Raw genomic sequence first — 70,140 nt, 5'->3', positions numbered from 1 at the left:
CGGAGCTGACCGACGGCCCTGTCCCACGTCGCCCTGGGCCGCGGGGGGGGTGACGGGGTTGGTTGTGCGTGATTGGCAGCGACCCCCCCACACACCTCCCGGCGGCCATGATGGCCGCTCTTCCTCAGGGGGGTGCCCAGGGACAGCCCGGGCAGGGCGGGGAGAAGTGGCCCCGTTCCCGCTGCAGGGGCCGTGCCCGCGTCCCCGGTCCCCGGCGGGTGAGGATCCCCGCGGCGGCGGGGGGGGGGGGGTTACCTCAGCATGCCGCTGTGCCTCCGCCTCCTGCCTCCGCCGCCGCCGACTGCCGCGGCGTGCGCCGGGCACGCGTCACCTCGCCGGGCCGCGGTGCCGCGGCGTCATGCGGTGTCCCCCACGGCGTCACGCGGGGTCCCCCCTGCCGTGCTGTGCCGGCGTCCCCTGCCCGGCTGCCGCGCCGCCGTGTCGCGCTGTGCGGGCGTCGCCTCCCCCGGCGCTGGGCCCCCGGGCCGGGCTGTGCCGGTGCCATCGCCGCGGGTGGCTCGGGCCGCCCCAGCATCGCACCCGCGGCCCGTGCGGCGCCCCCGGCTCGCTGCCCGCCGCGCGAAGCCCCGGGTGTGGGGTGGCGGGCTGCGGAGCCACGGCTGTGCCCGCAGCGGCCTGGGCTGAGAACCCACCGACCTGTGATTTGCACGGCGAACAGGGTCTCATTTGCTGTCTACAACTACCTGACAGGAGGCTGTAGCGTAGAGGGCGTTGGGCACTTCTCCTGAGTAGCGACACGAGAGAAAATGGCCTCAAGTTGCACCAGGGGAGGTTTAGATTGGATATTTGGAAATATTTCTTCCTGGAAAGGGCTGTCGGGCATTGGAACAGGCTGCCCAGGGCAGTGGTGGAATCACCATCCCTGGAGAGGCTTAAAAGAGGCACAGATGAGGCTTTTAGGGACATGGGTTAGTGGGTTAGTGCCAGAGCTGCGTTATGGTTGGACTCGATGATCTTAAGGGTCCTTTCCAACCAAGACAATTCTGCGATTCTATGATTCATTAAGAGAAATTGTAGCTTTTTCAGCACAAACAGGAGCCCAGGCACCTTGTGGGAGAGGCTGGGCCGAGTCAAGGCCAGTGAGGACACAAGAGCTCTGCTGCCCGACCAGCCCCGCGGTTGGGACCCTTCCCTGGCTCTGAGCTTTAGAGGTTGGCAGCAATTGTGTCCACATTATCAAGTTGCAACAAGTTTTTAACTTTTGAAGGACAGCGCTTACCTTCTTCACTAGAAGAGAAACCTTTTGCTTTTTGTCTTGCAAACTTCTGGTCTATAAAAATACTAATAATTTATTTTCTTTGCCCTTTTCTCCAAGGATGCTGTGCTCGGTTTCTTTTCCTTTGGCTGAATCATGAATGGATCCCATTTAAAAAATGATGGTAGCACGCTTTGTGTGTGAAGAGGCATCCACTTCTCATATATACAGCCGGTGCGACTGGTCTCACTGCAAACTCAATGAGAAAAAACCATGATGGTACCCGTAATTAACATTTTCTGCACTTGTCCTCAGAATTTACAGCAATACTTTCTGCTATTTATTTTTCTATTGGAAATGGCCTTTGGCCCTGTTATGAGATTAAATAAATTGTAATTGTGGTGGATACTCTGAATTGCAAATGCAGAGGTGTTTTTTCTGTCTTCTGGATCATTTTTAAAACCCGTGTGGGTACTATTTTAACAGGCTGTTTAATTTCTGAGGGGATTTTTTACTTTTATAATTGGGGTTTTGTACCTAATTCTGTAATTGGTCTCCTGTGAACTTTCGGCCTGTATGTGATTACATTACGTAGATTAATTTAGCTTTTGTGAAAGTAAACATTTTTCAAATGTTTTAAAATATACAAAATAAGACACAAACAGCTTCTTCAAAATTTGCATGCAGTCGTGTCATTCCTACTCATTTTTCTTGACTGTACATATTTTTCAGTGATAAAGCTATGTAGTCTAAAAATAACTTCAAGGCCTCTCTTCCCTGCAAAATACAGACTACAGAAGGTTTGCTGCTGCTATTGCAGTTTGAAGAATTTGGATGATAAATAACTTCTTTCCAGTCCCCAAAATATTAGTTGCTGGTTTTGAACCATTTGCTCCAGCGTTGGTGTAAATTCCATTTTTTTCCTCTGCTCTTGAATGCAGAACGAGTGTCTCCTGTGCCCCAACATCCTTGTCTCCTTCCCAGTTTATTTGTGAACCAGGCACTGGGAACCTGAGGCTGAAGGCATCAGCAGGCGTATTAAAACATGCAAAATATGCCTCTCATTGATGAACTCTGAGTTTTCCCTACATGGGACTTCTGAAATAGCACGTCTATCAGTTTCTTCCTGGGATCACAGAGGTGGGATTTGCAGGAGTGAAAAATCTGACAAAAGATGAAATTAAAACCTTAATCCTATAAACCAGGGACTAGAAACCTTTCATGTGATGACGCTTTGTTTTCCTTGAAGGCAAACAGAGCCAGGGGCTGGGTGCTGCGGCCACCCCAAGTCTCTCCAGCTCTGCATCATTTGCTGCCTTGTGCTGCTGACAGCAGCACTAAATGGCCACAAGTGCCATCTAAGAAAAGTCCCTGCTGCCCTTCAGCGCTTCGGATACCACAATGGCTTTGGAGGTCACACAGCACTTTGGTTATGAGGACAAAAGTCCACCTGCCTTAATGTTTTATTACCATTGCTAGCAAAGCTCTTAGAACTGGGTAATCTCACAGATTTGATTGAGGAGAAGCTCTTAATGCACCAAAGTCTTAGGTAAACAAGGCCACAAAGCTTGTGCATGAGGTTCCTCAGCCATACCTTGTCTATTAGCAGTTTGCGTTGGCATTACCTGAAGAAGAAGGGACAAGGAGAACAAGCTTTGAAGAGGGAGACGTTGATCTGGTTGTTGGCCTAAACGGGGTGAAGGGAGAGATTGTGTGGTTGAAAACCACTGGCCTGTGAGTCAGGCTGTCTGTCAAAGGGCGCGCAGGAAAATGATCACAGCCTAAGTGAAGTTTGGATGTGGAACTGCATTGGAGTATCTCCACTCTTGCATGGACACCCTTATTCAGAATTAAAGCGCCTAATTCCAGTTGGCTTGCTTCACTCTGAAAGCAAAATATAATAAATTGAATTATCTACATCCAATCTAAAGAACTTTATTTAATTTTCTTGTGGTTTACAATGCTGGCAAGCATGAGTTGGCTTTGGTATCAGAATGAACCAGCTCATAGCCTGAGCTGCTGTGTTCCCTCACGTTTTGGAAATTGTCCAACTAAGGAGAACCTGAAAGCACATGAATGGCAAACCCCCATTTTTATTTACCTGATTCTGTGGAGATGCATTTAATCAGAAATAACTTGAGAATATATATTCCAGGAAGTTTTAAGCAGCAAATTAACACTGTCAAATTTTATAGTGATGTCAATCAAGACAAGTAGCCCTTGTCCCTCTCTTGGCACATTCCTGCATACAATTGCCACTCAGTTACAACCAGCCACTTAATCAAGGACACATTTTCATGCGGAAAGCCTGTGGTTGAGGGTTGGTTTTTTATTCTTTCTGTCGCCTGGTGACTGCAGCCGTTTCTGTTAATGAATGGCACTTGATAGCAACAACAGAAGGCCCTGCCCTTTGTCTTGGTAGCTGAAAGAAGAGCAGAAGCTGGGAAAAAAAAGTGGATTCCAAAAAGGGGTTGGAAGGCTAAAAGGGAAGTAGAGGCTGGGAAAAATTTAAGGCATAAGAGGGGTGGGAGGCCAAGAAGTGGAGGCATCTCCAGCATTAGTACCCTCTGGATTTCACTCCCCTCCCCTGGCTCTCACTGAACACTTCAGAGACTGGAGGCTTTGCTGTCTGGTAGCAGAAAAAACAACCACCGCTGTGGGAGCAGTTCTGGTTGCTCACTTGTTGCCCGCTTCTCTGCCCCTATCATTGTTTCGCAGGGATTATTTTTATATAAACCCTCTGCTACTTAAAGCCACTCAGATGCAGAAAGAACCCTCTTGGTTTGAATTTTTACTGAGTCTACAAGAACCCCCTATTGTTTCCTTCACAGAGAAGGTCACTGTATCACAGGTATCCCCCGGAGCCCAAAGGGTTGGTTGTATTTTGGAATGAAGCTCACCTGTAGCACTGTAAACACTGCCAGAGTTACACACGATGTAGCTGCAAGAGAACATCCACTAGGAAAAAGCACACCATTTGTCAGGAAAAGGAAATAACTTTGGGAAATAGATAGTATTTTCAAGTTTCCCCTAGAAACAATATGGATTTAGGAATGAAGAACTCTTTAAAGGATCCTGACCAGTCCCTTTGTGTTCCTGATCTTTCTACTCGTATTTCTAATGTGCCTTTCTAAGGAGCCCAGTTAAAAGGATGAGGATGGAGTCCTGTTCGTCTAGCAAGAGGTGGATATTCCTTAGATTCAGGACTATTTCCAAGGTGCTTTTCAAAAGTGGGATTGAGCGGAGCGTTATAAAGTGTGTGTCGACCCATTGCACATCCCCAGCCCTTTCATCCCTGTCCCCTGCCCTTGGCACGTGCAACAAACCTCAGAGATGCAGCCCTGAGATTTTTGCCACTTTGAACACAGAACGTTTGCTTTTTAATTTTATAGCCCAGCTGCAGAAAACCCCCTCCTTGTTCACCCTCTAACGGAGGGGCAGGTGACAGCAAGGGCCACCAGCTCAGCTGGGCTGGACGGTTGTGCAGCGGCTGCAGTGGGATGAGACACGGGCACATTCCTTGTCTGCTCATGCTCCACATGGAATTACGTAGCCTGACACGAAAACCTTTGGAAAAGTTTCCTATCGTGTGTACGGACTGTTTTAATGTATACTAAATACATTTGGGTGATGTAAATAAGCTGAGATACCTGTCTTCCCTGGCAGACTTCTCTCGCGTGCAATTAAAGCCATGGGTGTCCCAGCCAGCTCCACCGTGTCTGCCTACGCGAGGAATTTGTTAGGATGTTTTACACAGGAATCCAGACACCGTGCTTTAAATGAGGATAAAATTTAGACATTACTCATTTCATTTTGACTGTCAGCTCCCTTGGGTGTGATGAAAGCAGCAGTGGGTCCCAGCTATTCAGCTCACCCCGCTGTTGTATCTGGGGCTGCTGCGATTCCTGTGTAGTGTTGCCAGGACCTTGGAGAGGATGGAAATCCTGACAGGAGAATGTGGCCACTACGCCGCAGGGATTAGAGTTCAAAGTGCTTTAAACCAGAGTGCCCGGTTGTTGTCTCCAGCTGACAATGACCAGCAAAGTCCACAGAGACACATGCAGTTTGATCCAAACCTATCTTGGGACTACTGCTTGAGGTCTGCTAGTTTTCCAGCTCCTGCTTTTTGATCCTTTAACGCTTGAAAGCCAGGCCTTCTGTTTTTCTCATGTGTATTAGAGGGACCAGCGATAGCCAAATTTTTATCCCTTTCTATTGCTTATCACTGATGGAGCCCTGCTGAGGACTCCTTGGGAGTGGACGTCATTTGGAGAAGATGAAGGGAGCGAGCAAACTACGGGAGTGCAATGGCATCAGATGGTCATGAATGCACGTTGGGGCTGAGCAATGCTCATGGGAGCTGTGTAGGCTCTGGAGAAAACCTGCACCAGCTCTAACACCACAGCAAAAATCTCAGGGCAATATGAGAAGGGCAGTTACTGCTGGCGCTGCTTTGAGAGGGTGCGAAAGGGCAGGTGAACACAACCTGCCACTCTCAGGCAGTTTGGTGGGAGGGGAAGGAGAAAAATTGATTTATCTTTATGCATACACGCCTGCAAAAAAATACATTTGGAAAAAAAATTACTTTCAATTCTCTGTGCTGTGTAACTGAGGTGCAGAGTTTTCAAAAAATCTGTGATTCAAAAATATGAACTAGAACATTTTACCTGGATCATTTCCTATAAGAGTATTTGCAAGTACCCAACAGCGAGGCCACAGGGACAGCACCTAAAAACGAGTACAGCAGTAATAAAGGCAGGGCTTCATCATCCTTCTTGGGTACGTACCAGTGCAGCTCCTCCCTTCACACATGGACATTTGCCATCCTGGAGCACCTATTCCCACCAGTGTACAAATAATAACAGTATGCTGCGAAGAAATAATTCATTTCTGACAGGGTGCTCATTGACCACTAGGTGGTACTAAGCATCGACTCTGAAATTGCCGATCAAACTGACAGCTGTCAATAATATTTTTAGGTTCGGGGGGGCATCAGACCCTGTGCGCTTCCCATTGGCTCTGGCCGGCGAGGGGCGGGGCCCCGCCTGACCCCGCGCCGCTGCTGGGCGTGGCTCGGAGCTCTGCCCCCCGTCCCGCCGGCCGCCTAAACAACGGCCTCCGGTGGAGTTTTGCGATTGGTCGTCTTCTGGCCATCTAGCCTGCGATTGGTCAGAGCGTCCGCGCCCCGAGCTGACCGACGGCCCTGTCGCACGTCGCCCTGGGCCGCGGGGGGGGTGACGGGGTTGGTTGTGCGTGATTGGCAGCGACCCCCCCCACACACCTCCCGGCGGCTCCCTAAGCTCAGTCTGTTCACTTCAGGACAATCCTATTCACTTTCTGTAGGTTGCAGAGAAGTTGCGGGAGTCTAAATCAAGATTAGGTCACTTCCCTGAAGTCGTGAGGCTTTAGCATCAGTGCCAGCAGGCTAAGGAAGATGAAGCTCCTGTGCTGCAGCCACTGCACTGGCTCCACCTGGGGGTGTCCAGAGAACAGGAGGGAAAATTAAACCTCAGTAAAACTCTGGGTCTGAACCCCAGCAGCTACAGCATTTCAAGAGATGTGGTTTCAGTAAGAAGCAGCGTGTCCATAGTGCATGAAGTCAATTCCATATTGAACATTTTCTTCCTTCTGGATAGTTTGCCTCCTAAGGAAGGCAAGGAAAAACTTAAGAGCTGCAGAGCAGACAGAGCATGAGGCTTATGACAAACCCTTTAGTTCTGTATTTCTCAACACTGAACATCAGACGGTAACGTAGAAGAGTGAGGTGATAAGTGAGAGCCTGAAAAACTACTCCACTGCAATCTTTGGCTACAGCTATTTACATATGATTACCAGCTTAACATTTTGCCTACATTAAACTGTAGTGCGGGGCTTGTAAAGAAGTTGAAGCATCAGACATCTTTTAGATGTGCACAGTTGCAGGAATATAATCCAGCAGTTATTGTTGAAACAACCAAACAATCCAATAGCAGTTTGCAATCAGCTCACAACTTACTTCCAAAAGCAGCTTAAAATTCACTGCAGCTTCAAGCAGCTGAGCTTCCTTTTCACCAGAACCCCAGTACAGGGGAACCTGTTACACTTAAACCACAGTACAAGCTGAGTCTTCATAGTGTCATGTACTTTCCAGAGCTTCTCCAAATGCCTGTGTTCCATACATCTGCACTGTAATTACTATTTAGGATGTCCTTGGCTATGCATATGCTATAGCAGCACCTGAAGCTTCTGATGCACCTTTCATACCCAAATACTCAGGCAAAGTTGCAACTTCCAGCTGTCCATTAACACAGGAAGTCCTCAAGTTCTGATATTGGTACAACAAGCCGTGAAATGAATTTACCTAAATCAACTGTCTAAGATGAGCTGGATTAGAAGCTGCACTTTATCATTGCAAGAGGTCTGTTATCCCACAGCAAGAGGAACAAGAGAACTAGTCAACACGGCCACTGACTCCAGTAGCAATGAAACTGCCGTGTAGTAAATGTTAGAGCGACCTGGTGATTCCTGTTGCTAGTTAAATGGGATGGCAGATAGCTCATGTTATTGATAAGGATGTTCTGAGTCTATTTTGAGGAAACCAGGTGTACCGAAACACAGGAACAGGAACAGATAAATCGTGGACTGAAGGACAAGAAGATGACCAAATGGGGGAGATAACAGAAATGTCAACTAAAGCCAGAAGGACAGTGATTTTTTTCTACAAGGACCCCCGAGTTCAGATAAAGGACAAACTGAGGAAGATGAGAGCCTTCATCCTGACGACCACCAGATGGGGAGAGAAGACCCTAACACCAAGACAGAGCATGTGTATCTATTAGTATGAATATGTATTAGTAGGTGGGATAATTCCCAAAAACAGAGAATTGTAATAACAAAGGGAAGGTATATAATGACCACTAAAAACTTTGTCAGGTGTGCGAACGCAGATTCCCCAGGTACCCAGCGCTGCTTTGCCTATCTCTACTACAATAAACTTCTCTTGAGCATAGACTCTGTCTGTGTCGAGTAAGTTTATCTATCACATGCTGCAAGTACTAGATAGTATTATGGGTTTTTCCCACCAACAGGAGGACAGACAAGTGCTACCACCCCCCAGGAGTGACAGAACAGAAAGCAGACGCTCACCTGGATTTTAGGGCACTGCTTCATCTTGTCCTCCTGCGGTATTGTGTTTGTGACAACAACTGCCTCAAAACAGGCATTGTTGATCCAAGAAATTGCTGGCCCAGAAAAGATCCCATGAGTTAAGATGGCATAAACTTTGGTGGCTCCAGCTGACACAAGCCTACAAGGTGGGGAAAAGGAGAAGGATGAAAAATTCTTTGCAAGTATTAAACTGACATTAGTGCGGGGCACATGGTAAGCATGAAAGAAGACAACACCACATTTTCTTTGATCCATGCCCTGTAGCTAGGAAACTAGCGGTTTGCACGTTGTCTATCAGCGTGACAGGGATCTCATCGTAGAGGATGCCACAGAGGTGCCGGCCCTGCTCCTGGCTCTGGGCAGTCGCCCGGCGCTTGGGGTCGTCCTCGTCCGAGCTGTTGTCTCGGAAGCCGGGAGGGGGGGCAGCGATGGCGGGGAGCAGGGATTTTGGCTTGGCAGGACGAAAACCTGATTTTTTTGGAGGAAAGTCATCCCAGGACCAAATCCGACCACACTTCCAAAAGCTCTGGCCAAGGCTACAACGGGGTGCGAAACCGCCCCCTGCGCGGGGACGCGGCACAGTGGAGCACACACCACAGAACTCACGCCTACCCCGCCATCTTACCCTTCCCGCCAGCCGCGCGGCCCGTTAGAGACTCCTCGCGCCCACGGACTGCTGTAGATCCAGATCAACACGGCCTAGGGAGCTCTGCTTGCCGAACAACTGAGGGTGGGCATGCCAGATCTTCTAACCCTACCCACAGACAAACTCTCTCCTCTCCACCCCCTCAGAAATAATAGTGGTCGTATCAGTCCCGCTCTTCACAGATGGGCAAAACTGAGTCAATGCTACTGATGAGCCCCAAAGCACAGGGTTGCTGGTGGAGCCGGAGTGTTAGAGAGATGAGCTTCCCCACGCCAGCCTCCCAGTGTTGGGACCAGAGCCAGTAAGCCTGACTCAAGCAGGAGGAGCTGTGGAGAACTGCACTGGAACAAGCAGAGTCTTCTACTGAACTTTACAACAAACTGAACAACTTTTGGTTTTAAGAAAAAAAGCCATACAAGCAGCAGCTGGCATCTGTTGTTATAAATCTGTTGTCATGGCTGAATTGGTAGGAGACAGATTCCCCATTATGAGTCCTCCTGATGGCCTCTGCAAGGATCATGGAGGTGTCAATCACCTGGAAGTGACAGACAGTTGTGTAGAAATTTACTGTGTAGACAGCAATGTATTGTGTAACTTGCAGTTAAGAATGTATGCAATGTGATCAGCTTAACTAACAGAAACGGGGGCTTAAAGAGGAACTTAAAGAAGACCACCTATCCCAGCTTTGAACCACATCCTAGCATGAAGCAAACCAAGTAAAAAAGCATGACAAGGACTCACATATCAAACTGTTTTCAGGCCAAAGAGCAAGGGTTTATGAAAATTCACCAAGAGGAAGACTACTTACTTCAGCCCAAAGACCCAAACAGACGACCACCAGCAAGAAGTGTGCACGCGCGACAAGGGGTAGGGATATTAAAATGATTTCAGGGAACTAATTGTAATATTACTGCCCATTCTAAGAAATGGTGTAAATATGTATGAACTAACTCGCATAAAACAACAAGCTTTGGGCAAAACGGTGTGCAAGCTTTGGGAGCGATCCCCTTGTACCCTGGCACCAGAATAAACATACCTGCTTTATAACTCATCTCAAGTTGTAGAGTTTATTCTGCACATCAGAAGTGAAGAAAGATGCATCAGTGTCACTGAAAAGATATCAAGCCTGGAAGAGCGGCTGGCAAGTTCAGAAGAACTTAAAGAGTAAACTTATCACTCAAATTTATAATATTCCAGATGGAGACAAATGACTTCTACATAGGACTGGGATCGAATTACATATAATTCTGAAGATAGTCTACATAGAGCACTACAAGAATTATTTCCCTGTTGATCTTTGTCAGGATGAGAGTCTACTGTCACTTTTCTTTCCTGAGACTCCTTAAGCTCAGTCTGTTCACCTTAGGACAATCCTATTCACTTTCTGTAGGTTGCAGAGAAGTTGCGGGAGTCTAAATCAAGATTAGGTCACTTCCCTGAAGTCGTGAGGCTTTAGCATCAGTGCCAGCAGGCTAAGGAAGATGAAGCTCCTGTGCTGCAGCCACTGCACTGGCTCCACCTGGGGGTGTCCAGAGAACAGGAGGGAAAAATAAACCTCAGTAAAACTCTGGGTCTGAACCCCAGCAGCTACAGCATTTCAAGAGATGTGGTTTCAGTAAGAAGCAGCGTGTCCATAGTGCAATAAGTGAACTCCATATTTAACATTTTCTTCCTTCTGGATAGTTTGCCTCCTAAGGAAGGCAAGGAAAAACTTAGGAGCTGCAGAGCAGACAGAGCATGGGCATGTTGGCAGCTGCGGCAGCAATACTCTCCTCCTCTTGGCTTTTCCATTTTTTTGGATCCATGCCCAGCTTTATAAATAGGTGTGTTTTGTCTCATTCGATGTCAAGCATCGTTAGTTAGTTCAGCATGGGAAATGGTGTGATGCAGATTAAAATAACGAGCCTGGAGGCACAGAGAACGTGTGTGAGTCTCCACTGCTGCTGCTTTAGACAACACATTCAGCCCCCGTACAGAGAATGACCCAGTTGCTAAGTTTTTTGTGTTGGAGCTTTATCAGACTTGGCTTTTATAGTTCCTGGAGGCTTTGGGGCACACAGAAGGCACACATCACTGCCTTCCTCCTTGATAAACAGAGAGCAGTTCATCGTGCCAGGCAAAACGTGTCCCCAGAGGGAATAGATATGGGAAACATCACCTGTAGCTAGGAAACTGCCTTGCTCAGATTTCTCCCTGGGTCTGACATTAGAGTTCTGCTGGGCTTTCCCCCTGCAGACACACCAGAGCAGTCCCGCAGGGCAGCAGAAGCATCAGGTCCCCGCTGGCAGGTCCTGCGCTGTCACCTCTTCCCAGTGCCAGGCAGAGGCTGCGACATGTCTGAAAACACGCGCTGGAGCTGGTCGGTGGGTGCTCAGCCTGGCTCAGCCGAAAGGCATTGGGCAGGAGATGGCGAACAGAGCGGGGTTAAAACATGTCCTGGCTCTCCCCTGCTTTGGGGCACCGGGAGGACCAGCTTTCCCAGCACGGCCGCAGTGCCCAGCGCCAGCAGTGATGGGGTCAGTGCAGTGTCCCCCTCCCAGAGGGGAATTAAGCCAAAACGCCCATTAACAGCACAAAACCGTGCCAAGTCGAACAGTTCATTTCAAACCTGCATTTCTGCTGCTTCATGGCTTCCTTCATAGCCTGGTTCTTAACTGCTGTGGAGTCTGGAGACGTCGTGGAGTCCTTAAGCTGTGCCCTTCCAGTATGGAGACATGTGCATTTCTATAGCAACAAAAATAGGGGGTTTTGCTTACGAGCAGTGTTTTGTATAGCTACAAATAGTCACATTTCCAGAAAGTTCTTAAAAAAAGACACAAATGCTAGATTGGCTAGTAAGATTAATATATTTAATCTTTCTTGTTTGTAAAACAAGACATAAATTTGTGTACATATATAATTTATATATTTTTTTCTTTATATATACTATATACAAGCAATAAAAAAAACTTCCTCTGTATTAGGCTGAGAGATTTAGGGAGGAATGATACAGGCATAACAGGGAGCTCGAAAGAACTCAGAGTTTTGTAATAGATAATTCACGGGGAAAAGAAAAACAACGGCTCCCTGTCAGCCTTCAGCATTCTAGCAGGCTTTGCCCACCCTGGACTGAAATCCGAATTGGCTCGTCCACTGTCTATTTGCTACATGGTTCTTGAAAGCAGGAGGCTGTCCCCACAGCAGGATCCCCTCTGCCGTGCCGACAGCAATGGCCAAAGGGGCCCAAAGCCACGGGCCAGGGGAGGTTATTGCACTCGGCAGAGGACGCGCATGTTAAAAGCACATTGTGCATTTCCATAGCTCCTGTGGAAGAACGAGAGATGTTGGATGTGTGCATTTATAAAAGAATAAGAAGAGATGGGAAGCAATTAATCATCTGGAGATCCCTGATTGTCCCCAAGCACTGGGGCAAGCTGGCTGGGTTTGCCAAGCGGTGTCGCTCCTGGCACCGTGAGGCCGATGCCACGATCTCCCTTTCCAGCCGGAGGAGGGTGCGATGGGGACAGGTACAGGGACCCCCCAGCCAGATCCGCTCTCCCCACGCATGTGGGAAGGGCAGTGGGTGGCAGGGTAAGCGCAATGCAATGTGCAGCCTTGCATTCTGCTCCGCGCTCTGTTTTGGAGGATGGGTGAGTGCAGTGAAGCACCAATTAAGGTGGTCTGATTGATTAGGTCTAGAAGCTAGACTGGAAGGAGGGACCTCATGGTGCAAAGGGAAGCAATTAGGAATCATTTTACCTTTGTCTTGGAAGTGAAAAAAAACCAATCCAAAATCCCCAACTCCAAATAAATAACCATCACACAGTACTAAATAATGTGTCTGTGGCAGTCAGTGTGGTGGAGAGAGGAAGAGAAGCCCAACGCCCTGCCGAGAAGGGCAGCTCCTGTAGCCCACGGCAGTAGCACTGCCTGGCTCACGGACAAAGCTGATCTGGGGTTCTTCTCTAATGGGCATGGTGAAAGGAAATAGGAGAGGGTTTGGGCTGAGCCTTGGAGGCATGGACCTGACCTCTGGAGAATGGTGTGAAAGAGGTCTCCTCTCAGCTGCTAGCCGCGCTTCTGTCTTGCAGTGGTCAAAGATCAATCTGCGTTCTTGCAGGCTCTCTAGCGTGGACACAGCCATCCAGCAAAGGAAGTGGAACACAGAATCATATAATAGAATCAAAGAATCATTTAGGCTGGAAAAGACCCTTAAGATCATCAAGTCCAACCATTAACTTGGCACTGTTAAGTCCACCTCTAAACCATGTCCCAAAGCACCACATGTACATGTCTTTTAAACACCTCCAGGGATGGTGACTCAACTACTTCCCTGGGCAGCCAGTTCTAGTGCTTCACAACTCTATCTGTGAATAAATGTTTCCTAATATCCAATCTAAACCTCCCCTGGTGCAACTTGAGGCCATTTCCTCTTGTCCTATCACTTGGTACTTTGGGGGAAGAGACCAACACCCTCCGTGTTGCAACCTCTTTTCAGGCAGCTGTAGACAGCATAAGGTCTCCCCTCAGCTCCTGTTCTCAAGGCTGAACAGCCCCAGCTCCCTCAGCCGCTCCCATCAGACTTGTGCTCCAGGCCCCTCACCAGCTTCATTGCCCTTCTCTGAACTCTCTCCAGCACCTCAATGTCCGTCTTGTCATGAGGGGCCCAAAACTGAATGCAAGGTTTGAGGTGCAGCCTCACCAGTGCCCAGTACAGGGACACAATCACTGCCCTGGTCCTGCTGGCCACACTGTTCTTGATACAAGCCAGGATGACATTGGCCTTTTTGGCCACCTGGGCACACACTGGCTCATGTTCAGCTGCTGTCAACCAGGACCCCCAGATCCTTTTCCCCCAGGCACTTTCCAGCCGCTCTTCCCCAAGCCTGTAGTGTTGCTTGGGGTTGTTGTGACCCAAGTGCAGGACCCGGCACTTGGCCTAGTTGAACCTCAGACAATTGGCCTCAGCCCATTGATCCAGCCAGTCCAGATCCCTCTGTGTGGCCTTCCTACCCTCCAGCAGATCAACACTCTTGCCCAACTTGGTGTCATCTGCAAACTTATTGAGGGTGCACTCGATCCCCTCGTCCAGATCATTGATAAAGAGATTAAACAGAACTGGCCCCAATACTGAGCCCTGGGGAACACCACCCATGACCAGTCACCAACTGGATTTGGCTCCGTTCACCACAACTCCTTGGGCCTGGCCGTCCAGCCAGTTCTTTACCCAGCGAAGAGTACACCCATCCAAGAGTACACCCATCCAAGCCATGAGCTGCCAGCTTCTCCAGGAGAATGCTGTGGGACACGGTGTCAAAGGCTTTACTGAAGTCCAGGTGGACAATATCCACAGCCTTTCCCTCATCCACTAAGTGGGTCACTTGGTCATAGAACGAGATCAGGTTGGTCAAGCAGGACCTGCCTTTCATAAACCCATGCTGACTGGGCCAGATCACCTGGTTGTCCTGCACGTGCTGTATGATACCACTCGAAATGATGTGCTCCATAACCTTCCCCAGCACTGAGGCCAGACAGGCCTGTCGTACCCTGCATTCTTCCTGCTCGCACGCATTAAGCCCTTGCCTTTTGCATGGGCAGTACCTGTGCTCAGGACTAGGGCACTGGTGCCTAAGCTGTGAGAGTAGAGCCTGCTGGGGTGACCTAGCCCTGCCCCAGGCTTGTAGCATCCTGCCCACGCTAGGACTGTTTCCCAAGCCCCAGCGTAGCAGCAGGGACTTGCACCCCAGAGATCCCTTCTGCTGCTAATCACGTTGCATTTGCGGGCCAGGAAGACCCTGGAGGCAGAACTGCTGTTTACGTGGCAAGACACTGGTTTAGCTCCATACTGCCCAAGTGAAGCTAGGAGATGTCAGCTCAGCTCCTGCTAACTCACTGGCCTACCACACACTGTGACAAAGATCTTTGCACAAGTGAGGCTCAGAACCACATGAAACCAAACAAGCGTGGGGACGGGGTGACTGTGCCCCCTCAAGTACCATCACCAACAAGCCAGCATGGGAGAGCAAGCAGAGCAGCTGCTTGAGACCCCTGACAAGCTGGTGGCACAGCTTGTGACAGGGCATGAATTTACTCTTCAAAAACACCACCAACACAACCATCCATTCTGCAGAGATGAAAGAGCATCTTGGCTACCGCAAACCCCTGTAGATGTGGGCCTGTGGAGACGCATCCTCACCAGACCTATGCGATTTGAGAACCACTAGCACATGGCCCATAACACGCTGGCTTGTTGGTTTTCATCGCTGGCTTACTTATTGATCAACGTCTTGAGGGAGCGTGTGAGCGTGCTCATGACAGTGGCAACCGTGGCTGACTGGCGGGCGAGCTGCTCCACCGCCTGCTGGTGGCTCAGCGTTCTGGCTGTGGACTCCTCCGCAGCCTTCAGGAGGAAGGTGTAGTTTCTCACCACTTCCTCCACCTTTGTGAGCAGCTCTTGGCGCTGGGACTCCGAGCGCACGACGTACACCAGCCTCACAAATGTCTCGATGAGACTGCTTAGCACCTGGAAGCTGCTTGTGATGGCGGAGAGCATGTGGGTAGGACTCTTGTCGACAGCTGCCACGCGGCGGCAGGACGCCCGAAACTCCTTGAACTTGAGGGCGAGCTCTTTCTTGTACTCGGCCAGCTGGGAGATGTAGGGTTTGCAGTCCTGGACGTCGGGGCTCACCACACACTGCCTCAAGATGGTCAGGAGCTCATTGGTGTCCAGCTGCACTTGCAGAAACCCATTGGGAAAGCTGTAGGCATGGCCTCGAAGGGTGTTGATCTTTGCCAAGCTCCCCTCAAAAGTGGAGGTCCTTAAATCTATTTCCTGGGTCTGACTGTCACTGGGACTGCTGCAGGCTGTTGCATCTAGGACCTGAAGAGTCCTGCTCATGACTGGGACCATCTGATTGTCCAGCTTCATTCCAGGGAGTATCTGCATGGGGATGGAATAGGACAGCTCATCCTTCTCGCTCCCATCATCTGCAACGTCACATTTCCTGTAGTAGAAGCAGTACCGGATAGAGCAGCACTTCTCATCCTCCATGTCTTCATCCTGCAGCTCAGCAGGACTTGGATACATCTCCTCCTGGACAGAGAACACTGCTGAACCCTTCTGATTCTTTTTCTCCTGTGCTATCTGGACGTAGGAGGGATCAGCCACTCCAGAGGCTTCCTGGATTTTGCTCTTCAGAACAGGACAAAGGATGCTGGGCTCGGGCTCTTTCTGGGAGCCTTTCTGCTTGGCTGTATAGATGTTCTGGTAGAAATCAGAGGACAGGGATGTCCTATCAGTCTTATCTATTTCACTGACACTGTAGCGACGCAAGAGCTTCCTGTAGTGCGGAGCACCCATGCACTCCCCCCGGGAAGTGCACGTTGTCAAACAGGACACGCCGTTCTCTGGATCTGACCGGTAGTCTCTGGACTCTAAACTTGTGGATCGTATCCGCTTGCCTTTGGAAGGGCTGCTCATGCTTGTCAACCTCATGGCTTCTGCCAGCTTCTGCTCATCGGTGGCTTTATCCCTCCCTCGCCTCTCCAGTTCTGGCATGGCCAACTGGTTGGGGGGTGGCCTCACCCCCCTGCAAATCCTCTTGCAGTCGCAGCTGCGGCGTTGCTCCCTGGACATCCCTGGGACTTTTTGCACAGGGCTGCTCCTGAGCTGGCAGCTGCAGCGCCCAGGGGCAGGGGGGTGCAGATACTCCTGTGGTGGGAGGTCACCTTTGCTCTTTGGCTTGAGCAGCTCTTCAAGGAATTCCAGCTCGTACTGCTTCACCTTCTGCAGCTGGGCCTGCCGCTCGTCTGTCTCCTTCTTCAGCCGGGTCGGAAATGTTGCAGAGAACAGGTTCCTCAACCTGAAGGGAGCTTTCGGAGCCTTGGGTTTAGCTGGGACATCAGCATCTTGTTGAGTCACCTCCAAGACTTTTTCTGCTTTTTTAGAAGGCACAGTGCTGATCTGCAGGCTCTCAGATCTCGGCACCAGCTGGACTGGCCCTTTGGGTTCCTCACTGGTGGTTCTGAAAGTGCTGCCAGGTGATGGAGAGTGCAGATTGCCGCTTTCAGCTTTTAAACTTTTGGATGAACATTCCTGTTGCATTTTCTGTCCTTGGTTTGAAGGAGCTGTGTGTTTCTGAAAGACAAGGGCTGTGGTTTCCCCACCTGCCTTCTGACTTGGCTCTCCACTTGCAGCTTTTCCTGGAGCATCTTTACTCACTTTCTGCTGGTAGCTTTTAGACGCAAAAGTCTTCCCAGGTGTCATTTCCTCACCTGCTGAGGTGAGGTGGAAAGCTTCAGCCTTACTGCCATGAGCTTCCTTAGGACTTGGAGAAACTTCACAGTGTTGCTGCGGGGAGAGTTGCTGCTGCTGCTGCTGACAGTTGCACAATGTCTCTCCAGTTTGTGGACCTCCTTTAAGTTTCAAAGGCTTGCTGCTGGCTGTTGTACAGCTGCTGGTACCATTCATATTCTTGTCTTCTTTTGAGGCTGCGACCACTTGGGGAGCTGAGCCTTTTGCATTTGCCACTTGCTGCAGAGCAGCTGAAATGATGGCTGGAGTTTCACCACTTTTTTGATCCAGGACAAGCTTGGAGCTTGGTTGGACCTCTTTGGGGATCTTCTCTTGTAGATCCTGTGCCTGCTCCCTGCTCAGGGCTGCTGTGGCATGCAAAGATACCTCAAAGGCAGCTTTTGTGTGGCCTTTACATTCAGAGCCTGGCACAGGAGCCCCCCTGTTCTGCTCAGGAAGCTGGGGGGTCAGCACTGGCTGGACAGCCGAGGTGTAGCTCCGCTCAGCATGCTGCTGCTGCTCCTGTTTGCTCTTGCAGTTGGTAAGGTTGCGGCTTTGGTGAGGGAAAGCTGGCTTCAACGAAGGGCTCGGCTCCTGGCGGCCAAGGGGGCAGGGTGAGGTGAGCACAGCCTGGGCAGCACAGCTCTGGATTCGGAAAGGCAAGTCCTTTCTGGCCAGGAGATTTTCTTTGCTGATGTGTTGAGCGAGGAAATAGGCTGCATTCTGATGCTGCTTCATAGCAGAGACCATCTCCGAGACATCAGTTAGCTCTGAAGAGTTGGTTTCATGGCCAGAATCCAAGGATGACTCAGGAGTGATGGCAGCCAGGACAATAAGACCTGAGGAGGGACACAAAGAAAACCCCACGACAACACTCTCACCACACTGCTACGTGGAGGAGAGGGGAAACCATGCGGCAAGAGGGTCCCAGGAATGCAGGACACAGCATCCTGTCGGATAAACTTTAGTTAATGTTTTAAGAGAGATCACTTCTCAGCACTGAGCTGGCTTGCTAGTTCAGTTCAGCAAGAGCTCTTGGCCCAGGAAAAGCTCCTGGGAAGCTTTCCAGTGTTAGATATAGCAGAGCTATGGGGACTTGTCTGGAGCAAGAAGGAGCTACTCTGCCATAGTGAGTAGGGCAAGCAATGTGGGGAGAGGGACAAAGGGCTGTGCTGCCAGCAGGCTGGACCCAGAGACACCCATCTGGCAGCAGGTTTGCCCTGGGAAGGGCTCACACGCTGCAAAACCTGGGTGGAAACCTGCAGAGACTGAGGGCTGAAAGTGCCAGCTGAGTGGGGTCACAGCAGGGAGGAACTGGTGCTTAGTTTTTACCAGCAGCTGCTCCACGATCACATATAGGATGGGAGAAGGAGACTGAAGGGAAGAATGTACCATAGGAAAGAAAGGCTACAGTGAAGAAAGAAAGTCACAGCTGCTGAAATACCTGCGGTCTGCTGTGGTGGGGGATGTGGACAATCCTCTGAAGCAGCCAGAGCTTCCAGCGCCTGCAGGGTAGACACTAGGGCATCGTCCAGCTCTTGCGCATGGTCTCGGACAGTCCGCGGTTGCACGTTGTCTATCAGCGTGACAGGGATCTCATCGTAGAGGATGCCACAGAGGTGCCGGCCCTGCTCCTGGCTCTGGGCAGTCGCCCGGCGCTTGGGGTCGTCCTCGTCCGAGCTGTTGTCTCGGAAGCCGGGAGGGGGGGCAGCGATGGCGGGGAGCAGGGATGTTGTCTCGTCTTCTTCCTCATCGCTCCCGGGAGGGGGAAGCGACATCAAGTCCACCATATTGTCCCGGGTGCTGCCGGGCTTGCCCCCCTTGCATGAGGCCAGCCGGCTCTTGATTTTGGCTTGGCAGGACTCGCAGTAGAAGTGCCAGGTGTCGCTGCGCAGGTGGGTGTCTATGGTGTGTGCCCTGGCCCTGCTCGCGTGCCTGTCTCGGTCAAGGCCGTCCGGGTCGTACTCGTTACCTGCCCCATTGTAGCCCTGGCCAGAGCTTTTAGAAGTGGGGTCGGATTTGGTCCTGGGACGACTTTCCTCCAAAAAAATCAGGTTTTCGTTGATATCTGTCTTGCTTTCTCTTTCCTTCTTCTGCTCTCGCATGTGCAGATAGCAAAAGCTGATGAGCTCCGAGTCCGAAGCCCTGGCAGCTGGAGACCCGTCTGCTCTGGCACCGGCGGCAGAGCCACCCACCAACCCGCTCTCTTTCTTTCCCGTGGCAGGCCGGTGCGGGTTGTGTGCGTTGATGTAATCTAAAACAAAACCACAACAGGCACATTAGCAGCAGCACGTGGTTGAAGGAAAAACAGCATGGGGGGAGGCTCCTGCTCACCCTGGAGAAGCATCCATGTGCTCTCTGTCCTCGAGCCCTCAGACTGTGGTGGGACACACGTGTTCCTTGTGGCACAGCCAGGCCACATGGATGGTCTTTTGAAAAACCACCTTCTGCAACCCACTGGGCCTGTCTGCCAGTAATGAGTGTGGGAAGAAATGTCCTGCACATGCAGATCATAGAATCATAGAACAGTTTAGGTTGGAAGGCATCTTTAAAGGTTATCTAGTCCAACCCCCGGCCTGGTCTTAAATGTCTCCAGGGATGGGGCATCTACCAGCTCTCTGGGCAACTTGTTCCAGTGTTTCACCACCCTCATTGTAAAAAAAAAAAAATTATTTCTTATATCTATTCCAAAACTACCCTCTTCTAGTTTAAAACCATTACCTCTTGTCCTATCGCTATAGGCCCTATTAAAAAGTCTGTGCCCAGCTTTCTTATAGGCCCCATTTAAGTACTGAAAGTCTGCAGTAAGGTCTCCCTGGAGCCAAGTGCGATGTTTCCCTTTTTCCAGTCACCAGGGACTTCACCTGACTGCCATGACTTCTCAAATATCATGAAGAGTGGCTTGGCAACTACATCAGCCACTTCCTTCAGGACTCTGGGATGCACCTCGTCAGGTCCCATAGACTTATGTATGTTCAGGTTCCTCAGGTGTCCACAAATCTGATCTTGTCTTACAGTGAGGGGGCCTTTGCTCCCCAAGTTCCTGTCTTGCGGTCCATCCACTTGAGGGGTGTGGGAAGAGAGGGTGCCAGTGAAGACTGAGACAAAGACGTTGTTGAGTACCTCAGCCTTCTCCTTGTCCGTTGTTACTAGTCTTGCTTATCGGGGGGGATGTGCCTTCTTTGACCTTCCTTTTCTGGCTGACATACCTGTAGAAGCCCTTCTTGTTATTCTTTGTGTCCCTTGCCAAGTTCAGCTCCAGCTGTGCCTTGGCCTTCCTGACCCCATCTCTGCACCACCAGGCAGTTTTCCTAGGCTCTTCCCAGGATCCCTGTCCCTGCTTCCACCACCTGTGTGTTTCCTCCTTGCTCTTTAGCTTGACCACCAGTCTCAACTCATCCATGCTGGTCTCTTGCGTTCGTTACCTGATTTCTTACACTTGGGGATCAAGAGCTCTTGCACTCTATGGAAAGTGTCCTTGAAGATCTGCCAGCTCTGTTCTGCTCCCTTGTCCCTGAAGGCACTTTCCCAGGGGATGCTAGTGACCAATTCCTCAAACAGATCATGGGCTGGTAGGAGTTTTGGGTGATCAGCTTGACCCCACTTCTGAAGCAGGAAAACCATAACTAAAGCGACCTTCATAAATGCGTGTGCGATGGAAGGGAGCACATTCCCATGGGCAGCTTTGCATGTGCCACGCTTGCCTTGGCCTCCCCACCTGCGTGCGTGGGTCTCTCTAGAGGAAAAGGATTAAGCCCTGAGGGATACCGTGTGTGTTGCCACCAAGAGCGGGAGGGAACTGCTGGTACTGAAGACAAGGGACCTTCTGTCTCTGAGACATCAATCCCTCCCCGCAATGAGGAGAGAACGGAAGACCTGGAGGAGGCAGAAGGGAGAGAGGGACGTACAGAGATCTACATGGTGCATGTGGAAGATGGCCATCTCAAAAAAAGCTTGCATGGTATCAAGAAGCTGACATGCCTTTTTTTCCTAAATGAATAAAATCTGGATTACCATTAAGAGCTGTTGACAGTGTTTTAGTGAGGCCCTCAGGTATGGCTGGGGTACAGTCATGGTGACGGCCAGAAGAGCCCAGAGGGTGGCTGGACAGGATTTCAAAGCAGTTGAGCTCCAGCCAGCAAAAGCTCCAGCCCTGTGACACACTGACGCAGCAGGCCGCCTCCTCGTGTGGTTTGCTCCATTGTCTCCAAAATGGTTATGTGCTATAGAGTTTAATCATATAAATTTTATAAAGTTAAATATGATGACATTTATGATAAGAAAGTATTGACCTTAAAGCTGATTTGTTTTGTGAGGAATTGCATCAATGACACCATGGACCAGCAGCACAACTGATCGGTGTCCTTTTACAAACAATCTCTAGACATCAGAAATATTGTCTTGTTCCTCCCTCTCCATCTCCCCACCCATCTATTTTCTGAACTAACCACAGCAAGTTCCTTTAACCTTTCCCAACAGGTCTGTTCCCTAAACGTCTCAGCTTTTTTACCAATCCGGGCTGGACTCCACACACATCAGTTACCTGGGAAAATCACAGAATCACGTCTTCTTTCTATCTGGCTGACAGCTATGGGATCAGGTTAGCCCTGAAAGAGCCCTGTGCTGTTAAGCACTTCCCTGCAACAACCTCCCATTGCTCCCTTGTGCCAGGCAAGCGGCTGGAATATTGCTCGAAGTTCTGGCCAGTGGTCCAGCCCTCAGGAGGGGCATCTGTCTGCATTACAGGTTGAATTGTGCAGCTGTGCTGAGAATGGCTGCCAGGGGGATCCAGGCTCCATCTAACTGAGTATAAATTAAATCAAATAAATCCTAATTAAATTCATTAGCTCAACAAATTGGACAATTTGTCTCCCCAAACACACATTTGTGTTACACTGTTCATCACCTGCAGTGCTAAAACCCCAATCAAAACAATCTCTCTCTCATTTATGGACATGCTGGTACTCAGAAATGACAGCTGTGTGAGGGAACACAAGGCTCCCATGGCTGGGGACGTGTGTTCAGCGCTGGGCTGCTGTGGGGCAGCATGGACCGAAGCAGAAGCTTGCCAAAGCCAGACAGCTCTGGTGGGTCATGCCCTGCTTAGACGGCCTCGCTGGCTGCCTGTGCTGAGCCACGGTCTGATGCTGAATGTGGCCAAAACTCTAAAATCGTAACCCAGCTGCTGGATGCTCTGAGGGAGAAGGTCCTGACAAAGAGCCAAGAGTGCAACCAAGAGCATGGAGCTCCTTGGCTGGCGATGGTTGCTGGTGGGAGCGGGGCAGGGATCTGGCATACGGCTCTGCAAGGAAATGTGGAAAGATGGATCTAACTGACAGCACCCGGGCAGAGCGTGCATTTCTAAAAATGTCTGCTGTTCAGCAGGAGGTCTTAATGAGCCTTGGGGAAGATGGATATGCTTCTCATCTAGGCAAAAAGCACGGGCCAGGGCTTGATTCTACATTGTACAAGATTCTGGCACAGCCTGCCTGCAGCCCGGAAAGTCAAAGCCTGGGCTAACTTGATTCATCCCAGTGAGGCTTTCGTATCGTTCCTGCAGAGATGTGCTAATGATCAGCAGTCTCTGCTTCCTGTGATCCACTCGGCTCCTGACAGCTCAGCCTGCAGCCTTAGCGAGACCAGAACTGTGAGCAGACTTTGTTTTCTCAATACACACTAAATTCACTGCTTCTGAAGGATGCCTGAGCAGCTGGGCTGAGTGTACTGGGTCTGCAGGGAAACTCTTCTGCTCCACTGGTCAGATTTTCATTGCACCACTGAGGACAGACCAGGCCATCCAGACAGGGGCTCGCTCTTTCACACGAAGACCATGGATCCATTGCCCCATCACTGCCCTGCCCACACCATGGCTTCTCCTCACACTCCCTCCAGCCCCATGCAGAGTGACGTTGGTTTCAAGAGACGGTCAAGAAAAGGGTGAGATCTTCTGCCCCTTTTGGCATAGGTTTGGACTGTGGCCACAAAGCAAAATCTCTCCAAGGAAAAATCCTGACTATTAGCCGTGTTGCTAGAGTGTGGAAAAGCACCGCTCACACATGCTGAGACATCCCCTGAGTGACCAGTAACTGTGGGCACTGCGAGCATCCCTTTGAGCCCTTGGGGGCATTCTGGGATGCTCTCCGCTTCCTACCTCATTCCTCCGACTCCCCACAGCCGTGTGCGCCATGTGTCCCTGTAGCCCATCTCAGGGTGACCTGACTCAGGGAAGGACCACTCTGATGATAGCCAGTTAAGCTAGAAACACCCTCCACTTGTAGCCAAATGTGACTAAACATGTTTCTGTAGGGCACCCAGAGCAGATTGCACAGTGACAGTTGTCAGTAAGGTGAAGAAACGAAAGGAAACCATGCACATATACTTACACCAGCATCACCTTCCAGGTCTTTCCCTGGATTCACTGAGCTCGCCGCAGATGCTTTCCTGATGCCTCTTGTGAGTCTGTCCTCCCACATGTGCTAAGTCCGTGTCCAGGTACCTTCCTTAGACCTCAGAGGTACCGAGTCCTCTCCCAATGGCCCTGTGAGTTCTTGGCACTCCTCCCACCCCCCCAGCTAGTCCCATCTTGAGGAGGCAGCTTTGACACTCTGCCAGCTATACTGAACACTTGTCACAGCTCTCTGGAGCTGCAGCGTCACGCGGGAGGTTTAGGGGCAACCTTCCAGAGTCAGCTGGGTTGGTATTTTGCCCATCTCCAGCCACTGAGCCTATATTTCCGCATACAAAATGTACTTGATGTGAACACCCCAACCAAATGTAGCTCATGGCTGGCTCTTGTTTGAAATCACTCTCGAGAATCATCGATCATTTTGAGGGTGACTGACGCCCGCGACACATCCTCAAGGCACAGAGCACCGGTGCCTGGTGGGACAGGACCCGCATTTAGCTGTTCTGGTCTCCTGCTGTGCCCAGACCAGCCCTCTGCTCCCTGCATCTGGCTGGGCACCTGAACAGCCAGGACACCAAAGTTTCCTTCCTGATTTAGGAAATCAGCAGGGCAGCTGTGCTTGCAGAGCTGCCCATGCAGCCCAGACCCCGTGGATGAAGGCAGCAGCGTCTGAAGGCAGCGGGAGTGCGGTCCCTGGCTGAGTCCATGCGCTCACGTTGGTCCCTGAAGCCAGGATGCTGGCCAAGGAGCGTGTGCTGCATCCCTGCGGCAACGCACAGGCTGTTCTGTGAGGACCCAGCGTTTAGCTGGCAGCATTACAGGTCTTTGCAAATGGCACCTCCTGGATCTGCTCGAGGAGCTGCCAGAACAGCGCTTGCAGTGAGTGTTTATGGCCCAAGCTGACACCACAAGACAGAGCTTATCCAAAATGAGGACTTGCCTCCCTGCTCCCTCTTTTCTGGTTATAAAGGAGTCTGCTGGTTCTGCAGAGGGGAGATGCCAGAGAAACCCTTCTCCTTTCTAATGCTGCAGAGCTCTGGGTAGAGGGAAGAGAAGGTAGAGGAAGGTTGGGAAGGGTCTCGCACAGAAAGCAGAGGCTGAAACGTACCTGCCTTGATAATCTGAGGTGGGGGCGGCTGGCTGGGGGCCCTGGAGAATATCATCTTCTTGGAGTCCACCAGGAGCCGGCAGTAGCCTGCAATCAGGCAGGCGAAGTTGGTGGCTTCAGGCCACTCCATCAGCAGCACCAGCGGCTGGAAGGCAAGAGAAGCAAAGTGCATGAGGGCCAGGCGGCTCAGCCGACGTGGGACCAGGGCTCCAAAGGGGTTGTGCTGGGGCCTTGCACTGGTGTAACTGGTGAGCTGGCTGGCATTTTTAGCACCCACACAGGAAAAAAAAACAGCCAGGTGCATGTTCTTGCTCCAGGTCACCCAACAAAATCGCTCTGCACAAGAAAGCGCCTTGCTGCAGTTGCAGTTCCTGCTCGCTGGGTCCTCCAAGGATGGTGAAGGAGGGAGAGCCCTGCAGGGCACGGGCTGTGCGTGGCAAGGACCCCCATGCAACTGGCTCCTGCTGCCAGAACCCCTGTTTCATTGTAGGCACCACATTGCCCTCCCATAAACTAAGACATCTGCTTCCAGCAAGATGCAGAAGGGGCAAAAACCCATTATGGGCTCCCCCAGCCACCACTCTGAGCCCGTGGATCTTACTTAAATCTAACCCTTTGGAAAATTAAATTCGTGCTTAGGAGCAGACGGTGTCTTCTCCTTTTGGAGAGCATTTATTTGCATGCTAAAAAAGGTCTTTGCTTTAAAGAGAAGAAAAAAAAAATCAGACACGATCTGTGTGCCACCTATAACCTCACTGCACAATCTAGCAGCAGACACTGCAACTCACGGCTTGTCCCAAGGAGAAGGTTTGCTAGTCTGGGGAAGCTGTGGGGTGGGATCCACCTTTACCCACCTGGTGAGGTCCCATGCACTGCTGGGAGCTGGCTGGGCAGAGCAGCCTGTGTCAGCACAGCTTGGTGTCAGCACCACTCAAGGCCAGACCCATGAGATGGAGAAAAAATTGACAGTGCCTTCAATAAAAGTTATTATATGGCAGCTCTAGCCCTCATCCACCCCTTGCACAAAGCACACGTACCCCAAGGACCTTTGCACCCAGGTACAGGGCTTATCTGAGGCAAGAGAGGGATGTTTAACCACTGCTGTTGTTCAGGCTGCCTGTCCTGCCATGCTTAGGATCTTGCACACTCACAGTGCTGCAGGACTCAGAAGAACTTGTTTACCATATCCAGGGCAAACGACGCCCGTTTTAAAAATCACTTTAAGCCTACGCAGTGTGAAATGCATTACAGCTATTTTAGTTTTCTTGTTTTATAACCACAGGAGGTTCTTGGTACCCACTGGCCAGTTCTGTGCTCTGCTCAACACTTGCTTTTTTAAGCCACCAAGCCAGCTCTGGCAAAGGAAGACCCAGCCTTACAGCACATCCCACTCTGGAGCATACGACGCAATAAATCTGGGTGTGAAGCCATCAGCCCTTGGCAGAGCCATGTGTGATCCCCAAAACACACCAGCCCCTGGCAGGGGCTGATTCCTCCTGGGCCAGGGTAAAGAAGTTCCCTCCTTGGCTGCTGTGCAAGAAAAGAAATAACCTGACAAGCAAACACGCTTTGCTGAGAGGCTCTGCCCCTGCCCGCTTGACAAGGCTCCTTTTTCATCACAGAAAATAAACCTGAGATGACAGAGATCAAAGGGAAAGTATCAATGTAGAAAGAAAGGAGAGAAGAGATTCTCCACGTAGCCCAAAGGAGGCACGCATGTGTCATCTCAGGTGAGAGGGGTGACACCAGCTCCAGTCTTGACATAAGTGATGGAAAGGATGATGAAAAGGTGATGAAAGGAAACCGTGTGTTCCAGTTCTGCCATATGAAGCATCCTTAAAACAAGTGCCTTCTACATAGGGCTAAGCATTCTTGGGTTTTTCAAGCCATCTGTTGAATAAAGAGACGTTTGCACATTTTCCCCCCTCTGCTATGCAGCAGCGAGGGTTTGCATGCTAGCAACAAGAAGGGGAGAAAAGGGGAGGAGGTAATGGCTGATTAGTGTCCATTAGCACGAGATTAAATGAAGAGGCCAAGGCAGGCTGAGAACTCCCTTTCAAAGAGAAAACTAGGGGAATAGTTTCCACCGTGTAACCACTTAACTCCTGGGGACACCACGGCTGGGTGGCACAGTCATGGACCGTCTCTGCCTCCCTGTCAGCGCTTGTCGTTCAGCCCACGGTGCAGTCCCAGTGCCCCCAGCTGGGTACCAGCACTGGCCCTCTTTCCATCTTTGCTCAGATACCTCTGCTTCAGGATGCTCCCAGAGATGGGACTGTAGGTTCTTGCTGGCAAGAAGCAGCCCCTGGATCAATCCTCCTGAAGGCAGACAGGACCAAGACACAAGACTGGTGTTTCTTGCCTACAAATAAAACGCATGGAACATGCCAAGATGCCACAAGCTCCCTGCCAGGTCTGCAAGCAAGCCCAGCATCCAGAATGGCTTCCAGCAGCCAGTGTGTGGCATTCTGGGGTTAGCCATAACACTTTGCTCTGAAAAAGAGCATCATGGCTTAGCGAGGGGTCTTAGGAACAATTACTCTCACATCCTGGCAAGCAAGTGGCGTGAGAGTTCTTCTCTAATTGTCGAGCATTCAAATATTGTTACTAGGGATTAAATCACTTCAGGGGCAGCTTCGAGACTCCCACCCTGCTGCCACATCTCCCTGAACGCGGCCAACAGATCTGAAAGTGATTTGTGAGGTCAAGAGGCAAAGAGGCAACACGATCGCAGCAGCCTTGTTTCCTTGGGAAACCAGGCTACAAAGAGGAGGTGTCAGGGATGGCAGCTAAGGGAGATGTTATTTTTAGACATCAGCAGTGCTGGTCACCCTGCTCCATGCAGGCAAAGCAAATGAGATCTCATGGAGGCCACCAGGCACAGGCAAGCTGAGCAAACATTGACTTTCTCAACAGCTGCATGAAAAATTTCCCAGTAATGTTGCTAAGGGGTTTAGGTAGTAAATTCAGGGCAGCATTGCAGGGAGCTGCTCTAAGTAACAACAACACGGGACCGTAATCTGTGCTCTGGGCTTCCTTGCGATACCCATGTCTTGCAGCAAGCAGGACTGACCTCCTTTGCTTTGGAAACCTCCTGCAAGGAGCAGTGAGTGCTCGTGCCCATGGCCAGTACTGGCCTGGGCCCCAAGGGGCTGGGGCTCATGCAACATCCCTGCCTCCCCCTGCCATTTTTTTAACTCGCTGCTCAACCTCAGCCAGACCTGACAAAAACGCAGCAACCTGAAAGAGTGTGAATCTTCTTTTTTCTAAACCTGGCAGTGCGATAGAGCAGAGAGACTTCTGTGAGCAGCTGGAAGGCACGGAAGGATGCAGCAGGAGCAAAACCGGTGTCATTCCTCGAAGACCTACTGCCTGCCGCATTGGCACTGATTTCTTTTTGGAAGTGGCCACAAAATACAGTACCTCTTTCCCAGCTGTTAAATAGGACGTGGTGTTAATCACCGATGGAGAACAAGTTATTAACTAGAGTGACCTTCCGGGTGATCCCCTCACCATGCACCGATGGCTCGTCTCATGCCGACCAGCCCGTCCTCTTCCTCCACTTCACCCGCACGTTCTCGCTGCGACAGCTGCAGGGACTCATACCTTGCTGGCCCCGAGGGCTCTCCTTCCCTGGGATGCCAGATCAGAAATTTCTGTCTGATTTTTGTCAGGGCAGCAAGCACCTTTGGGACGAAAGCTGGTTTTACACAGAAACAAACTTACTGGGACAATCCCACTGCTCTAAAAATGCCAAAAATCAGATTCCCAGTGGGACGCACAGGTAAAGGTTCATCTCTGACCTGTAATATGCCAACATGAAAAGAAGCAAATTTTAAAGAGAATGCTCATTCTACATCTAATGCATAATATCAGCCTGAAATTATTGATGTTTTGATCTTTCACTCATACTGGTTTTCTAGATTTTCTAGTCCTAATGAGAAAATGACATTTTTTCACTTAAAAGCTTCCTGCTTGGCAACCAATCTCTCTGGAAAGTAAACCAAAATACATTTATACTGAATATAAGAGAAGAGACTTCCATTAGCTTATTAAGGATATAGCACCTTTTCTATTATGCCCTGCCTTTAAATCAAACCTTGATGTCCTGGAGAATATTCTCTTGTTCAGACAAAGGTGAAGGCTTCATAGAGGAAAGTCTGGAAGGAATTTTATGGTCATAGTTATGCTGCAGGATCTTAAGAGTCCTTATATTTAAATTATGACCTGATCTATGCATGCTATAACCCTTAAGCTTATATGCATTTCCTTTTAATCTCCCTCCTTTATCATGTACTTTGAGTCTTACCCTGCTTCCTTTAACGTAGTGCAGTAGAAAGGTGGGAAATGAATTTACATAATTTATGTTCCCTGGTTTACTTGAGGTGCACTGCTAAGCTTATATTTAATAATATAGGCTTCCAGGCCTAATGAGACAGCAGTCAATTTTTCACACGTACATTGACCTTTCTTTCCCTCCCTTTAAGCATTATTAACTCAGCTCTATCAATACCAGGCTGCTTGTGATTAGGACCATTATTTCCCATTTGTTGATCGATAAACCTCCTGCCTTTGTTAGCAACAGCCCTTCAGGTTTCTGCAGCGGCATCTCCGTCCTTAGGATCTAAGCGGCCACCAGCTCCGCTGGGTGAATGACCTCCCTGCTCCCTGCATGGTCCCTCGAAACATCAGAGCAGGCGGAGAGGTCCCTCTGTAGGCTGCAGACACGCAGGTGTCTCCTCATCTCCACTGCGATGGTGCTGCTGTGTCCCGGGAAAGGCACAGACAGGTCCAGCCGACACGTTCCCATCACACTGCAGCTGCCACCCTGGCTGACTTCCATCTCCCCTCTCCCAGCTATTCAAATTGCTTGTGCTCTTCCCCAGGGGATTTCTAATCACCAGAGTCTGCTGGTGCTTTTGGCATCCTCCACGTTTCCTATTTGTTGAAACGAGTTCTTAGGAATCCCAAGGTTGCAGCACCATCAGGCTGTGCTCAGGTCCACAGCACAGGATGCCCAAGGTCTGCTTGCCTTTTTTTTTTTTATTTTTTAAATAAGCAAAACAAATTTGGCTCTGCAGACTTGGAAACTCATCCTCTGCACATGTTGTCTGACTCGTGTTTTCTGGCTGGCTCGCGTCCTGGGTGCCCGTGGGCAGCACTATGGGTGACACTGGAGCTAGCACCACATGCTGGTACCTGCTTTGCTTTACACCCCGCTACAAAGGCTCTGTGACGGGGAAACTGCATCCCAGGTGCTGAGCCAAGGGAAATCTTGATCCCTCCCTCTCCACCATGAGATGACAGTGTTTCAGAATGGCTTAATGCAAATAAAGACTACTTCAGCTTAGGGAACCAGAGCCTTCAGGTCCATCATCACTCCAAAGCCTCACTCCTTGAGTACGAGAAATCCGATGGGCTTCAGTCATTGCCTGCATGAGTGGCAGTAATGCCAGCCTCGCAGTTTGAGGGGGCTGTCCACCATTTTCAGCTTACAATTCGGCAAGCGCACGTACGGCACCAGCCTCGGCACCCAGCGCGCGTCCCTGTCCCGCTGGGCTCAGGAAGCCAGCGAGAGGGAGAGGCGGCCGTCGGGCAGGACCTGGCTCCTTCCACGGCAGAGGAGCAGGCTGCGCCCCAGCCGTGCACAGCAGCTTTTTATTTCCATGGCAGGCTGGAAGCACACTGGGGCCCCGGGGACGCCGACATCAATAGCCAGATTCCAGGCACAGCGGCAGCCGGGGACCTTTCCGAATTAATTTTTCCTTCTTTGTTTTTCTCTGTCGAGTCTTGATCTCGGCTAAAGTGCCAGCTGGCTGCAGGCCCTGCTGGGAGACATGAAGTCAATTACTCCGATGCCTTTGATTGAATTGCGCTTGGTGAGGGGCCAGCTGCCCTGGGCTCCTGCCCTGCAGCCCAGCGTGGGGACGAGGCGCAGCCTGGGACAGATCCTGTACATTGCAGACACTTGTCCGGGCTCAGGCGATCCTGCTGCCCCCCGAGCATTCCTCTCTCATTCCCATTCAGAGGACTTCGGCAGATTTTTTTGCGTGTCAAGACTATTAATAATAAAAAGCCCAGCGGCACATAGTTACGTAAATCAGAAAGGTGAAATGCTCCATTTGAAAAGGCATTTTGGTAAGAAAAAACACCCCTTTCCTTCTGCAGTAGCTGTGGAGCTGCATAGCCGGGGGTGCAACCTTGTGGAGCTGGACGCCAGGAACTGCTCTGATGAGGAGCAGAGCGGAGCAGCTGTCCCCAGCCCCCCTGCCCTGGGGAGCAGCCCCGTCTGTGAGGCAGGAGATGCTGACACGGCCCTTCCCGGGATGCTGGGAGGTAGAAGAGGACTCTGCAATCCTGCGCGGGGGAGGAGGGGAGATGCATGCCTGGAAGCCCAAATCTGAGCTGGCTCAGGAGCACTGGCCACTCTAAAAAGCTGGTTCCAGCACCGCTGGGCAGCTAGAGGGGGAAGCCCCCAGGAGATGCAAGGCTGCAGCCCCCAGACCACCGAGACAATCTGCATTTAATGCATAAAGATCACAGGAGACGCCATGCACCACCACCATGTCCCCAGCAAATCTATGAGCTCCAGAATCAATGCTCAAACACCAGGAAGCCTGGAGTGCAGGAGGAAGAGTGGACAAGTGACAGCCTCAGCAAAGAAAGGACTTTTCCAGGTGGGAATGACGACACGATCCTGCAAAATGCTCGCACTGCTGCGGCACAGCTGAGGAAGCACCATCCTGCCCCCAGCTCCACGCTGTGAACTTTCTCAGCATTTCCAAGCAAACCTGCCCCGCTCCTTCCATCGCTGTCAAGGCAAGACCTGCTCCGCTCCTCCCAGCAGCTCCCTTGGACACTGCAGGGAATAAAAATCCTTCTTTGACCCAGGAGCAGCGGCCTGGAGGCTTTTGTTCCTCTGCCCTGAGGTTGTGCAGCTCCTCTACAAGGGGTCCCGCCAGCATTTGCCCCCCACTTGCCACCCTCGCAGTGGCAAAGAGCTAAAGAAAGCAAAGCAGAGGCACCAGCCCTGGGTTTGTATCAAAAATGCACTGTTCTGCACAGAAACTGAAGCCCAGGATGGAAAAGCTCCAAAACAACCAACTAAATACCCACTGAACAATTTATAAGACAAACACTGTTTCTCTTCCACCTGAACTAAATGCAGGTGGTTTACAATCTCCTCAAGTCTGCTTGTTACCTGAAAATCTTCCCCAGCTCCTTCCTGGCAGGTACGTCTGGGCTGCAGTTGCAGGCAAGCAGCGGATAAAGATGTTTGGGCAGCACTGGCTGGCGTGGTTGGGGTGTGCAGACCTCCTGGCAGATGGCTGCTCCATGACCTGACCCCCTCGTTTTAACCCTTAGGATCAACTACACAACATCAATAAACCTGGCGCTTAGAAATTCAAAATGGCTTTTCTGCACAAATCCCTGAACTGTCACCGAACATCTGACGTTTCCACAGTAACCCAGTGAGCAGCTGCGATGGGCTGACAACACCTCGCCCGTTCAGGGTGGCTCATCCGCATCCCCCCTGTTACCTGGGGAATGCACCAGAGCTGCCCCAGCACCAGAATCCCACACCAGGCATCACGGTGCAACGGCCCCAGGGGGACACCCCCACCTGCTCTGCGATCCGCGGGGCTCCGACAGGCTTCAGGGGTGTAACGGATTGAACGCAGGTCTCCAGAGCAGTCAGGACACTACTTCAAGCACAACCCTCTAACGGTTTATGACTCAACAGCGGAAGCAGATTTATTTGCAACCCAGGGCTGTAGCCAGTGACATGTTCAGTGCAATAGAATAATTGCAGGGAGCAGATTAGCACTGCGACATAATGATCTTTTTGCCTGCTTTTCTTAGCCTGCCTCATCCATCGCTGTCCTGGGAAAGATTAGCATATGCCTCATTTTGGAGCAGACAGTCTGGCTTTAAAACCCAGCCCTTTGGATATTGGTTAAATGAAGACAGTTAACAGCAGCCTCTGCACTGGCAGGGTGCTGCTGAGATTCACAAATGGGATGCTCGCTCTGCTCCAGGCAGCCAGAGGGGCTTTTGGTGGCTGTAGGCAGCTGCCTGGAATTTCTCAGGGAGATAAAGCGGCCGTGCATGCATACGTGCTCGCAGGACATTGTATGTGAGCTGCCTTTTCTCCAGCAACTGGGAGGCTGGATAGAGAGAACACAGCAGAAAGTCTGCTCCTCCAGCAGGAAAGGGCTGGTGGTGTCAGGGAGCTAATTGCTGCTGCAGAGCAGGGCTGAGGGGAGCTGCACTGCAGGAGTTGTGAAGAAGCCTCGTGGGAATTACCACCTAATTTATAGCAGCTGGACATCAGGATCCCTTCAGCCTCCAGCCCATCTGCCACTCCTGTGGCCAGTCTCAGCCGCGCACCGGGGGGGACGGCTGCTCTCCCCATGCCAGGAAAGGGGACGCAGCACCAGAGGGGCCCGTGCACCCCACTGTGAGCTCGATGCGCTCCCGGGGCTGAGTGGCGCTGCGGGGAGCAGACCTGATGCTGCACATCCCCCTGCGTGGTGCTCGCAGCCGGCGAGATGGCCACAGGGCTACACGGCAGCAGGAACACGCTCTGAGCGCCCGCAGTGAGCGATAAGCAGTCAGTCATGGGGTTCTAACCAGCCTATTGTTAATGTATTAATATTGTGATTTATACACACATACCCAAGGGGCATAGGCACCAAGAGAACCACGCACTCATGGTGCAGATGATAGCCCTTGGTTATACCAGCACTGTAAGCAGCAAGAAAGAGACCTGGTGGGTCTCCAGGCAGGCAGAGGGGCTGGGCAGGGAGGGCTTCCACCTGCCCCAGCCGCAGGAGAGGAGGTTTGAGGGTTTTGAAGGGTAGGGACACAAGAGAGACAGGAGACTGCAAGGGGTGAGGTGGGATGGTGGGGCCAGACCAGGGGGATCCACTACCAGAACTAGCACTGTACCACGCAACAACTAGCAGGGGATGGCAGGATGATAAAAGCACAGGGCCCAGAAGGGCATGTATTCCAAGGGGTGGTAACACTGCTCCGTGGGCTGAAGGGGAGGATAATGGAGGCAGCTGGCAAGACACCCGGGGGGTGTGTTACTGGAGCCAGTGACACTCATGCCCAGGGATGCCCAGCGATCTCTTCTCTCACTCTGAGCCTGATGCTCCCCGTCCCGTCATTTTCAGTTCATTCCACCATCCTGCATGGCTTGAAAAGTTCCACAAGCACTGCTAATGCACAAAACCCCACCGGTACCTGCATCCATCCCAGGTGTGGCCACAGCCTGCTCCTCTCCAGCCCCGAGCAGAGGCACTGTCCTGCCTCCTGTGTCACCCCCATCTGCCCCAAGGACCCTGCTCCAACCGTTGGGCAGGTGTTTGGGCCACGGCCAGGATGTCACCACGCGTGCACTACGCACCCTTAGTGTCAGTTCCTGCCTCTATGGTACAAGGAGCCAGACAAGCAGGGGAGACACCACAGACCAGGTGCCCTGTGACCGCAATGTGAAAGGGGCTTTTGAATCCCTAGAAATCTCCAAGCAGATGCTCCAACATGCAAACTTGTGTCCTGAACCCCTTAAAGGCAAGCACTGAACCCCCAACCACAGCCTCCACACCAGCCCCTGTCCCCAGTGCCTACCTTGGCATCCAGGATGCTCGTCTCCACCCGGGCCACCCCCTGGTTCTCCCTGAACAGCTGGATCTTGCTGACCTTGCTGAACTCCGACAGCACCGTGGTGAGGTTGGTCTTCAGGTCAATGACGTGGCTGATGCCGTGCCGGGGTCCCACCAGAAGCGTGGTGGCTGGCTGCTTCTCGTCCTGGTAGCACGAGCACATGGAGAGAGGCAGATGGACAGGGGTGAATAAAAGCACCGTGGGGCTGTACCTGGCTCTCTCCATGGAGCCAAGTCTCCACCAGGTCCCAGATGAGTTTTGCAGAGCAGCAGGTGAAGCTGGTGCCGTGAGCCCCCCCTCCCTGAGCCTCTCTGCAGAGCTGGGAACCGTGTGCAGGATGCCAAGTCTATTTAAAAATAAAGCACTGAACTGACTGTCCACATAAAATATTCAGGCCTGTTAGTGTCAGTACAGAAAAGTAAGAGCATGTTACAAATCTGTCTGATCTGACATTGCCTCTGAGAGAAGGTAGCAGAAGAGGGAGTGAATGCATTTTAGAAAAGAAGAAACACTAAAGCCTTGACTGAAAATCGAGATCTTTCTTGCTCTGGTCTGCCCATCACTGATGCTTCAAGCCAGACGTGGAGGGAGAGAGGAGCTGGGCAGACCAGTGCAGAAGAGAATAAGGGAATACTTTTCACCACTTACACATGGTTCAGCTCCTAGGCTGGCTCAGAGTCATTGCTTTGGGGTCAGAGATAAAAAAAAAGGCAGAGCACCCACACCAGAGTGAGTCAGGGAATCCAGGGAAGTGCTGAGACCTTGGGTGGGGGTAAAGGGAAGGGTGGCAGAGATGAGACACTTACATGGAGACCCCTGGATGGGAGGGTAGAGCAAGAGGGCCAGGGAGGTGGGCCAGGGAGTGGGGAGCCTTAGTGGCTTCAGTTCTCCTGTTTGGCTTGGTGGTTTTCCTCCTGCCATGGAGAGAGTGAGGTGGCTTGGGTGACGGTTAGAGATGCCTCTTGTGATGCAGAAGAGAGAGGAGCAGACCGTGGCAGTGGCTGGACCACTGCTGATGGAGGTGGTAAGGCCAGCCGGGCTATTCCATGTGGACAAACAGGGAACATGGTGGCCTTTGCCAATGGTGGCCTTCCTCTGAGAAGGATGGCAGGATGCTGCCAGGGCAGGACTGAGCTATAAGCGTGTGTCTGAAACTACTCCTGCTTCATGGAACAAGTCACCTCCTTGCCCAAAAGGCTGGCAAGAACTGAGCCAACCCTGGCCCTGCAGAGCAGAAGATCTGACCCACTCTCAGCAGAGGCTCTGAAGGCTTTTCTGGGTGGGCTTGGACCCCAGCAGGGCAGAACAAGAGACCGAGGGAAGTTATTTCTGTGGGAGCCACATCTCCCTTGGCTCTCCCGCTCCAGCACATGCTCAGGACCACCACCAAGCACCTCCCAGCCCACCCCGAATTACTGTACCAGTCCCACTGTGTTGAAGAGGACCCCAGCAAAGGTGGGCAGCTCGTTCAGGATCCTCAGGTATTGCAGCTTTGCCTGGGCCGTGGAGACCTAACAAAACACATCACATGGGTGATCACCACCAGCACAATGAGGGATAAACACAAGAGGCCAGCACAAACTCGGGAGCTCCCAAGCAGGGGTACGCAGTGTGTTGGCGAGCAGCTTGGGGCATACGCTGTGCTGGCAGTGAGCCGGGAGGCTTGACATGGAATGGAGGGGGTCTCTGCTCCTCTGCTGTCCCGGGCAGATGCTGGGAGGTGACTCAAAGCAGAGGTATAGACGGAGAAACCCATCTGCTTGATGTATAGCCCCACCAGAGGATGCATAACCCCCCAGAGATGTTTAACCCTCCTGGGGGATGTATAACCCTCCCCCCTGCCTTGGGGAGCTCTGATGGCTCAGCAGCCTCCTCCAGAGCTTTCCAAGCCCAGAAGCAGAGATAACGATAAACACAGGCTTAACTGATGTGTGCTGCTTCAGCCAAGCCAAGAGCCAGCTCTCGGCTGATCTCACCCCACTGATCATCACTGCAGTCCCCGAAATCCAGATCAGCTCCCAGAAGTGGATTCAGGAGAGAAAGCAGCTGCCTGGCTGTCACTCCGGGATTTATCTCCCATCCAAGGGGACTTAAGCATCAGTAACAGGAGGCCCTGAGCAGCTGGGGACAACAGGACGGCCGGGGAGCACGCTGCCACGCCACCAGCCCTGAGCCGTGGCTGTGCAGGTCGGGCTTACCTTGGTGCCGCCGGGCTGGTTCTGGTGGGCTTTGAGCTGCAGCGAGAGGGATTTCCGAAGGCTCTTCTCTTTGACGAGCTGCAGGAGCGATGGGGGCAGGAAGGGCTCCAGGCCCCATTCCTTCCTGCAGGGAGGGGGGAAGCCTGTCTGAGCCCCAGGTCAGAGACCCTGCCGATGGGAGGAGAGCACCAGAAACCAGGGATGCTGCCCGGGAGCGTCCTCTTGCCATCAGAGGGAGCCAGAGCCGCACCAGCACCGCCTTGGTGGCACAGCCGGAGCAGTGGCAGCTCCCAGCCTGGGTCCCCAAGGGGATGGGACCCCCGGCTGGTGTCACAGCCACCAGCACCAGACTGGGAAACGCGGCAGTGCCTGGCTCTGCAGCTGAGCCCAGCTGCCGCTCGCCTTTGTGTAAGGTTAAAGGATGCTGGGCAAATCCCCAAACTTCTTTTGGGGTCCTCCTGGGGTGCCATCTCCCCGCTTCTGGCAAGGCCAGCCTGCACAGATGGACTCCATATGGATTTAAGAGCCATAGGAGGGCTGAGCCAGAGCTGCGTGGCTTGTGGACGGGCTGAGATTACACAGCCACAGTGCCTTCTCCTTGCCTTGGATGCCAGGAGGAAAATCAGCCCAAGTTCCCATGGAAATGATCCTGAGCTCACAGCAAATATCCTCGCCAGCCCTCGCAAGGCTCCCACAAGTGTCTGGATGTCACGTGCAGGGGTCTTACACAGCCCCATAGCGGGACCAGCGGCTGCGTGTCACTGCTGCCAAGCCCATGAGCCACCAAGCTCCAAGGGAGGTCCCATCTCATGCTCAGCATCCCAAAACGCTACTGGGAGCAGCCCAGTTACGCAGGGGCTGCAAGAAGGAGCACAGGGAGGGGACACAGAGGAGGGCTGTGCAGCAGCATGGGGAGAGGAAGGATGACTCACTCCACGTTCTTGAGGGAGACCTTCTGGCTGGGGCGGGTGGCTGAGACAGTGATGTAGATGTGGAGGGCAGCCAGTCCCAGCAGCATCTCTGGCTTGGGGTCCGTGCCAAAGCGCTCTCTGATCACATCGTTGCGGCTCTGCAGGAGGGAGGAGAGGTGTCCTCAGGCAGCCATGGGGACAGAGCCCCCACCGAGGTGTGCACCCACAGGGCTCAGCCTGGGGGGCCCATCGTGGGCCACGAACACCATCAGCTCCCAGTTCCTGGGGGCGAGTCCCCCACCTGGATGTACAGGTACTCGAACGCTGCAGGATCCCGGCGCAGCAGCTCCACCGGGTCCTTGGGGAAGAAGCTCACACGGAAGAGGCACCTCATGCCATGGTAGTGTGTCCTCTGCACAACCTGTGGCAGGACCAGAGGGGAGCAGTGAGCCCAGGAGCTGTGTATGATTGCCTGCAGGGCAGGAGAACCCCCGCCTCTTCTCCCCTGGGCTGGGATTTGATTTCTCTCCTCCATGCACCACCTGATCCTTTCACCCTGAGAACAGCTCAGCGTTGCTTGGTGTGACAGCTTAGGCCACCAAGGCTAACGCTTCCTCTAGGATCTGTTTTATCCCTGGTTCCACACAGTGCCAGCTCCCTGGCTCTCGAGGACAGGCCAAGGATGTTCAGGAACGCTGCCTGCAGCTGCCCAGGCTGGAGCACAGAGCATCTTCACAGTGCTGCCAGGGCGGGATGGGTACAACCCTGATCGTCTCCTTCTTTGGCCACCTTTTGCACCCCTGAGCCTGGAGACCACGCCAGAAGCAAGGAGAGGCCACGCCACACCACGGCACAACTCCAGCCAAGCCCCACACCGGTGGCAGAAGAGCCTCCCTGTGCCCCAGCCACCGGCGGTGGCCGTCCCAGTGCCCTCCCGCACCCAGCAGCTTACGTGGGCCAGCGGCTGCTTGTCCTGGAGCAGCAGGAACCGGTGGCTCTGCTCCGGGCTGGAATACTCCAGGACAAGGGCAAAGTGCTCGATGTGCCTCAGGGACAGGCGGTCCTGCAACGTCACCATCACGTCCTGCAAATGCCACGGATAGGCTTGGGTGAGAGGCACCGGCTCCCGCCCGGGGTGGGAGCTGGCAGCCCCTGAGACCCCCCTCTTCTGGCACCAGCACAGGATGAGGCCTCACAGCACTGAGAGGGGCCGTGGGTTGGTACCCAGCCATTGCCGGGTGAAGTGACACCCCAGCAGGAGGTGACCGGCAGCCAGACCCCCAGCACCTGGGGCAACACTGCGGTGTTCAGAGGGGGGCTGCAGGGAGCTGGCCCCTGGCAGGAACATCCATTCTGCCTGGAGGGTAGGCTCACGGCAAGGAGAAAAGTTCGGAGTGGGAGAAAGACGGCAAAAACCCATCCCTGCCAGCTGCAAAGCGTGTCGCCGGGGAGGCGAAGGGAATATCCATCATGCGGTGGCAGTTCACAGCCAGCCAGCGCCGCTGCGGCGTTTGTACAAGGAAACAGGAGACAAGGAAAAATGGAGCGGGTAGGCGGGAGGCGAGAAGCGTCATGGTGCCGTGGGGGTTGCAAAGGGGCCCACCTTCACAGTGGTTCGGCCGTCGAATGTGAAGGATTTGATCTGCCCGTTCTCCAGGAAAACCTTCAGCACATTGGGAATGAGGAGGAGAGCTTCTTTCTTCAACATGTCCTGGCACGTGGGGCCAGCAACAGAAGAAGCGAGGAGGATGAGGGGCACGGAGAGACAGAGGGAGGGTGGAGAGAGAGAATGAGCGTCAGTGATGGAGCAGTTACGGCATCCTCCGCTTCTCAGGGCTTATGCGCTAAGAGGAACATTTCCCCTGAAAATCCAGCGTTTCTGCTGAGCCATCGAGAAGCACGGAGATGGAGCAGTTCAGAGCTGCCTGACAGATTCACCTCCCCAGCTCCCAGCAGCTGCAGCAGGAATGGAGCATCCCACTCCATCCAGCACGTCCCAGAGCCGTGCCCGTGCCTGGCAGCCCGTCCCGCTCCCCAGCGGGTGTCCCAGAGGGGAGGCGATGGCCGGGGTGGCTCAGAGCCGATCCCCCTTTCCTGACACGTAACCCAAGCTCTCCTCAACCTTCACATGCCCCATGCAAGAAGTTGGGTGAAGGCTGATTTTATTCAGCAAGAAGCATTTCGATCAGATAATTACTTAATTGATTTTGCTTAAAAATAGAATTTGCTAAAAGCACTTTATAGGGCTTATTTTACTTTTTTTTTTTTGAACGCTGCTTAATAAAACCTTTCTGCAATTAAGAGATAATAGCACTGGGCTGGAACGTTACTGCAGCAAAACAGCTTCCACTGCCACGCAGCAGTGCCCTGGTCACCCTGCCCCATGCACAGGTGCTCCTGCGAAACCTTTGGCACCGGCTTGGAACCCACAGCCCTTCCTTAGGGCAGGCACTGGCACTGCCTGGCTGTCAACCTTGGGTACCCACGGGGACTCAGGTGGGATCAGTCTCCAGGGACAGTTTCTGGGGCCCCGTCCAGACAGAGGGACAGGGGAGGACCATGGCATGTTCCCCCAGCACTGACCCAGGGGCATCTGCCTTATGGGGCTCCCTGGGCCAGGGGGCTGCTCTCCCCTGTGGACCCCAAATCAGGGCACAGGAGCCCTTCAGCCCCCGGCCACCTCCCACCCCACGGCCCTGGGGATGCCTCAAGGGGGTGAATCACAGAGGAAGGCAGGGCAGGACTTACTGGGTCCGTCTCGCCGACTGTCACCTGCTCTGAAAATCGGACCTTCGCCGGGTTGGACCTGAGCTTCGCCTTCTTGGCTGCGCTGATGAAAGCAGATTTGGGAGACTGGAAAGAGAGCACTGGGTAAATCACCTGCCTGCCCCCGGAGCCATGGTGCGGGGAAAGCCAGACACAGGGCCCAGAGAAAGCTTCTCCAAAGCCAGCAGGATGATGGGGAGCGGGCAGCAAACCGTGAACTGGGGTGGTGGAAAACGAGTCCACTTTGTTGTGGTTATACAGTGTTGAAGGCAGGGCCAGAATGATGGGCGGCAGCTCCAGAAGTCACAGCAGCACCCTCAGTGTGCTGGGGGAGGCTGCACCCCCACTGGTGCCTGGCACCCCCGTGCAGGCTGAGCTCCAGCAGACACGAGTCGGGGCTTGCTCAAAGACACCAGCGCCAGTTTGGATGGGTGAAACGAGCCCCTTGGATGTGGGCCTGCAGCCGTGGGGAGCAGCCATGTGGCTGGGAGATGGCAGGCCCCTGGACAGCCCTGTGGGACGCTCTGGTGGCTCGGCCAGCTGCCGAGGAACCTCTGCCTGCACATGCTCTGGCGCGGAGGTGGTCGTGCCACACAGCTGTGCGCATCCGAGGGTGTCAGTGCCAGGCGAGCAGCCTGTCCTGGCTGGCTGCCACCCGGGGCCAGCAGAAAGAAAAGGTTTTTTGGAGCCCAGCACACATCCCGCTCCTGATGGAGCAGCGCTAGGCGGTGGCACCTCCTTCCCAGAGAGGAGGGGAGCACAGGGGAGCTCTCACACTTATCTCCTTCACCAGCATCAAAAGGCTCAGTAAAGCAGAAGTGATGCTGTGCCTGGCACGACGGTTCAGGCTGCTCCAGTGCCACAGGTGCCAAGACCTAGTGCACCGTCACCAAGCCCCAGTGCACCCTCACCAACCTCACCCTCGGGCCTGCAGCCTGGCACTCCGTCTACCCAGGGACTCCCCAGCCACGCGTCCCAGGACAGCAATGGCGCGTCCCTCTCTGCCCCCTCTGGCATGATGGGGCCTTTAATCAGACACACCGTCAGCAAACCGTAGGATCTGGGGATATTTTTCCTTCCTCCCTCCTGCGAGGAGGTTGTGACAAGGACATGGAGATGGCTGTGTGCCCGCACTGACCCTGCAGGGCTGTGGCAGCTCTCGGACTCAACAGCTTGGAGGAGCCTTGGGGTGGTGGGACACCAGTACAACACCTCAGCTGAGCTGCCCCCGGGGCCACACCTCAGTCTCCCAAAGTGCTCTTAACCCCCATCCTGGCTCCCGCAGGGGTGGCCACGGCCCCGCTGGTCTCACCTGGTGGGTGTGTAGGACCGTGAGGATGATGAAGTCCTTGGCTTTCCTGTGACAGAAAGGAGAAATTCAGGTGGACAGGACTGCATGGTGGTGCACCTCAACACGTGCGTTTGGCTGTTGAGAGAGCGCATCCCACCCTCCCCAGCCCGACGGTGGCTGGGACCTTCATGGCCTCCTTGGGGTGCTTGGTAATACAGCTGTGGGTGCTCTCCCAGTGCCGCCCACCCCATGGCCAGCCAGGAATGGATATGGCACTTGCTCCAAAGCACTCCTGCTCAGGTTGAGGCTTCCCCATGCCAGCAGTGACCACTGGTGACAGTGGAGCCTGAGGGGTCTTCATCAACACCCAAAGGCTCTCGTTGGGGCATAAGGGGGCCTGGCATGACCACCCCCCCAGAGGTGATGAGGGATGAGTGTTGTCCTCACCTGATAAGCTCGATGAATCTCTCTCTGGGGGCTTCACTCACATCCTCATCATTGATGGCCAAGATCTGGTCTCCTGGCAGGAGTTTATCCTCAGAGGGGCCACCTGCCGGGACAGAAGGTCAGGGCCAGCCCAGGCGCTTCAGGGCTGTGGGGTGGAGGGGAAGCAGGAGGGTCCCGAGCACCCCCAAAGTGCTTGCCTGTGTATGTGGCTGTGGAGGGCACCCTGCAGACCCACCGGAGGGGACAGGAGAGGACAGGAGCCCAGGGATGGGTCCCACCAGGGGAAGGTGCCGCTGTGCTTCCTGCCACCCTGCGGTCGTGTCCAGGGACCCCCCACCACCCGCCCTACCTGCTGCCACCGAGCGCACCACCACTGGCCTCTCACTGCCGGCCACGAAGCCGAATCCGTAGCAGGGGTGGCGCTGGACCGTCACCTGTCGGAGCGTGTCCGAAGGCAGCTGCCCACATTCCATATCATCGCCACTGCGCTCCTCCGGCATCACATGGCTGCGCTGCGGAGCGGAGGGGCAGGCTGTGATGCACCCACCATGGCAGCCCTCCCCGCTCGCTCCAAGCCCTCTGCAACCTCATGCCTTCCGTGGAGATCTTAGTTATGCTTATAAATATCTCAGGGGTGGGTGTCAAGAGGATGGACCAGACTCTTTTCAGTGGTGCCCAATGACAGGATGAGGGGCAATGGGCACAGACTAAAGCATAGGAGGTTCCATCTGAATATGACAAACTTCTTTACTCTGAGGATGCCAGAGCACTGGAACAGGCTGCCCAGAGAGGTTGTGGAGTCTCCTTCTCTGGAGATATTCAAAACTCGCCTGGACACATTCCTGTGTGATCTGCTCTGGGTGAACCTGTAGGTGGGTTGGACTGGATGATCTCCAGAAGTCCCTTCCAACCCCAACTATTCTGTAATTCTGTGACCTGGAGTGCAGCCCCACTCCACCTGCATCGCTGTTGGCACTGCGCATCCCAGCAGCTTGCTGGGACATCCACAGCCCCAACCCGTCCACCCTTGCTCAGTGCCTGTCCTTGCCAGAGCACCAGAAGATCAGGCAGGGGGACATTCATGGAGATACCCTCCATGGGTAAATCATGCCATTCTCTCCCAGAATCTCACTGTCCCAGCACCTCACTTAACTAGATAGGAGACCTGGGCGAGATAAAGTCCAGGTGGTGTGTCTCTGGCCATTACTCGAGGGATGCCACTGCCACGAGGTTCAGAGGAAATGGCAGCCCCAGCATGGCTGGAAAGCCATCTCTCTGCAGAGGTCCAAGAGAAAACTCAAGGGTTGGCTTTTTCATGCCATGTAACACATTGCACAATATCAGAGATGGGTGGAAACAAGTTCAGCCGGTCTAAAACCTGGGATTAAGGCAGGCTCGGCCATGGCTGCTGGCACCACAGCTGAGTCTCCACCGCCAGCCCTGGGACTCCTCAAAGCAGTGACAGCCAGAAGCGGGAAGTCCCACCCCAGGGCAAGGTCATGTCAAACCTGCCCTGGGCACCCCAGAGCGACATCAGCCGTGGCTGCGGGCCACTCGGCAGGGCTGCCAGCCGGGGAGCAGGCCCAGCACCATTGGGATGGCGGCAGAGCGCAGCACGGACAGATGGCAACGTGCACGGCCACGACCAGAAAAAAACCCAAAGAAATGAACATGCTGTTGTTTTTGTGCTGCTCATTGCTTGTTCCTGTCCAGACTATTTAGCCTGCTTAAAAAAGATCCTTCCCAGCCTTTTGGCAACACATCAATTGCCCCGTCTCTTATCAGTTAAGGATTTGACGCATCATCCATCTAACGTGCTCTGTCTGCATTTCTGACACCCCCTGCCTGCTCCCCCTGCCGCACGTTGGCACCCGCTGCAGAGTGAAGAGGGATGGCACATGGGGCTGAAAGAGGACGGGAGCTTCTTGCAGCTCCTCACTAGCACATGTGCAGCTTCGGGCTCGAGCACATCGCTGCCAGGAAAGCCAGCCCTGATCCCCAGGTGACCCGTCCTGACATCCTCCAAGGGCGCAGGGTCTGGCCCTGTCCTCACTGCCTTGTCTCCCACAGGAACCAGGAGGGCTCTGAGCACTGGACGCCTCTGTCCAGCATCAGGGATGCAGGGCTGGCTGTGCGTGATCTGCGCTCTGTTAGGATGGGATGCCACCACTGCCAGGTCCACCCTGCCCCATCCCGGTGGCTACCCATGGCTTTCCCCTCCCTCATGCAGCAGCACATGGCTGGAGAAGCAAAACAACGAGACCTGGGGAAGGGAAATGCTGAGAAGCAGAAGGGTGAAGGCATCTCCTGGGGGACAGGGGGTCCCACCCACATCAGCGGTCCCTGTGGGGGTGCAGCACCCACAGGGTGCAGGGCTGGCTCCATTGCCAGGAGAGCGCAGCTGCAGGGAAGCGCAGGCGAGACCGTCTCCCCTGCGACTGGCTACACGCCGCCTCATTAGCTGCTCTGCTATTCCCATGAGCATTTAAAAGAACAACAGCAACAACAAAAAAATCACACAATCCAACCCAATTTTCTCAAACGAACATTATCCACAGCCATTGCCTGTGGCTGAAAAGGGGACTGAACGTAGCGCTGTGTCTCTACACGCCTGGTGTGCCTGGGGAGAACGCCTGCTGTTTGCAGAGATGGAGCTGGCTGCCAAGAGACAGCAGAGCCACTGAGCTGCTGGCTTCCCAGGGGAGACCTTCCCCACTTTTTGTCCCCCCCTTGCTGCCCACAGCAACTCCAGTCCCTCTATCCAACAAGCCCCTGCAGCACATGAACGTGAGGGTGAACTGCATGGCTCAAAGCCCTGGGATGCTTCAGAAACGTGACTGAGCTCAGCACAATCATTCTGGGGAAACTGAGGCAGAGGTTTGCTCACCAAAGTCACAGCCAAATGGATGACGAGTCCTGGACTACAGCTGCCCAGTTAATGCTGTTGTGACCCCCAGATCTGTCGTTTTGTGTGCAATTTGGGAGTGGGTCTCACCCTTGCACCTCTCCATGAGTCCATGGCCAAGCCACAACCCTCTGATAACCGCCCAGGAACAGCAGCCTCTCATGCTGCTGAATTACCATCAGAAAAGCATAGCAGGGAAATCTTTGCAGCTTAAATGGACAAAAGAAAAAGAAAGCACACCTCATTTCAGCCACAAGCAGTCCACCATCCAGCATTAAAGGGAAGAGGGGAATAAAGAGGTAGATACTGACAATAAAACTCCTTTACCAGGTTCTTAAGCTTCTCCTCTCCTGATAAGACTTGGATGCTGGAGAAGCATTCCCAGGAAATTAAATAAAAGAGAACCAGTGTCCTCGTAAGCAGGACTTATCCATTCCCGGAGAAGCAGTAACGTGCTCAGCAGCAGGTATGACATGACTTCCCCAGGGCTGCAGCTCTGAACATCCTACCCGTGGCAGATCTCCCACGCTGGGCTTGGGGCACCCCATGTGCTTGCCCTGGACCAGAGCAAGAGGTCGGAGAAAACCAGCAGCGGGTAGTGTTTTCCCTAGCACTGGTAATTACAGCTTGGCTGTACCCCAGGAGCCATCGCTCCTCTGAAGCCTGAATTTTGCATTTCTCCTTCTAATTCCTGGGCAGAGAAGTGCGCTGGGCTGCAAGTCTCTCGGCCTTGCTCTGGCAGCAGGGAAGTGGGGCTATAAAACAACACCTGGAGCTCAGCAGCTCTGCCCCATCAGCAGCAGCCAAACCCAGCCCCATCCCGGCTCAGTGCCCACGCCACCCCAGTGCGGGGAGCAGATGGCTGTTCATGCCCGTGTCCCCACTCTGCCTGGGTCCCTGCCTGCTGCCCACCCTCAGCCTGAGAGGCTGCTCCACGTCACCTGTGAGCAGCAGGAGCCCACCATGGACGAGCCTCTGTGTGGGAGGATGTCTGTTCCTCACCTGGCTCTTCACGGTGTCTTGACCGACACAATATGAAGATATTCCTTCTCCTGGGGCTTGGACACTTATCTTCTGTGCTCAGAGCTCCGACACCAATCCAGTCATGCTCTGCCACCCAAGATAAGAGAGACATCAGCTCCGCCTGGTCACTCCCCACCATGATATGCCACCAAAGGATGTGCTTTCGGCTTCCCGAGCACCTTCAGACCTCTGTACTACAGAGCAGAGCTGAATCCAGAGCCCTCATTCCCCCACAGACAAAGGCAGAGCAAGAGTTACTCCCAAAACTGACATGTACGGTTTTAATTTCCTACTGCAATAAATCTCTACTCCCTCTGAGGACTGGTTTTCTCCCTTTGCTTTTAGTGCTGACTGACCACCTCTACTAGTGCAAAAAGCCACCAGAACAAACCAGTACCACCTGCCTGGAAGAAACAATGGTCTCCACCTACCCAGGACACCACACCATTACCGACCACCTTTAAATAGGATGGCACCAGGTGGAAACACTTTCTGCAGCTAAAGAAAGGTTTACAGCTGAGCCCTATGACTGGGAACGGGTACGGAAAGGTCTTGAGCCTTTTGCAGGGGGGCACTTTGCACAGGTGGTGCTGCAGTGACGGGTGCCAGCTCTTCTCCCCATTCCCCTGCTGCTGCGAACACCCTGAGAACAAACAGAGCCTGTGGATTCCTGTCCCTCCTGCTGCAAAACTGGGCCCAGCTCCTCCATCTGCCAGGCTGCAGTTGGTTAACGGCTTGTGAGGCATGTGGGATCCTGAGCACGTGTGGCAGCGGCAGGAAACGCTGGGGAACGGGCCAAGAAGTGTTTTTATGGGGAGCATATGGCAGCTCCAGCCTCACACGCTGGTCTCCATCTCAGACAGAGCCTGCAGGGCTGCCAGGGCATGAGGGGACCAACGGTGGGGACAAGAGCAGAGCAGGCAGGGCTGGCCAGCATGGGACCCACCGCAAACATGCATCTCTGCTCCATCAGCCCTGTACACGTGCACCCAGCAAGCATCGGGTCACCTTGGAAGGTGCCGTTTGGACCGCATTAACACGTCAGACATGCAAGGGCAAACAGACGCTGTGCTTCCAGACCACTGCAAAGCTGCTCAGAAACACAGAGCGCATGGAGATGGTGTTTGATGGCCTGGTAATGGCTTTGGCAGCAGTTAACGGCTGGCTGAGTGAGGAGGGCTGGACTGAGGGGTGCCAGCCTGGCTGAGACCAGCATTAAAGGCAGCAGAATGACCCAGGCCTTCACAGCTGAAGTCTTTCATGGACTCAGCCTGGAGAACTGCAGCCTGTGTACAGCTCTGCCATATGGCGCAGGACTTCACCCCCTGTGCTCCAGCTTGGATTCGCTGTCAATATTAGGAAGCAATTTAAAATCAGTAGAGCTCTTCAAGAGGGTGAGCAAGGGTTATCTTTACCGTTGGCGCTGGGTCTGTCCTGAGCTGGCAGGTACACCAGGTACGCTGCTGGTACAGAGGTCGGGTGCCAGATGGCAAGTGTTCGAGGGCAAAAATACTCTGGACTTTCAGCACAGGAACAAACAGATGGCAAGCAGCATCCCCCAGAACAGCCAGAGCTGAGGTGCTGGAGGAGCCAGTGAGTGGCTAAAGACAGCTGTAAATAATGAAGCGGCAGCCGCAGCCTGGCTCCGGGCAGCAGCTGCAGCTCTCTGCTGCTCAGCCTGAAGCTTTTTAAATGGTCCTGGCATCTCAGCTAGAGATAAACAGGCAAGAGGGGCAGGGAGGGATGTGGGCCAGGTGGAAATCCCAGCACCTGTGATACCCCAGGGGTTGGCAGAGAGAGATGGAGAGGGGCTCAGCCCCGCACTGGGGGTGGCACTGGCCCAACCTGGCGCTCAGAGCTGCATCTTCGAGGGTGAGAGGGTCCATTCCCTAAGTATTACTGCTTATTAACAGAAACAGAATTACAGTGTGAGCATGGCTAACTATCACCCTGCACCCCAACCTTCAGACACATTCAGGTCAACAGATGAAACAGCCTCTGTGCAGAGAGATAATTGTCCTGAAACAAGTCCCGTGAGACACGGCCAGAAGCACCACCAAGAATCTGAAGCCCAGCCTGGATTGCACCTCCCACATGCAAACACAAACATCGTCTTCCCCATCTGAGACTTGGACTCTCCAGCCTGGGAAGGAGAAGAAGAAGAGGCACTGTGATGGGGCCCCTGATACCAGCCTGACCTGGGACAGGGAGCTGGCACCATATGAGAACTGGAGGGCACCAGTGGAGGGAGGTTTAACACATGGAAAAGGCAGGGCTTTGCTACCCAAAAGCCAATTAATTCCTGGAGCTCACTGCCACCGGATGCTGGAGAGGCTGTAAATTCAACCATGTCTGAAAAGCAATTTCCAGCTACCAAAGCCAGAGGCCTCCACAATTCCCACGCTGTAGCTTGCCAAAACCTGGGAGAATTTACACCGATAAGAGCCTGATGGGGATGAGCCCTTTCCCTCAATACACAGCGGGAGAGAGGACCTGAGCGCACCTTTCCGGCACACCGACGGGGTGCGTACCCACCTGCACGTGTCAGGCCACCGGCGTGGGCTCCCCGAGGCGCGTGTGAGCGTGGCGGAGGAGCGACCCGGCTCGCACGAGCCCCAGCGCGCCGCTGGCTGCCCTCAGGAGTCGGCAGCGCTCCCGGGCAGGCGCGGGGCCGCGGTGCCGCGGGGCATCGGGTACCTGCCGGAGTGAAGGACGCCGAGAGTGAGATAGAATCACAGAATCATTTCAGTTGGAAGAGACCCTCAGGATCATCGAGTCCAACTGTAACCTAACCTAACTCCAGCACTAAACCATGTCCCTAAGAACCTCGTCTAAATGCCTTTTAAACCCTGCCAGGGATGGTGACTCCACCACTGCCCTGGGCAGCCTGTTCCAATGCCTGACAACCCTTTCCAGGAAGAATTTTTTCCTAATTTCCAATCTAAACCTCCCCTCTTGCCCTATCACTTGCTACTTGGGAGAAGAGCCCAACCCGCTCCATGCTTCAACCTCTTTTCAGGCAGCTGTAGACAGCATAAGGTCTCCCCTCAGCTCCTGTTCTCCAGGCTGAACAGCCCCAGCTCCCTCAGCCGCTCCCATCACACTTGTGCTCCAGCCCCTGATGAAGATCTCCAGGGTACCCGCACACACAGCCTGGCCGTGCCCGTACGAATTGGGGACAGGCCGGGGTGCTGTGCAACCCGCCTGAATGCGCCTCAAAGACTCATTCATGCAGGTTTCCATGCTGCTACGGACACTGTTCTCCTGTAAATGTGAACTGTTTTTACCTGGAGGCTCCCACCATTTTCTCCTCCAATTTTCCCTATGATTTTTGGCTGTTTAAAGGAATTTTGTTCTCCCCAGCTGGAGAAGCACCTCGCTGAGAAGACGATCAAAGCAAAAATCCTGTAGCAAGAGGGTCAGGCGCTGAAGGCTCGTGCTGCTGCCTCGGCCAGCAGCAGGCAGGGGAGCTGCTACCCTGGGGCTGCTGGCAAAACCGAGCTGAGCTGCAAAGCCTGAGCCGAGGACAGGGACACGGGACAGGCAGGGCTTCCCTCGCAGGGCTCTAACAAATCTGCCGGCAGTAAGAGGGGGATGGCAAGAGGAAAGCCTGTCTCCTCTCCAGTGTGTTGAGCACGTGCCCTGAGCCTGGGCTGCAAAGCCACACCATGGGACAATTTTTTCAGGGTATTTGTCTTTCCCTTCAGGGATGCCCAAGTGGCTGGGCATTAATTTAGAGCCTGGGAGAAACTGGTTTCCAGCCCCTCCTCTGCTGCCATCTGCCACGGTGACCACGGGCACGTTACCTTGGTCCTCTCCTCCGCGCTGCTCCAGCGGCGTCAGCAGGCAGGAGCCCCCTCGCCCAGCCAGGGCTGGGGAAGACGTTACAGACTCGGAGGGATTTTTATTTCTGTGAGGACTATAGGAATACAGTAAACAGACAGTCAACACTGGGCTAAAATGAGATGAACACATAAGAGGATTAAACAGAGATAAGGAGTGATGGAACAAAAATCACAGCACTCTTCTCCCTTGTTTGCGTGACACCTCAGCTGCGTGATGGGGGCTTGGAGTGACACCAGTTCCGCAGCACAGCCTCTGCTGCTCAGTTACTGCTGCTGATTGAACCACTCATGTCTTGCGTTCCCTGATTTTAACCCCAGACACCCTTGTGTTTTATTAACTTTGCTTACTGGTGGTACTGGAGACAAAAACTCTCAGCCCCATGGGGAGGAGGGGGCCGACACACTGCAATGGGTGCCAGCCCCTGGTGCTCCTGCCTCTCTCACGCTGGCATGGGCAGCTTGAACCCAAACGGAGCCTTTCCTGCGAGAGCCCAAATGCACACAGCGTGTCCCCAGAGCCTCGTGCTCCTTGGGGACAGGCTGTGGCTGCTGCACGGCGGCTCCTCTCCGTCAGCAAGGCAGCAGGAGCACGGCTGCCCAGCCGCCAGGCAAGGGACCACGTAGCTGCCTTGCTCTGAAAGATTTGCAGGAGAAGAAATTTATTGCTGCATACAAAGTCCAGAGGCGAGTTAAATAAATGGGGAGAGTTACAGATCCTTTACATCCCATTAGCGAGAGGGCACAGTCTGCATCCTCTCCCACGCGGCCGTGAGGAAGATTCAGGGAGGCTGTCAGCCCCTCACTCCCGGCACCACAGAAAGAGGCTTGAAAATCCAATCAAGTACTTTCCTTTGGGCCCTCACAAACCCCAGGACTTTCAGTCTGGATTTACAGAGAGCAATTTGCTCAGCTGATGACTTGCTGGAGGTTTTCAGGACTGCCGTCTCCAACCCAGTGCAGAGCAGAGCAGGGGCCCGCGGGAAGGGGTGCCAATGGAGGAGGCAGGACTGTAGAAGTGACAGCAACATCCCCAGCGCAGACAGCTGTGTGACAGTCCCCAGGGTGGAGAGGGAGTGTGGGTCGGACCCAGTGAACTCACCCAGCACCTCTCAGTGTGGTCCAGTCACCAGCCACGACCAGAGCTATAGAGGAACCTGCATACAGGAGGTGACAAACACAGCATCACTGCGTCTCCCTCCACCCCTGCCTTTTCTGGGAGCCCTTTCCATGCTCTGAAGCTCAGCAAAGCTCTTGAGCTGATGCCAGATAAAGGCAAAAACCATTAAAAAGAGATAACAACAAAGGAGAAGGGGGAGCCTTTGAGCACAATGCTTTCAGCCTGGGGCTGCCGGCATTTCTATCTGAGACGCTTAATTTATACTTCTTTATAATCTCTTTGTAACCTGCTCTGAGCTCCGCTGCCTGTGCCAGCATGCTGCTGGGTGCAGGGCGAGGGGGGGACTCCGCGAGCTGCAGTGAGTGGGCTTGCGAGTGCAGCGCTCCCCAGGTAGCCAGGCCTATATTTAGAGGCACAGTCACCCACGCGTACTCTGTTTTCTACACGTGTGTGTACAAACGTTGCACCAAACCAGCAGCCTCGGGAGACGGCGTCTCTCTGTTTGTCGACAGGAGACACGCGTGCCTCACCAGCCGCACGCCTCCCTGCCCGTGAGTCACCTGAAGGTGCTCACCCGGGGGAAACAGCGCGGGCACGGGGACATGGAGCTGCTCCTGCAGCGGCACGACCTGACACGCGTGCCCCAGGGCTCCCGTGGGATGCACACAGGCACGCTCCCCTGTGGGATGCAGGCGTCTCATGGGATGCAGGGACATATGGTCCCCAGCAGGATGCTGGCACCTGGGGTCCCTGTGGGATGCCAGCATGCATGGTCTCCCATGGGATGCGCACACATATGGCACCCCATGGGACACAGGCACCTGGTGTCCCTGTGGGATGCATGCGCACACAGGCCCCTGTGGGACACAGGCAGGGGTGGTGGGAACACCCAAGGGACCTCCCTTACACCAGGCCAAATGCCACCCAAGAGCCACCACCTGCCCACGGCACAAATCCCTGCTGGTCACCCCCCAGGCTGCTCACATGGCCCCCACGCTCTGCCAGGGCTCCCAGGCAGCACCCAAAGTGGCACTTGCCTGGCTGTGGCAGAAGTAGCGCAGGTGACAGCACAGCCTTTCAGTCCCCAGTGTACCAGATGGGACCAAATTACCAGCAAGAGATGCTCATTATGCACGTGCTGTGTGGGTGTCCCCTGCTGCTGGTGGCTTGGCTCTGCTCGTGCCGGCAGGCACTGCTCCGCGGGGCCATTGCATTCCACAGGCACCATGGTGTTTGGAAAACATCGGTATCACAGAGGAACACCCCGAGAGGTTTCTAAACCAGACTAAATGATTTATAAATTACCCATGTCATGAGTTCGCCTCCTCTGTCAGATGAGAGGGAGCGACAGCTCAGGCTGCTGCTGGCAGGCGAGCGGTGACCGTCTCAAACGGAGCCAGCGCGCCAGCCACGTCCTGAGCACAGCTCCCAATGGAGATGCTGGTGTGGCTGCTGCTGAAGGCATCATAGTACTGGCAGGCATCTGCACACCGAGCTTCACAGCAGCAGACCTCAGCACTCCTACTGCATAAGAATCTGATGATTCTCCCAGTTCCTGCTCTAGCAATTTGCTTGACCATCCGATGCAAAGCAGTTTTTATTTGAAACCAGCCTTATTTAATGGGATCCACTCAGTATTTGCCTCTTGAAGTTTTCACACAGATCCATCTTCCCCATTTCAGGTGTGAAAGGCACCTGGGACAGCGAACGGTTTCACTTGCCCTGGCATGGGACCCAGCTCGGCACTTGCAGGCAATTTCTCAGCTTCATTTCTCACCACGAGTTGATGTAGTTTCCAGAAACAAAGGGCTTAGGCTCTGAAAACTCATCTCCTCTGGCAATGGATTTTGTCGTTAGATCATTCCAGTCATTTAAAAGAGCGTTTGGATAACAGAATTTACACAACTTAGCCCTTCATGTCAGCAGGTTCAGAAGGAGAGACCCTCTGCTACAGCCTATTTTGAATAAGCAAATCGACCGCACACAAGGACATTCATTTTGTAAAGTGCAAGCTAAAAAAGCAATGCCCATTCTCATCCGTTTCTGGCTGACATTTTATTTAATAAGCTATTCATTTGCCCCGGCATCCCCAGCAGCAGTAACAGCCACCTTTTCAACCCTCCCGTAACCCACCGTGAGCAACTTTCCTGGGAGCCAAACCAGGGGTCCCTAGTGCCTTGGCAGGATTTAATCTGCCTGATCCCCCTGGGAGCACAATCGTTCTCTGCCTGGCACCAAAGGAGCTGTCGGGGCTGGGGTTCCCTGGGTAGCTGTGTCCTGGAGGAGCTTGATGGCACTAGCAGTGCTGAAGGCACCACGACAGCAGCCCGACCTGAGCTGTTCAACGCCGCATCCCCAGCGCAGGCTCCAGGAACCCTTGGACAGTCTTCCAGTGCCGACTGATAAGCTCAAATGGACAGATGACCCTCAAACCTCATCCCTCAGGCCTGATCCTGCCAGGGATGCAGAAGTCTGAAGCCTCTTCAAACAGCTGGGACAGGAGACCCCTGAATTCCTTACAGAGCCTGGGCTGGAGCTCAAGCCAGCCCATGCAGACTGGGTTTGCGCTGCACAGACCCTCCCCAGCTCCATGGACCCCAGACCAAGTGTTTTGATGTGCCCCGAAACATGCACAAGCCCACCAACCCCTGGTGATACACACAGGTCTGCTCTGAGCCCACGACCCCTCTTGCTGTCGGTCCTGCTTGGGTTTGTCTTGCTCCCTCCTACCTCTTTTATGTTCATCTCCAGAGCCCTGCCACAGTGCTTCTGGCTGATCCGCAGGGGCTTTAGCTCATCACCCATCGGGCTGGACTCGGCATCTCAGCCCCAGCCAGGGTAGGACAGACGCTGAGCCTAAATAAGCTTTGCCGAAGGGAAAGCCTCTCCGGCAGAAGGGAAGGGGGGTGTCTGGAAGAGTGTCCCAGCCCTGCAGAGTAGGGGACAGGGCTGTGGCGGGGGGAGCTGAGCACCAGGGCAAGGAGCTGCCTCTGGGAGACCACAGCCAGCACGGCTCTCCCACCAACTGCGCTGCTGGTCTCTTTTTTTTTTGTCTCCTCTCCTTTTCTCCAATTTATCTTTTTGACACATTCAATGATGCTTCTGCAGACTGAAAACAATAGAGACAGAGTTTCAGCCAAGGCAATTTCGGAGCTGAATCAAAGCTGAAATAACCTAGGCACAGAGCAGCTGAGCAAAGACAACTCGGTGAGGGGGGGACAGAGCAGCGTGGGTGCCCTGTCCCCCACCCCAGCTCCGACCGCCTGTATGGCCAGCATGGGGGACAGCGAGTCCCACCCAGGAGCTCAGCATGTCTCGATCTCCCCTGCTCGCCTACCATCCCCTTCTGGCCTTCATAGCATCATTTCCCCCCTCCCATGGATGCAAGCCCCCACCCCAGTGCAAAGCCAGACCTCGCAGCTGCAGCTGAGTAAGTACCTGCTTGCCCGGCACGCCAGCTCCGTGCTCTGCATAGCAAGCACCAGATTTTGCTTTCCTGACCCTACAGCCCTGCCCGGCAACCCAAATCTTCCAGACAGAGATTTTTTTTTTTTTTTTTACCTACAGATGCTACTTTGCTGCCACGTGAAGGAGCTGGGAGGGATGGATGGACAGACAGACAGGTGGGGAGAGGTGGATGATGAGCTGATTTCTGCTGAGTGAATATCATATCTGGGCTCTTAACAAGGAACAAAACACAATCCTCAGCATGACTCAGCTTGGAAACACATGCTGCTTCGCAGCCCCACTGCCGGGACTGGCACGTTCCCGTTGCTCAGCCACTGTCCCACGAGGGAGCAACCCATGGCTGCCACCCCAGCACCCACCCCGAATGCATTTCACAGCCAGGACAGATAGAGCCAGGCAGCTCCTGAGGTGTGGACAGGCTGTGCGTGCCGAAAGGCAGCTGGGCAAAAACGGGGGCTGATGCTCTGCAGGACGAGCTGTGCGTAGCTGACATCTTTGCTTGGTCTCTCGCAGACCTGAAAGCAGCTGTCAGAGCCTGCCTTGTTCCAGCTCCCTGCCTCTCCAGACGCACCGGTAATTCTGCTTCACCGTGCATGTTTCCAGTTTGTTTCTCTCTGAGAGTGAAAGGATGTGAGCTCCGGGAGCCTCACTGCTCTTGGAAAGCACCACAAGCACTCAGTAGAGCAAAGAAATGGAAGGCAGGGGACCACAAGCATCCCCCTGGGGTGGTCCATGATGGCATCTTATGCCCCAAAGCTCCTGTCAGGGGGACAGTGGTCCATACAGGATGCTGCTCACATCCTGGGTCAAGTTCAGGGGGCTGGAGAAGGCAGCAACATGTCCTTCTGCTCCTGCGTTTTACATGTGAAACTCCACACCCATCTCCAGGGTTAACTGTGGGGCTGGGCAAGGGCTGCTCAAGCACCTTCTCTGGGTAAGCCCCACATGAGCATCTCTAGCCTCTTCCTTCCTAAAGCAGCTCCCTGAGCCTGGCAGGGCCACCCCAGCCCCAAGGAGCCGATGATCCCCCCACCCGCTCCCCAGGGCACCGTGAGCACTGTGTGCTGCGTCCAAGTGGGTCCAAAACCCTGCACTGGGGCTGTGGTGAGCCCCGGGGTAGGGCACGGCTGTGCTCGGCTCCTGACGGAGCCCTCAGGACGTGGTCGGCATCACCTCCTTGGACCAGGGGAATGTTAGACCCCCCCTCTTCTCCACCCATCCCCAGCCAGCTTCATCTCTGGAGGATGCAGCCCAGTGCTGATTAACGCAGGGCTGAGCATCTTCCTGAGGACGTGCAAATAAAACCACAGCCCTTCTCACTCCTTAAACACTGGGGGGAAAAGTTCCCCACACCGCTTGTTTATGCTAAACGCTGTAGTGCGGAATCCAAAGAGTGACAGCTCTGAAGATGGCATGTCAGCTCTGGCTGTCCCGGGAGGACCTGTCAAACTGTCACACAGCATTAGCTGCAACACGTTACCTCCCGGCGTCCTGCAACCTGCACCTCACACCTCCCCTGCTGTGCCGCAGCTCCGGGGACCCCCCAGCACGTGGGACCGCTGCCTCCCCTCCACTACTTCTCTGGGCAGCTCCCTAGCCAAGAGCTGCCGGCCACCGCTTTTGTCACCTGGCCCCTTGCATCTCTTCTGAGCAACCTGATCTGGTTGAAGACGTCCCTGCTCATTGCAGGACCAGATGTTCTCCAGAGTTCCCTTCCAACCCCAACCATTCTGCGCTTCTGTGAGAGGCAGCTCCCAAAACCACCATGCCCATGACCACCGGCTGCGGTACCATCCAGAGAGCATTGCAGAGCCAGGATCTACACTTCTGCTCATCTGCAAGCGAAACCACTGCCTGTGGTCTCCACAGCTGTCACCTTGGCACTTTTGGTGAATGACAATTCGTAGCCACTGGCGGGAACACATCAGATGACTTTGGCTGTCCTGAGTCACAAGAAGCAGGAGGGAGAGCTGGAGCTTGGCCCTGGGAGCTCGCCGCCCCTTCCTCTGCTGGCTCAGATCGATGCTTGGAGGCAGCGACTGGCTCTGGGCAGCTGTGAGGCCGGGGTTAAGCTTCACTGGCTGTTTGGGCACCAGCTGGGCTGTGGATAACACAAGGTCTGCAGTGCCACAAGGCTGTGCCAGGAACGCCTCTCCCTGACACTCCTAATTTGGCTGAGAGCATCGAAATCACCTCCCAGAGACATGGACAAGGAGCCACCAGCCCCCGCCACCTCCTTGTTGGGCTCCGGGCACAGCTTCTCCCATTTCCTACTTCACTGTCCAGATTAAAATCCTTCTGCTAGCCTATAAAAATGGTAATAAAATGTTAACAACAACGATCAAACACGCTCAGCAGATGAGCTAGTTGGTCCTTAATACCTCCTGGCTGCCAGCAGCGCGGTGTCACGGGGAGATGAGAGCTACAGGCTCTGTTCTGGGGCCAGGGTGGACATCCATCTGGGGTGTCTGGGAATCCTGGGGGGCTTCTGGGGCAAGGAGAAGGAAGACATAGGTTGGGGCTTCAGCTCCAGCCCCGGCGTTCAGTGATGACTGCAGCAGCGGCCAAACCTCACGGGAGGGGAATGTTTTTCGTAATAGCCCCACGCAGGGAAGCATGATAGATGGAAAGCCACCCAGATGGGTGGAAGGCAGGCCACCAAGGCAGATGGAAGGAAGGCCACTAACTCAAAGGTCACCCTGGGAGAAGGTCAGACACAGCGCCCCAAACTCTTCCAACTCAGAACTCACTCGCCAGGCAGAGGCGCCTCGGGAGTGTGTGCAAGAGGAAGGTGTGTGTGCAACACCTCCGGAAAGAGGAGCTGGGCTCCAGGCCCACCACCTTGGTGCTAAATCTCTACAAACCAGCGTCTCCCCTGCCTGCTCACCAGGCACGATTGCAGCCTCTCTGCAGGCATGGGAAGGGGTCGCGGTGAGGATGGAGGGGAGCGGGCAGCCTGCCTGGCTCCAGGGGAAGGTGGCCAGCACAGACTTCTCGCTGAACATGCTGGGATGCTCTGGCACCCTCTCAACACTCTGCTAGCCAGATCCCCCGAACCGTGGGTGGAGCGGAGCCTCCAGCCGTGGCTGACTGCTGGCAGGGAGCTGCATGGGTGCCGGGGATGAAGGAGAGCTCATGGGCTTCCTGTGCTTGTGCTCAACCACAGAACCAGTTATCCGCGCTGCAATTAAAAAGGAGGAGAGACAAAACCCCCTGACCCAAAGCATCTGCAAATCCTGGAGCCAGCGCCCATAGCGGAGGAAGGAGGAGCAGATCTGGAGGCACGGCTCCCCACTGGCCCGTTTGCACACTGGGGATGGGTTACACAGCAGCGCTTTTGGTAATGACAGGTGGTACCAGGACGGAGATGAGACGCTCCCAAGTCCTTGGTCACCTTCTTACAGCCCCGCCAGTCCTGCTACTCCAGACATAGTGGTGGAGGTTATTTTTGGCTATAAGAGGCTCAGGGTCTAGCGACAGTGTCCAAATAATGCTGAGGGCCACCGAGGCCGAGACAGTTATGGACTGAGAGACGTTTCCCAGTCTCCTTGGAGCCGTGGTGGGGGCACTGCTTACACCCTGTGCAAGACTGGGAGAGCAGAGACTCATTTGTCCCAGCTCCTTGATGGACAGGCAGGAGCAGGGCTCTGCAGCCAAAGCACACAGGGACTGGGAGACACACGAGCGTTATCTCTGACCTTTGCTCCTCATGCCAAGCAGAGCAACTCCTGGGGAAGCAGCCTGTGCTGAAGCTGGGGTAACAAACTGCCACCTTCTCAGCAGAGCAGGCTGCAGGAACTGTGGTTAGCACACATGAAATTCAAGCCATTGCCACAAGGACCATCTGTTGAACAAGCACCAGGTGAAGGTGCAAGTGATGAGACACTGTCATCTCAAATTGGCCTGGGGGACAGACCTTCCCCACGTGCCACTGGCTCTCCGACTGGATGCCAGAATGATTCCTCCTGGCCACACACCACAGCCTTGCTTTATCGGTCCTGTAAAACCCACACGCAGCAGCTTGCATGTGCCAGCATCCCTGCTGACACCTCATTTGCAAGAATATTGCCGGGGGCAGGTAAACACAGGCAAGTTATTAGTATCAGCGTTAGCAGAGACTGTCTAACTTGGATCTCATCCTGTGTGAACTGGCAGCAAGGGAAGGCATTGCCATAAAGAGATCTCCTCTGGAGGGCTGAGACAAAGCAAACCCTGGCATCTTCCTCTTACAGACCCAAGGGATGGGAGCTGAGACCAGAGCATCCAGCTTCTCTCCCACAGCCACAAGGTCTTTCTCTGTCCCTGGAGGAACCCACAGCTCCAGGATAGCCCCCAGTCTCCAGGGAACACTCCCTTTTCTCATCCAGCTCAGGCCTGGGTCCCCTCTGAGACTACAGGATTTTGACCGAGGAAAGCACATCAACAACAACAACAAAAAAGTGCTTTATCCCTGTTAAACATCAGTGAGGCACATGCTGTGTGTTGGCTGCGATCGTACAGAGCCCAGGTTGATGACCGCAGCTAATGGGGTGGGGATGCTGCTCGCAAGGTCCCTTCCCTGTGTCCCACCCCAGGCAGGACTGGGTATCCAACACCTTCTCAGAAACATCTCTCTAATCAGTAGAGTTACAGCAGGAGCAGACCCAAGGTTCTTCTGCTCAAGTTCTCTGTACAGACAGTGAAAAGAAGAGTCTCATGAGAGCTGCTTGGAGGAGATGTGTCAGCAGCCAGAAGGAGAATCACCAGCTGCTCCACAACAGAGTACAATTCCCATTAAAGGGAAGACAAACAAAAAAGCAAAGCACAAAATACAACCAAGCACCAAACCACTTCAAAGCATCCTCTGTCTAACCTGAAGAAAGCATCTTCTGCCAGTGGGAGCCCCCAGCCTGGGAGGTGCTCCCAGTGCAGCCTCCCCCTGCCCCATGTCCCCAGCTCTGCTCCTGGGATGGCAACCAGCTTTATCCCCTGGGGCTGCGGAGAAAAACCTCCATGGGATCCATGTGGTCTGTGGGGTTCACGGGGTCTCTGAGGCAAGGCGTTGGGTGCAAAGTGCTTTGAAGCTCTACCTCGTGCCGGAGGGATCACCCGCCTCCCCCTGGAAGGATTCAAGGGGAAGATCTGCAGTGGGGTCTGCTGCAGCATCTCAGTGCCCCAGGCTCACCCAGCGCTGGGTTTGACTGCCTGGGCATGGGGGGCACCAGGGTCAGGTGAGAGCTGCCGGGAGAAGAGGTCATGGAAACCCACCACAGCCGAGCCCCCACACAGCCAGCCTCTGCGGCCGGAGAACAGGAGAGGAGCCACGAGGGGTTGTTAACTGGGCATCCCGCTCATGGGAAAGGGAAGCAAGGTCTTCCTACAGAGACCGGCACTGGGATCCAGGTTTACCAGCATCATTCCTTGGGGACTGCAAAGACAATGTAAACTCCCGGGGGAATAAACCTCAAGAGGATATCAAACTAGGAGGGAGAGAGGAGAGGCCAGCACTGTAGGAGGGACGTTGATTACAGAATTACCTTCCAGCCTTTAGGAAGACAGATGACATGAGATTTTATACAGATTAACTGGGACTTAATACAACCAGGGAGACGACTGGTGCTGGGGCTGATGGCAGAAGCAAGGGCTGGAGGGTAGAGCAGGCAACAAAGAGGAGCTGAGTTAGCAGGGCAGAGCCCCGCTGGGAGTGACGCCCGCGCAGGGGAGCGGGGACAGACGCAGCGCCCCGCTCCCACCCAGAGACGGATGGGGAGACGGCGCAGCTCAACACCGAGATCAGTGCTGCGAGAAACCTCAGCCCCTGCTTAGCAGTCAGGTCAGGCAGCACCAACACTGCCCGGGCGCCTGGAAAAGGATGCGCTGATTTTTCTTTTGCAGTCAGAGAGCACAGGGATGGTTTAACTTCTGCACCGCTGGCCAGGCTGTTTTCTGCATTGCTGTCTGTCTCAGACCCACAGGCATCCAGGACCTGTGGGCAGCACACGTGGGCTTTGTGAGAGCAAGACATGGAAATAATTCAAGACAGAACAGGCTCTGCTTCCCCACATTTAATGGCCAGCACACCCAAGAGCCAGCCTGCAAGCCTGCAGAGAGCTGGCTGGCCGCCTCTGCTTCTCCAGGGCTGGGGACAGCTGAGTCCCGGGAGCGGGGCATTGCCGTCGCTCAGCCGGCAAGCAGCCGCTCCTCGTGGCCTTCCCAACCTTTGCTGGGCAAGACCAAGCTTTGCTGCTGCTTTCCACTCCAACGCAGCCTGCCCGGTTTGCTACCCCTGGCACGGGGGTCCTGCCCCCCAGCTGGCTGCTTTCTGGCTCCCCTTGGCGGCGGGGACACACACACACACCCTACCCAGGCCCCGGGGACAAGGACTCGGGCTCCCCGTTTGGCTGTTGCCGTTCGGAGACATCTCCTCGGTCTCTTGGAAACGCTGCCGCGTGGGAGCTGGCACTCGGGGAGTGAGTCACGCTGCTGGGCAGGCGAGGGTGGCACGTGGGAACGTGGCACCGGCCACCGCTCACCCCCCGAGACCCCCTGCAGCCCTGGGGGCCGCGCTGCGGTGGCACAGGGCAGAAAGCCAGGGCGTCCCCACGGAGTGGCATCTGCCACGGCTGGGTCACAGCCCCACGCCGCCACCACGCTCCGCAGCTCCAGCAGCTGCTGAAGCACCACGAAGCATTTCTCAGCCGCTACTTTTCCACGCTACGGCATCAGGGAGAGAGGGAGCAGCCCTAGGAAGGCAGCTCCTGCAGAGATGGAGACCCCGTGTTCCCCTGTGCGGAGGCACATGGCATAAGAAAATCCTCCCCACCAGCTTGGAGGCTCTGGGGATAAGTGGAAACAGAGGCACAGGGGTAGGAAGGGACTTGCAGCAAGAGATCACTGATGGTGCAGAAATCTGTGGGCAAAAGGCTCCCCTGAGCCTCCTCGCCCTGGGGGAGACATCCCCCGAGCCACAGGGTAGCAGCCCAGCCACCCCCCTTTAGGGACCACCTCCTCACCTGGCCCCAAAGACAGCCCAAGCTGCCCAAAAACCGATGGGGTGATAAGCACCTCTCCTGAAAGGGAGCAATTACCACAAAATAGAGATTATGCAAATACCTTGGTTACCAAAATGATGCTCGCTCTCTGCTGAATAGGAAAGAAAAGAGACACAGAGAACAAAAATTTGTTTAGCCAAGAGCTGCATCACATCTCTTCAAAGCACTGAGATGCGCAGAGGGGCCTCCTTGGGCAGAGGGGCTTTAGGAGACCACCGCAGCCCCTGGACTGTCACACCAGGGACAGAGACGGCACTTGGTGTTTCCTCCCAAAGCACTTCAGAGCCATTACTATTGCTCTCCTTGGAAGAATGAGGAAACAAAGGGAAAGAAGAAGGAACTTGGCCACCGAGACCCAGTGTGTGGAGACAGAGAAGAGGTGAAGGTGCTGCTGCCAGGGTGCCCCAAGCTGGGCTCAGAGTGGGGCACCCCACTGCCTCCCATCACCCCCGAGCACTCCCAGGCACCTGGCATTTGCTGCTGTGGCGTGATGGGTCAGACATGCTGGAGTTGGCTTCATATGGGGCAGAAGTGTTGAGAGTAGCAACAAGAGCAAGGGGTTGGGGGGAAAAAAAAACCATTGTGGGCTACTTGAGATGGGCTGGGACAGCAGCAGCCACCATGGCAGGCAGAAGGCAGGTTAGGAGAGGGCTAAGGGGCGAACTGTGAGTCTTGATTCAACAGGCAGGGACTGTCCTGCCTCGACGCACGGTCCCGGCACAGAGGCAATGGTGTTCCCAAAGCCTGATGTTACCAACTCGAGAAGAGCAGGGCTCAGCGCGCCGCCCGCCGCTGCACAGCCCCGGCCCTGCTCCTCTGCTCTGGGTTTCCTCCAGCCTCATCCACTGCCACGGTGGGTCAGTTTTGCAAGCCCAAGCCCTCCAGTGGGCTGCGCAGCTGGTGCCAGAGGCACAAGGGTGAGCATTGCTGCCCCACTGCTGAGAGCAGAGCGGGCTATAAGCGTGGTGCCATTCTCTGCCACGGCCTGACAACCATTCCAGCCTTGCGAGCAAGGCAGCTTTGGAAAGACCAAGTGCTGATTTCGAAGGATGGAGGGTGATGCATGTGAGACAAGGGCCATCAGGCAGCACAGCAGCGGTGGCACCGTTTCACGCCTGGCCACCACATTTTCCCCGGTGCAAGGTGGGTCTAACAGGGACAGCTGATATGATACTGCCGTGCCATGGCCACACAGCATCCCCGAGTGGGAACAACCGCTTCTCACAACATCACTGGAGCCACCAGACCCTCACACAGGTTTGAGCTCCCAGCACACCAGTCCCTGCCCTGCCCACGCTCACCTGCCTGGCCATAGTCACTCACCGAGTCCCACTGACGTTGCACGGGGACGAAGGACAACTCATGACGCAGTAAATGCCAGCAGAGCCAGCCGCGTTATGCTATTTCCTATCCCCGTGAAGCAGAGAAGCCATAAGTCAGCAGGAATGCTCTTTGCATCATCCCCATGCATCGATGCCAGACAGATTTATGGTAGGAATGCGAGCACTGACACGCTGGTCTGGCAGCCCTGCATCCCCTCCCCGCAGCCAGTGGCAGGAGCAAGTCCCCAGAGCGAGTGTCTCCATGGGCAGCACCGGTGACCACCTCCCACTGCCAGCACTGTCTGCCCAGAGATGGTGAAGCATCTCCTCTGGTGCCCCAGGGCACTTTATGGACCTTGCAAAATTTGGTTCCCCACCCGCCCTGCGGCACTGGAGGAGATGCTGGACCACAGCAGACAGATAGTCCCCTGCTCAGCTGCTCCAGATGGCCCGGCTGTCCCGCACATGGGACCCTTCATGCTCCCAGACCTGCAGGAAGACCCTTCCATTCCTCCTCTTGTTGCAGCCCCTCTTTGGGCACCTTTCCAGCACAACCTGTTTGTGAGCAGCCTGGTGCAGCCATCGCACACGTACGTGGTGCGACATGTAGACCGGTGGCATCACTTGCCCAGGAGGTACGTGGCTTGTCCAGCTGCTGCCCTGGTGCAGGTGGCTGCCCCAGCGGCTCAGGCAGCAGGACAGAGCCCAACCCAAACCAGCATCGGGACGAGCTGCAAAGTCAGCTGAGCCTCTTCTATTTCCAGGGTGAAATGCCTGCCTGAGGACCAGGACTTTGGCGGCTTGGACCATGTCAGCAGCTGCCTCTTCAAATCCATCTCTGGATTTGAGCGCCCCAACGATATTCCCAGAATCCAGGAGTTTCTTCCCATGCCCAGGGAGAGATGGATCTCACCGCCAGCTGCTCTGCAAACCCCTGCCTAGGTGCTCAGCCCCTTCCCAACCCTGCCTTGCCCTCGGGCACGTCTCCTCCACCAAGCACCAGAGTGCTTGGCTGCTCAGCACTCCTGCAGTGCCAGTGTCTGCTCACAACAACATACATGTTGGATTTGCTTTTGATCAACAAAAAAACACTGGCTCCTTCTCTCCCCCCTGTCTTGAGCTCACACTACCTTAGGAGAGACAGAAAGTTAAATTTGTGGACAAGGTGAGAAAAGCCAGATGTCTCCTGCTATGTGTAACCACAGCAAAACAGCGCAGGCACTTTGCAGATCCCCGGTGACAGCATTAATACCACCACAGTAGAAATAAAGAGAGGCAGGGCAGGGCAATAATGACCCAAAAGAAACAGTTAAGCCTCCAGAGAGGAAACGCACAGCAGGGCATGGATGGAAGCTGGATATCTGCACAGGGAAACGGACCCATCTGAGCCACCCGTGGCCATCTCCCACGCGTTCCCAGGTGAGCAGAGCACTCACTGTAGGCTATGCCATAGCCAGGTGACACCAGGGAACACATCTGCTCCAAAAAGGTCCCAAATCTGGATGGAAGCCTGACACACAAGTTCTTTGAGTCAGGGACCACAGCTTTTGCATCATCTGCATCTGTCCCGGCGCCCAGCTGAAGAGCTGGCGGGACAGCAGCGCCGTGTCCCCAGCACTCGTAGCAGCAGGCTGGGAACCAGAGCTGCTGCAGCCTTGCCGGGCTCTACAGGCATTTCAGCTGAGACATGCCTCCAGATTTATTAAAGCACTTAAGATATGAGTGATGGCAGAAGGATATTGGCTCCAACACATCGGCTGCCCTTCCCGCACCCTTTTTAGCGTTGCTCCTTTTAATAACTCCAGCTAATATTACATGCCTCTACCAAGAGTCCTTTTAGACCAGCAGCTTCTGAGTTGCTTGGAAACTGTTTGCTGCAGTGACCGAAAGCTGCTGTTAGAAGGGCTCGATGCCAGCGCTGGGAACCTGCCCGAACAACCGTGCTCCTTCCCCTGGCATGTGCTGGGAGCCCGAGGAAGCAGGGATGAGGTGGGAGCAGCTCCGAAAGCACCAGGGATGAGAGAGCCAGGACCGCGGGGCTCGTCAGAGGACTCGGAGAGCCTAGAGCTGCGTTTCAAAATGTTCCTGGCCAGACCAGAGTTTCCAGACCAACGTGCATGGAAAACGTGCTCAGCATCGCAAGATGTATTTGGCCAAATCTGGACGTCAAATTCAAGCATTACAAAGTGAGAATGAGGGTTTTGCTCTACAGGCAAGTCTCGGTGCAGCTTTAATGGTGAAGTCATTTACCGACACCTTCGTAATACTTTATGAATAATTAGGTATCTCTTCCAATTTATGGCTTACCATAAAACGCTGCTACAGTTTTGGAGACAGTACTTTTTTTTATACCGTAGCAATGACAAAAAGCATATTTTATTGCAGGAATGGCAGCATAAGTATATTTATCCATTGGATAGGATTCTGTGGTATACTTTCCTCTTTAATGGCTGTACAAACATATATACATCCCAGATTTATACCCAGATTTTCATACTTTGCTTTTTGATTTACATAATATGCGAAATTTTCTATATAAAATGGAGAAGAGCACTGAGCCATTCCCGCCAGCCCACCTGCCTGAATTCAATGCTCTCCCGTCTCGCACCGCTCCCGTTTCCCCATGATGACAGTGCTTTGGGGATCCCGCAACCGCCTTTGGGATCCCACCTTTTAGCTTGGCACTGCTGGGGAGAAGGAAGGCCAAGGGGGAGGTGGGCAAGGACCCTGGGGCCAGGTCAGCGTGGGACTCCCCAAGAGAAGAAACGTGAGGGGAGCAGGTTCTGCCAACGCTGGTGAGATGCATCTCCAGCACCATCCCACCTGACACCTTCCCGCACTGCCTTGGTGGAACAGTCTTTTTTTTTTTTTAAAAAAAAAAAAAAAAAAAAAAAATTGTGGAATTAGAAGTCTGATTGATATGAATATGTAACAACGCTGCTTTATTAATAGCAGCTGCATTATCAGTTCACTCCCTGCTATTGGCAGGAGATCTGGGACAATATGTGTTTTGAAAACTAAAGAGAAACGCAGCCCGTAAAGGCAGCAGCAGTGAGATAATTTCATTGCTCTTCCCGGTGAGCAGGCCAGGCCAATACAAACACGATGGTCACTGGTGCATCAGCATCATTCTTTCTGCCCATCTGCGGGAGCAGGCACTGGGATGGCTGCATGGTGTAGATGGTTCCGAGCACACCACACATCCATCCGCAAAACGATTTTCAGCCAAGGCCCCCAGAACAGGCAGGGGACACTCCTTCAAACTGGGGGGCACCACAGCCAGTTTTAACCTCCGCAAACTAAGGTCATTTGGTACCGAGCGTCACGCAAACCTCCCCGGCATGGGTAATAAAGTCCATTTGCAGTTTGCTTTACTTACTCCTCCCATCACTACCCTGGAGGCTTAAAGGAAAACGAGATTACAAAGGAGATCGTCTTGGACATATTTCTGGTGTGCTATTTTAGCTGTAAATTATGCCAGCTTCATAAAACCCCAACTGTTCTTTCCCGAGATCCCTGCATAGATTGGCTTGCTAAGATCAGGCAACCGGGCGCTCACTGTGGGCAGGCATTGTCTAGAAAAATGCTTATGGGGTCCAAACAGTAGCAAGATGCTATAGCGCTCCATATGTATATATACACATACACACACATATATATGCACGTACACATAGGCATGACAGCACCCGAGAACTTTCCAAGCCCATTGATTAGCTGAACAGTGACACACACACACACAAGTCTTCCAAGCCCTGACCCTACGGATCATCTGTGCTGTTTCGGCTGCTTGTGCCAACACAGCTGACGCTTTCCTCAGCCTTAACTAATCCTAGGCGACAGCAGAGCATCAGGCGGCGCAGTCCGAAGCGAGGCTGGATGCAAGGTATGGGACACAGGGCCACGCTCTGTTGTGCCTCATGGAGCGAGCGTGAGCTAGCGCCCGTGGCGTGGCGAGCGAGGCTGGCTGCCGCGGCAGCCACAGGGCTCCCAGCCCCGGGCACGGCTGGGGAGCGGGGCTTTGCAGCACCGATGCAAAACAGCCACAGCCTGAACTTTGCTACGGCAAACCTGGGAAGAGCTTTTGCAATTCCTCTCACGAGCATCACTGCACCTTGGCTGTGCTCCACGACCCTGGAGGACAGAGCAGCCAGGCTTCCAGCACACGGCTCTGCTTCAGGGGGAGCCGAGCGGCGTTGCCGCAAAACTGAAAAGACAAGAGCTTGGTTCACACTCAGCCCCAGTCCCCGACTCCTCTCCTACGGTGCCACCAGCACCCGCTCCCCCCGGCACTAGGGGCTGCCTGCACACCGTGCTGCCCGTGCTACAGAGGCGTGTGTGGTGCAGGCAGCCAGGCAATGGGGACCCTGAGCAGCATGCCAGAGCGCAAGAACTCTGCCACCTCCATGGGACAAGAGCCACTCTGAGCCCTGAGGAGATGAAGCTGGCGAAGCCCCCACAGCCCCCGGGAGCCCCGCTCCCCGTTACCTGGAGGGAGACGGCCGGCGAGCGGCAGCGCACGTTGCCTTTCCCCGAGCAGACACGGCGGCGAGCGTCTCCCCATCACACTCCCACGGCTCCACCTGCTCGGAGCTGAGCCAGGTCCCACCGCGCTTCCCGCACGCGTCGGCTCACAGCCTGCACCGCCGGCCCCGAGAGCGGCGCAATCAAAACCCTCTCTGGCAGGATGGGTCCAGCCTGTCTCATCCATCCTCCCCTCCAACCAGTCCCTCTGGGCAATGCTACAGCAGACTTCATTTTGCCCATCTATCCCAAGTCTCCTATGTAAAGAATCCCTGCAGGGTCAGTGACCTTTAAGGAAACCAGGCAATTCGTGGGCAGACATCTGTATGTCTTCTCCTAAGCAAAGATAAAGCATCCTACCTGCAAATGAAGAGGCAATGCAAGCTAGCAGAGGTGTTTGCATCACAACATCATGTATTAGGAAAAAAGGGGCAAAAGCTCAAGAATGGTCAAGGGAGCACAATAACGCCAGACAGATGCGAAAGGGTTCGTACCCAAAGACCCTGGGGTGCCTCACCTTGCTCTCTGATGGGAGCTGCATCTCCCTCACGTGGACACATGCATGTCCCCACCTGCAACAAGCCATCTCTGCACGTTGCACTGTGCCTTTCACCACCAGGACCTGGCACGGGGCTTGTCTGCATGTGTACGTATCTATCTATACAAAACCAGGCTTCCTAGGCAATCAATAATGCTATTTAAGAGATAAATCTCACTATTGACTGGCTGCTGAGGCCAGCTCCTGATTAATTTAAAAGCACGAGAGAATGGCGAGGGAGCTCAGAAGTGTTCCCAACGTCAGTCCTGGTATCCATCCTGCGTGCTCAGGCTGTGCAGGCAGGGATGGATTGGGCCAGGGATAGATGGGGCTGTCTGTCTCTGGGTTACAACACCACGAGGCTGTGCAGGGATCTGTCTTCTAAGTGAGGTGGTACTCCACCACCAAACACCTCCATGACCTGAGACCAAAGCCTTAGGTCTTTCTAAACCCAGCTGGGACCATAAGGCAGAGACACACTGATTTTTACACAGCTGAGGATCTGTGCACTCTTGAGGGAAAGAACGCCCACCCGTGAACATGTGCGAGCACTCGCTGTGCCGTGCACAAATTAAAACTGGACATTGTGTTTTCTGAGTCCAGCTGTGGCTGTGCCAGATTTGAGTCTCCTCTACTATCCCAGACCCAGCCTTGGTGTTTCAGTCATCACTTCCAGTGGGTTGAAGGGGCTTGTTGGCTGCCAAGTCCTCAAAGGTGGCTCCTGGCCACCATGTCTTTGTGCTGGCTGCAGAAGAAGTCTCTGCTGTGGTGCATGTAGGGCCTTCCCCAACCCACTTCCAGCCCTTCATTTTTGGGAGAGGACAACTCCCACCAGAACAGGTCAGAGCAGGGGATAAGCAGAGCTCACCCAGCCTTGCAGGGGAAGGCTGTGAAGGAGCCATCCCTCTCCTCGCTGGGGAGGAGAGCCATTCCTTACAAGCATTCGAGGATGAACAACAGAAGGGAAAGCACCGCTCAACCCAAATGACAGTACTGCCACACCAACAGACTGCCACTGCATTGCCCAGAGATAACGTTCAGCCAGATCAGAGATTTCCAGCCCTCCAAGCAGCAAGGATCTGAACAGATTCCCAGCAGGAGTCACAGAAGAAGAAAGACCCCGTTTTAGGTAGGCTGGATCAACTACAAAAAGATGTGTCCTTCGACAACCCAGGGGCATCTCCCAGCCTTCGGAGCCCGAGGCCACCACCTCCCCGAGCTGCATGACTTGAGGATGGATGGCGCCACATTTCCTTCCACGTGCCCAAGTGTTTCTCCCTGGCTGATGTGGATCCGTGTCACTGCCCCCCACTTTCAAAGCCGGAGCAACCCAACAGCACCAGTGCTGCGAATGGGTGCCGGAGGGGAAGGAGCATGTCCAAACAAGCCCTGCACTGCCAGGGAGCAAAAGGCCCCATTACATCAGCTCATCTCCCTCCTCCCATCGCCGGCTCTGAGACACCACTCAGCGATGCCGCAGCTGAGCACTGGTAGGGGACAGGGGCATCGAAAAGCATCTCAGCCCCAGGAGATGGGGGCTGCTTTCTGCCCCACGGCGGGAGAGACGGGAGCAGTCCTGCTGCGCCAGGCCCCAGCGAAGGTGGGGGCTCATTTGGTGGCAGACCCCCAGATAATCTGAGCCTTCTTCCAGACAGGCCAGAGGCTCCTCAAGGCAGCAGCCGACTTTATCATTATGTAAATGCTTTTTTCGCTACAGAAGCGTGGTGCCTGTGGGCTGGAGCTGCCCTGGCAAATGACACTGAACTCATGGGTACGAATCGGGACAGAAGCTCGCTGCTGACTTCAGTGGGAGGGGGAAAGGACCGGTGCTAAGGCAGAGCTCAGGACTCGAAGCTTTGTCCTTCAGTGCCAGGGAGGAGCCACCAAGGAAACCATGAAAGCATCTTCCTGGTATGTCAGGGCTGCGACTAGAGGCAAAATCCCAGCTCTGCAGACCCGCTGGCAAGTCCCAGAGCCCATCTTCCCGCTCGCCCCCAGCGCACAGGTTGGCTCCCACGAGCTTAGGCGGTGAGGCAAAACACGAAGGCGGCTGGTGCAAACAGTGCCTTATCTCCCAACTGCTTCACGCTTGGGGGCTTCTCCTGTGCTAGACTGGGATTTATGCTTTTAGGCTTCAGTTCGAAGCCCAAAGTAGCTTACTTCAAGGCAGAAATGAGCTCCAAAGTTTGCTACATGCACACCATTGTTCACTGCGAGCATCAGGCCACTCTCCTGCCTCAGGAAACTTGGGTTCTCTGTCCACCCTAACTCGTTGGGTGGCACTTTTCCCC

At 54.0% G+C, this 70,140-nt stretch overlaps 2 protein-coding genes and 1 long non-coding RNA gene across 3 annotated transcripts in view; 1 reads left to right on the top strand and 2 right to left on the bottom strand.

The window, feature by feature from the left end:
• Window positions 1-366, bottom strand: part of PRPS1 (phosphoribosyl pyrophosphate synthetase 1) — a 13,050-nt gene extending 12,684 nt beyond the window's left edge. Inside the window, exon 1 of the mRNA XM_065643191.1 lies at window positions 256-366. Within this exon, the coding sequence (XP_065499263.1) occupies window positions 256-263 (8 nt within the window). The 5' untranslated portion in view covers window positions 264-366. The remainder of the gene's footprint in view (window positions 1-255) is intronic.
• LOC135993372 (uncharacterized) lies at window positions 83-1,627 on the top strand. The gene is made up of 2 exons (XR_010606864.1): window positions 83-218; window positions 1,337-1,627. It is a non-coding gene; the product is annotated as an uncharacterized LOC135993372 (long non-coding RNA).
• Window positions 1,628-15,255: 13,628 nt separating this feature from the next.
• FRMPD3 (FERM and PDZ domain containing 3) lies at window positions 15,256-39,286 on the bottom strand. Its single transcript, XM_065643355.1, has 10 exons — window positions 39,179-39,286; window positions 38,528-38,659; window positions 37,877-37,996; window positions 37,597-37,733; window positions 36,665-36,788; window positions 35,888-35,977; window positions 34,431-34,610; window positions 24,795-24,939; window positions 18,725-19,534; window positions 15,256-18,119 (listed from the first exon to the last, which is right to left on the bottom strand). The coding sequence occupies exons 1-10, from the start codon at window positions 39,281-39,283 to the stop codon at window positions 15,256-15,258; spliced, it is 4,707 nt and encodes a 1,568-aa protein (XP_065499427.1). The 5' UTR covers window positions 39,284-39,286.
• Window positions 39,287-70,140: the final 30,854 nt, after the last annotated feature.

Source organism: Caloenas nicobarica, chromosome 12 (assembly GCF_036013445.1).
Source record: "Caloenas nicobarica isolate bCalNic1 chromosome 12, bCalNic1.hap1, whole genome shotgun sequence".
Lineage (NCBI taxonomy): Eukaryota > Metazoa > Chordata > Aves > Columbiformes > Columbidae > Caloenas > Caloenas nicobarica.
This window is presented reverse-complemented; position numbering and strand designations above follow the sequence as displayed.

Coding starts and splice junctions, on each gene's coding strand:
- FRMPD3 (XM_065643355.1), bottom strand. CDS start 39,283: ATGTTGAAGAAAGAAGCTCTCCTCCTCATTCCCAATGTGCTGAAGGTT. Junction 37,734..37,876: donor TCGAGTACCTGTACATCCAG/GTGGGGGACTCG, acceptor TCCCTCCTGCAG/AGCCGCAACGATGTGATCAG. Junction 34,611..35,887: donor TCTTCAACACAGTGGGACTG/GTACAGTAATTC, acceptor TCGTGCTACCAG/GACGAGAAGCAGCCAGCCAC.